The 72,089-nt window shown below is 43.4% G+C and overlaps 1 protein-coding gene and 2 pseudogenes across 1 annotated transcript; all 3 read right to left on the reverse strand.

Moving 5' to 3' along the window:
* Nucleotides 1-1,866: 1,866 nt before the first annotated feature.
* On the reverse strand, nt 1,867-1,974 carry LOC144275348 (U2 spliceosomal RNA; annotated as a pseudogene).
* Nucleotides 1,975-38,365: 36,391 nt separating this feature from the next.
* On the reverse strand, nt 38,366-39,037 carry NOG (noggin). The gene has a single exon (XM_077834054.1). It carries the CDS (start codon nt 39,035-39,037, stop codon nt 38,366-38,368), a length of 672 nt encoding a protein of 223 aa, XP_077690180.1.
* Nucleotides 39,038-56,174: 17,137 nt separating this feature from the next.
* On the reverse strand, nt 56,175-56,546 carry LOC144274910 (histone H4-like; annotated as a pseudogene).
* Between the last annotated feature and the right edge of the window lie 15,543 nt (nt 56,547-72,089).

The raw sequence follows: 72,089 nt of genomic DNA on the forward strand, positions 1-72,089 counted from the left end.
GTGGTTAGTACAGGGAGTGACACATTAAGGGTCCTGGAGTGCTAGTCCTAATTCTACTATGGACTCACTGTGTGACTTTAGGAAGACTAATCTACCCATCTCTTCATTTCTAGACTACCCCTGACTTTGGTATGTGGGTGCCGTGTTAGGAAACTTCCCTGCAACCCCGGGTATAACATTTAACCACCTCACAAAGATATATTTTGAGAATCAATTAACTCAGGGCCTTGAGTTCCCATAACTCACAGCCTTGAATACTTTGGGGCAAGTCCCTTAACTTCACAGCTACTCCATCCATAAAATGGAGATTACACGTACCTAGCTTACAGGAATATTGGAAGGGTTAATTCATAGAATTGTTTTGAAAATGTCCCTCCTCCCACCCCGAAAAGCTTGACTTTAGTTGAAAAGCCAAAACCCCCAAAAGTTTCATCTGGAAACCAAAAGTTTTCAGCTGAAAATTTTTTCGTGAAAAATGTTAAATTTTCTATGGAAAAGAGACATTTTCGACAAAAAGTTTCATTTTGCCAAAACCCCAATTTTCTTTTGAAAAACAGTTTGCCAGATTTTTTTGACCCTTTAATTAACTAAAGGTAAGTGTCTTTGAGATGAAAAATGCTAGGTTTGCAAAATGTATTGAAGGCACATAAAGCAGCAAATATTGTTATTCCCCTTTGCACAGTGAAATCAGCAAGCACTAGTGACATATTTGGATCACCCTAATTTGTTTGAACAAGTTGGCCCAGATCCTCAGCTGGTGCCAATTAGCAATGGAGTGATGCCGATTTGCAGCAGTCAAGGGAAAATCTGGCCTTTCATTTTTCATGAATTGGGTCCAGCCCTGTTTGATGTGATGCAAACATGCTGATTATTGATTAATCAAGTCCACTAGAGGGCATGTAAACTCTAGCATCCTCACTGGTCGTGAGTTATGGGAACCTCTGGTAGCAAATGCTGCTTATTAGGTTTGATTTAGGTGGGAGGATAGTGTGACAAGGGATTCTTCTCTTTGGGGAAGAACATTGCAAGGAAAGTCTTTGCGGATTTGTTAGTCTCATCCTGGCAATGGTCATTGTAAGATAAGGTACATCACACACATGCACAGATTACACAAGTGACCCGCTCTGCAGAGATTCACATTCTGGCAAGAATCAAGTGCCTTCTCTGTTGTTTGCCCATCCTAGTTAAGGCTGTGTGAAAATTGCGCCACTGAGCTGCTAAGCTGTCAAAATGTTTCAAAACGCTCCAAGGAGAGGGGCCAATGGAATTGCTGAAAAACCTCATTCTGTAAAGTTTTTTTTTTAAAAACTGTACATGTGTTTGTGAGCCAAGGCAGGAGCGCCAGAGAGACTGAGAGAGAAACAGCCTCCTCGAACATACATGGAGGTGTTCTTTCCTCCATTCATTAGAAGAACAGAGAAAGAAAGAAGGGCTGGGGATTATGATTATATAGTCTTAACATAGCCATCCCCCTGCCAGACATGCCCACGTTGTGAATCTGGAGTCACTCCATTGATTACTTATAGAACAGACCAAACTGAGGCATAATTAGGTCCGGATTGTGAACCCTTAGCTCACTGTGGTAAGTGGTTACTCACACACATGCATTGCCGTGGCAGCTGATGGGGAGAGTCTTTGCATAGATGGATGCGGACAGGACCACTGGTGTAACGAGTTGCTGTAGTTCACAATCTGGCCTTTGATTTTGAGATGCGTGGCTACTTGGGAAGAACAGGGAGAGACTTTCGGGGAGCATGGGAGAAATTACATCTTATTTAGCCTCAGGGCCTTCTGAAACTTGACACCAGCCAGGAATAGAGGGGGAAAGGCTCTAAACTCTGGAAAAAGTACATTTCGGGTCTTTGCTGTGAGTGATGGGAAAAAGCTATTTGATTACTGGCTACATTCCCCTGATTGAGGATCTATCAGATATTAAACTGATATTTGAGCTTAGCCAAAAGGCCAAGCAGCAGTGATTAACTACATTTCCCCCCTGGTCGTTTTTCTCCACTGTATTTAATTAAGCTCAGCCTCATTTTACAGCTTTATTTTGTAGTTTTTCAATGCCAGTTCTTAACTTTCCATGTTGGTTGTTGTAAGTCCTCATGGCTCTAGCTGTGGGCCTGATCCTGAGCCCCACGAAGTCAACGAGAGTTTGAGCTTGGGTTGGGAAACAAGAGCTTTACACCCAGAAGCTGAACGAATGGTTTGAGTTAAACCACAGAAGTACTTCAGATCAGTCTTGATTTGATTTTGAGCCATATCCATGATCCAGCAGAGCTTCTGCATGAATTTTTACGGTGGTTGCAAACCTCTAGAGATGTTTTTTGCTCCACCTGAGTATCAACAAATTTTATCTAGCTGCTGTTTCTAGTGTAGTTCAGGTATGACACTGATTCAGTTTTGGGATAGGTCATAAAATGAGTCACATGGTATTTTACTCTTGCCTCTGATTGGCTGAATGATCTAGGCCACGTGATCAGAAGGGTCAGCATCAGCCATTTTCACTTGGCTTTGCAGTGACCGTGGCTGCATTTTAGTTACAGCCAGCTGGAAAAAATCAGCATTTGGTTCCTTCCAGCCCCAGTCTCTCTCTCTCTCACAGGAAAGAGCATCTTCTATTTTTAATGCTTTTCTGGGAGCAAGACAGAAGCACCTGTTAGGAAATGAGGAAAAACAAAGTCCCTGCTGCTGCCTGTGGGCCAGCTGAGATTGGCTCCAGATGAGCGAGAAATCTCTCTACAAGCAAGAGGGAAATGGGGAGTGTAAGGATGATTGTGCAGTTGAGACACTGGACTGGAGATCTGGGTTCACTGTTTAGCTCTGCTGTGGAGTCCCTGGGTGACCTTTGGCATGCCACCAAAAGGTAATAGGGAAGATGTGCTGCAGGGAGTATGTGTAGCCGGCAGAGGAATTTTTAGCTATGGCAAACCGAGCATGGGTGCCTCTGGCTTGCCTTGCTTACTGACCAGTTCCTTGACTTACTGAGCAGTTCAAGCATAAGTTGCAGGAATGTATTGTGTAGGCTCACAATGGGCCAAATACATCCCTGGTGGAGCTGCACTGAAGACAACACAGCTGCGGTAGGCATTGATTTGGTCTAATGAGTCCAGCACCAGAGAAAGGGATCCAGTAAGGGGTGAATCTGCTCTAGAAGTTGGATCCTTGTGGCAGACATAATGGGGGACTCTGGGGGTGAATATCCCTTGACCTTTAACGCATATTTTATGCCTTCTTTTTGGAGGAGAATGAGGAGGCGTAGCCCACCAGCTAAAGCCCACAATGGGAATTCGATTCCCTGCTCTCCCACTGGCGCGATGTGTGGCAGGCCACTCAAAGGTCTTCCTTCCTCAGTTTCCCAATCTGAAAACAGTGATGATAATATTCTCCTACCTGCCAGGGATGCGACGCTGCTCGATTAGTATTTGGAAAAGGCTTTGAGATCTGTGGCTAGAAATTGCTATAAATGGGCAAAACAGTATTAATAACTGATATGCAAATGGAGAATCATTTGGATAGGACAATAAGACACTAGTGGCAAAACCCCCACAAGACAACTGGAATGTAGCTGTGGTATATAAAAATGTGCCATGTGCACGACCGCGGCTGATTCAGTCACTCTCCTCTTGCTGCTCTCAGGGCCTAGGCTAGAGCTGTGAGTACTACACCTCATTTGAATAATTCCCACATATATTCCAGATGCTGACCACATGGCTGCCTTTGTAGGGCTAAAAAAAGAGGGGGTGGGGCAGGTCTCTCCTAAATGTCCATATTTAATTTCTACGCAGATGTTTGTAGTTGCACAGAATAAATAAGCATAAATCAACCCTCCCCTCGCCTCCCATCATACGTTGTGTGATTCAATACACGGAGCCTGCCCAGAATGCAGAGTGAAGACAACTCAGCCTCAGACGGATTTATATAATAAATGGCTGTGCACCCTTTCAAGGGGACAAGGAATCTTAAAATAACTCAACACTATATTACTGATCAAAAATGCATACAAGTCTGCAGCTATTCTTTTCATTGCCACCCCTTTGACACATTGGACGTGACCCATGGCCACCCTAAACAATACAATCCTTTCCTTACTGTGCTGACAACAAAGACTGGCCATCTCTGATCAGGTTGAGAAAGTAGGGTTTTTTCACCATCCCCTTCATTGTGAGTTACCCATTTCACTGTATAATTCCATCTCTGCGTGAGTCAAACATACTTCGCATGAAAGTGGCTTTCCTCCAAAGCTGCAGTACTGCTGCACAACCAGTAGAGGGTGTGAAAGAATATGATAAAAGGAACTTGAGTGTGTTACCTCTAAAAATTTACTATTACTGTTAAATATTTATATCACGGTAACACCCAAAAGATCTGTTGACAGAAGCTATTTTGTATCCTTCTTCTACATGCTATGAGGAGATGCTTACAGACGGAAATCTAAATAAGCAACACATAGAATTCAAATTAGGTTCACTCCTGGAGAATGGAATTTAAGTTTTATAGCATGACTAATACATGGTTTTCTCTTAGGCATAGACCAGACTCTTGATTTTTCCAGTATTATTAGCTGGGACTAGACAGTTTGGCCAAGGAAACCCCTCTATACTTACTAAAAGTACAAAGTGTTCTATTTAGACAAGACATTGATTTTTAAGGTCACAGCCACTCCTCCAGAAAACTCCATCATACTTGTGTCATCTACCTTGGAAAGACCAAGGTGATAATGCTGAGATCTGAACATGTCTTTCCAAGTAGCCTTGCCTGGGCAAAACCTGAAGTGTCACTAAGCCACCCCTCTACTATCTTGCTACAGCTGGTAAATTATCTACATTAGTACCTTAACTAAATGAAAACCTCATTCATCTTATCCATGAGAGTTCATTTATTTCATATGGCACCAACCACAACTTCTCTAAAGAGATTCTAATAGGAGGAAACTGCAAAATATCAAGACCACAAATCTGTGTCATATCCTTTAAGAAATAAAGCTCACAAGTGCTGGCGATTTTTAAAGTGTCTGAATCACACACGCAAGATCTTTCCATTAGTTACCATTGAAATGTGACACGTGGTTAGGTAGATTAACTAAAACCAAACAGAATACTTTGGTAATTAGCGAACAAGTGTATGTTGGTTTTTTTATGATAAGAAGGTTTTAAAAGGACATATTATAATTCTTGAGTCTAAGTTCATGTTTTGCAGCAAAATGGGTCAAGAAAGGATTCCCCCTATCCATGTAACGCTGCACATTTGGCTAGGTGCATCATTATCAGGGACGGGATGGGGAGACATGCTTTCCTCTGACGCTTCCGATATTGTCCTATGCTAGAGACAGGATATTGGACTTGATAGGCCAAAGTTTGATTCATTGCGGCAAATCCTGCACTGCTACCATTGGGCCAGATACCACAGCGTTAGACCTTTTAGAAACATTGATTTGATAGTGATGGATATTGTAATAGGGTGACCGTCCCTTTCAAGGATGGTAGGGATCAAGGGTCAGTCAACCCCTGATCCATGGTGCAACCCTCTAAGTTTCCTAGGACTTTCTGAATGGACCCAGGCCTATGGAAGGGCAGAGACAGGTGTTAGGAGAGAGGATGATGGTTCTGAAGGAATAGTTAATGCTTGGGGAAGAATCAGACTACCGTTTAAGGGCCAAGGACCAGGAACTTTGTGGTACAGGATGGGGCAAGGCTCCTCTCCTCCCAGCCAACTGGGATGAGCCCTGGGAAGGAGGGCAGCATATGCTGCCTTCTCTTTCATAACAAGAGAGACACATTCAGAAGAAGGACCGCTGCCTTCTGCCCTCTCCTTACCCAGGGAGCAAAAGGACTAAGAAAAGAGGGGCCAGCTAGGAGAAGCTGCATTAAAGACACTGCTGGCCTGACTCAGCAAGGCCCCAACAAGGAGGGCTGTGGGACTCCTGAACCCGGAAGGAGAAGACCTGGACTTGCAGGGCTAAATCCATGTTGAGTACTCTGTAAAAGAGGGAGCTTGTTCTCAGTGCTTAGGTCTGGGAGTCAATTATTGCAGAATACCCAGACAGAACTGATGGCAGGGTGCCTCCATGGACTCCCCAGGCCATGACGGGGCGACTGGAGGTGGCAGCCATGTTCCAGCTACTAACCACTGGCCATGAAGCAGAGCTCCAGAGTGAGTTCAATGGGGAATTCTGCTTAAAAAAAAAAAAAGGCGCATAGATTCTGTCTTCTTGAGACTTCCCAGTTAGGTGCTGAAACCTCCTCACTAGTCTGAAATGCAGACTAGGTGGGATGAAAAAGAAAGTCAAACATCTTCCACCAAGACGTTTTGGTACTTCTGTTTATCAGGAAGGTTCTTTACTAGGGGCTCAGTGTGTTGTCCACTTTCTGCACCCCAACCCACCTTGGGATTAGTGTTTACCTTTCCTAATACAGCACCAGTTCTGGATAAGATAACTCACGATGCATAGATCGCTGTCAGTCACATAGGGTTAGCTTGTGAATTTAGGCACAGCCTGGAGCAAAGGATAGTGTGTAAACTGCATTGCCGCAAGAGTACCTCCCAAAGCATTGTGCAACAGACCCACACCTCTGAGTCATAGTTCTTCCAGTGATTCCTCCTTGCTCCTGTGGGGTAGAAACTGATTGCTGGGCTGTACCCAACCGTGAATGACAACATCCCCTCCCCATGCTGACTAGTGACCGGGATTGCAGACAGCGTGACACCCATTCTTTACCCTACCCACCCCCCTACTCTGTGGAGGAATTAAAGAGGGAGTAACCCTCTTTACTCCTTCATGCCCAGAACCGTATGTGGAAGGGGGGTGGCAGTTCTGACTAGTCCCAGTTCTGACTAGCCCCACTCATTTTAATGGGATTACTTGCGGAGTAAGGACATTTTCAACCTGAGTAAGGGTGGCAAAACATGGCTTATAGTTTGTGATTGTGGAAAGGAATGACATTGAAGGCGCTCAGATACTATGGGGATGGGTTCCACTGTAAACCCATAATATAGAACCAGTCTTAAATAACTAGCATAATAACATTAAATCTCTCTGGATTCTATGCAAAGGCGCTCTAAACTGCCACTGGACATCACAAGACTTTCCCAGTCAAAACAGGAGCCACGAAATCAACCAGGTCTTGGAGAAACGAAAGTTCTTGCTTACTAGTTAAAATCCAGAGTCGCTCAATGAAAAATAAAGCGGACAGCTTCAATGGGACTAAGATCAGAATGTGGCCTCTTTGTCTCCACTGCCTACAAGTGCCTGGGGACTCAGTTCAAGGCTTATTTATCTGGGGCTGAGAAGGAAAAGCTATCTTTCTGTGTCACTAAGGTGTCACGACACGAGCAGATGGCACAGACTCCACTTCTTTCAAAGTAATGAAGTGAGATTGTTTACGTGAATGTTTTCAAAGAGCTCAACCTGCAAGGTTCTGCTCACAGATCAGGAAATAGCAGAACATAAATCTGTCCGAATCAGCCAAGCTCACACAAAATTCAATGTTGGAACACAGTGGCACCAGCAACTCTTGTTCTTTCGGTGTAATGACTGTTGATGCTAGGATTTAGCAGGATTATGTCGATTTAGGAAAAAGAGGGGAATATTAATATACAAAATTGTTAAATGTCAAATGAAATCCCTTAATAACGTGTGTGTCTGGCTGAGCATGGGAGCGCTTCAAAAACTAGCTACAAACATTTCAGAAATCCATTTGGCAAGTTCAAACAAATAGCCACAAATCAATTATACAGACGGTATTCTTAAGGGGGTCCATTTTCAGCATAGCATGCAGAGAATTAAGCCCGCAGCTCCCATTACTGTTAATGGGATTGGCACACCTAATTCCTCATGCCCATGGCTGCACGTTTAAAGCCAACAGATAAGAGTATGTCCTCAAATTAATAGGACTTTTTAATATTTTCTTAACAAAATGACTCTACCTGCATAGGATTGTTTTTTTTCTTGAGGAATATTTCAGTCTAACAGCTTTGGGCTCCATGGACTCACCTATGCTCAGAGAGGAAAGCAGAACAGAAGAATGCAGAAACTATTTGAGAGTTATGCAGGGGCTTTAAGTGGAGAGAGGAATGGCTACTAGTCATACCTAGGGTTGGCTGGAAAAGAAGGATTCTGTTTTTCAAGAAATGTCGATTTTTTGTTTCTGTTCTGATGCAGAAGGAAACAAGACCTTTTTTTTTGGTGGGGGGGAAGGGAGAGAGAGAGAGAGAATTTACAGCTGTGTGATGCAGTAGACAGGGATGTGGAGTGGGAAGCAGCAGACCTGAGTTCTAGTCCCAGCTCTGCCTCTGTATGGCCTTGACAAAGGGCTTGTCTACCTACACAGAAAGTATAGACTAACGTGAACTAAGCTAAACTGCACAAAGGCACTTTTAGTGCGGAATAAAAGTGTCCATATGAGGAATTAGTGTGTCACAGCCCTAGCTTATTCTGCACTAACTTCCCATGTAGACAAGCTCTTGGTCCCTTCTGTTTCACTTCCCCTCCTTTCTCAGCCTTGTCTATTTAAATTGTAATTTAAGACCGGTGCTCTCTCGTACTGTGCGTTTGCACATTGCCTTGCACAATGAGGCCCTGATCTCAGTTGGGACCTTAGATACTAAAGTAATACTATAGCTACTACTCAGTGTAACTCCACGACTTCAGTGGAGCGTCAGTGGGTGGAGAATCAGGCCTCTCTGGGTATGTCTCCACTGAATTGGGAACCTGGGCTTGTGGACTTGAGATTTCCAAGCCCATGCTTGAGCATCCACACTGCATTGTAAAGTTGGGCTTAAAATTGCTGGACCCGGGTCTCTCAGCCATACTAGTGCATCCATACTGTACTATGCAGACCGTCTCACTCGGGGATGTGGCTTGACCTGTGTCCAACTGCAAAATGACAGGGCTTGGACATGAGCCACAGGAGGAATTGGGCTCTGACCCCCCCCATCCCCAGCAGGGTCCTGAGTGCTTGCTGACCATCAGACTGATTTGTGTGTGGATGGAAAATGGGCTTGGGCTCCAACCTGAGTCAGAGCTTTGCCTTAATGTGCAGTGTAGACACACCCTGTGAATAATTTCTTTCATAAGACGGAAATAGCTAAATTGTGACAGCATTGTTACTTTGATGGCACAAACCATTTCTCTTGAGGGTGATGTCTGACCCTCAAGTAATAAAATAAATCAATCATAAAAGACAACAGGGACCCGAGCTGGGAAGTTTGAGTTTGGATCCACATCCAAACTCGCTCAATGTCCTGGAGTGCTTGCCACTTGGGCTGTGAGTTATTCAGGTTATTCTGAATCCAGGGGTTAAGTTTAAGACCAGAGCCTCAGCTGGTGTAGATGAGCGCAGCTCCCTTGCCTTCAGTCTGAGAATCTGGCACTTAAAATTTTCATTTAGATGTGATCTTCACTAAAATGTGGGGATGCTTGGCTATATCTCTAAAAAGAATACCTGGAGAGTGGAGATAATTAAGTCTGCAGTCCACAGAAACTGCCAGCAAGATTAGCTGTTAGGCCACTTGAGTGTCAGCCAAACATTGACTATTCATTGGAAAATGCTATACACAGTTAATAAGAAGTTCAGTGCCTGTACAGGTAAATATTTGTTCTGCCAAGTCCTATGTGATGGTCACTCTATACATTTCCCTCAGGAGAGACATGTTAAAAGCTTTGGGCTAGATTCTCCTCTCACTTACTGGGACTTAAAGACTAGGTTACATCAGTGTGAGAGGAACAAGGGGCACTTTAATGATGCAGTTCTAGGCACAATTATCCCAGTTTCCCCATATAACTCTGTATAGACAACATAAAACTCAGCAGGAAACAAAATATCTGACATGATCAGTGCAGAGTTTTATATAACAGTTTGACTGTAGCTTCAAGTGAACATAACCAAGCTATTTAATCTGCATTACATTTACTTAGTGCTACATTCTGTATTAGCAATTTCCATAATGACTCTCTTGCAGATCATGTTCTGAACACATTAAAGATAACGAAGAATAGAATAGGTTCTATCTTAATCATTCTGAGGTAGCTTCACTGAATTCCAAGCAGCTTATTATATGGGCTTCATACAATTTTATGGAACCCTAGAAAATAGAGATCCTGTCTACTCCTAGACATTAAGGGCCAGATTTTCAAAAGGGGAAGAAAATGTGTAATTGTGCACCAAATGTATATGCCCAGCTACCACAATGGTGTATGCAAAAGGATGTACCACGGATGTGCCATTTACAGTAGATACCTATCTGGGTATACTCATATGCAAAGTCAAATTTACATGTGATAATATGGATGCACATTATGCATACAGTTTTATACACCTCTCGGGCCATGTCATGAAGAAGCATAATCTGTGAGTATTCTCTAGTCAGTTTAACAGGTTCACATGGGGGTATATCTACACTGCAACAACACACCCACGGCTGGCTTGTGTCAGCTGATGCAGGCTCAGGCTGCAGGGCTATACAATTGTAGTGTAGATATTGGAGCCCAGGCACCAGCCTGAACTCAAATGTCTACATTGCCCCACAGCGCAAGCCTGAGTCAGCTGACATGGGTCAGACTCAGGTGTTTTATTGCAGTGTGGACATACCTGTGGTGTCTTTACAGTCAAGATGCTGCATTTGGGGTCTCTGATTCAGATTTAAGTCTTCAGCTGTATTCCACACAGCTAACCCATACCACATGCATAGGTTTCAAGAATAGGTTATGCATGCATAAAGCACTGCTGAACTATACTGCATGTATACCCTATTGCTGCATCAGCACTGACACTCACAGGACACCCATAGGTTATATCTGAGATGTTCTGAGATTGATTTTATGTTGATCTTTAAAGATATGGTTGTTCTCCAAAAATTGCTCTGATAACCATATCCTACAAGACTTTATAAGACGTAAATTTCACAAGAAAATGCGTTTTATCTCCACTGACATTCATTAGACTTTCCGTTCTAGACAATAAGCAGAACTGCTCTTTGTGGGGGAAAAAACTAAACAAGTGTAATTAGACTGGTTGTTCCAGGCTTGTCCAGTTCTGCTAAAACAATTCAGTTGTTCTTCAATTTTAAATGATACCATTTATAAATAGGTGGTACCTTTTATTTTGAACAAGGAGCTTTACGAAGTCTCTTTCCCTCTCCCACATAAACCAGGATGTGTTTAATGTAACATTGCCAATACCAAATGTTCAAAAATAATGAATCAGGCCTCAAAAATAATGAGATTTAAAAAACCAAACTGACCAACCAAACAATAAAAAGCTTGAGGTTTTCTTATGACTTCTGTATTTTGAGCCTTTAGGGTTCCCATTTTCAAGCTTTTCTCCACAGCCATGAAGGAAAGAAACTTTTTTTTTAAATGAAAGCTGTGATGCTGATTTATTCACAGGACTCCAGGAGCTGGGTCTTTAAAAATAAACACCAAGTCTTGTGAAAATTGGCAACACTGCAAATGGAAAAAAGGAGGGGATGAAAATGCATATGTATATACCAATGACTGTCATACTAAGAAGCATTTTTGGAAAGTAAGACCAGATCCTGCAGCAGAGAAAAGAGGAGCCTTCTGGGTACGTATGCAGTGTTTCCAGGAGCTGGTATGGGAAGGGCCAGAAAGGGTAATGTCTGGAAACTTGAGGAGTGTCACATGGGAGCGGGATCGTGGGGACTTGGAAGGAAGCAGCATAGGCACTTACATGGGAAGGGAAGCTACAGAGGTGTGCAAGTGGAAAGCAGCAACAGCCCCCGAAAAATTACAAAGACTTACTTTCCTGTAGACAGCCTGGTCCTAGATTCCTTGGGAATCCAAAACTGTGTCTGGAGATAAGGGAAGTTTTGGCTGCACAAGGAAAACAAGGTCAGGACCAACAGGGAAGTCGGATTTATTAATGCCATTTCTAATGTGGATTCTGGTGCATTAGTGGGCATGGGGTTTTAACCTCTGGTGCTCCAAGTCCAAATCACTGTCCTGCTCTGGTGTCTCTACACCCGGTGCTTCCACTACCTCTTGACTTTAATAGTCCCCAAAGCAGGTGTGTGACTTTTTTGCATGTGAGTATCCCTTTAAAGTCAATGGGATTATTCACATGTTTAAAGTTACAAATGTGATTAAGTGCTTTGCTGGAGCGGGGCCTGTCTAACAGGGAGGCATGATCCTTGCTCGCACTGAGGCCAGCTAAAAACCTCCCACTGACTTCTCAGGGAATGAAATCGGGCCTTTACCTTTTAGAACTCTTTGGGATCGTGTTCTTACTCATCTGCATAGCACCAGGCATGCCAACAATGCCCCATAAATAATACTAAGAAAATCCCATTGAGATTCCAAGGGAAAATTCTTCATGGCTTGCTTGGTGGCATGTGACCAAAAAACCCGCCACACAATGTGCCACAGTTTTTCACACGACTACTAGTCTGTGTTTCAAGGAGCTGGGGTAAAAGAGGTCAAGGCTGAGATGTACTGGCTGAGCCAGGCCAGGAAGTTTGCATAAGACTTAGCCACACTGCATCTGACTCTAGCCAGAGTTATTAATCACTCACTTTCATGAGCAGTAAATTCACTCATAAAATTTAATTAAAAAAATTCTGTAAATGCATTTTTAAAATACGGCATTAAAATATGAGTGCCCATTAAAGGAGTGACATAAACACCCAGCCAGAGCTTTACTGGGCAGGAGAGGAGGTTTTCTTGTTGTTGTTCTATATCAAGCTTAAAAATATCATGAAAAAAATAAGCACCCAGTAGTATTGTTTGAATTACACACCCTCTGAAAGAGCTCGCTGTCAGCCGTCTCAGTTTGTGAAACTGCATGTTCTATTAGACAGACTAAATACTAGGCACAACATAACTTTGTGTCACCAGAGACCTCCCATATATTTGCCTCTGGCCTAACATTCTGAGGTGAATAATGAAGCCTTTTCCCTTCTGCGTGTTAAATAATAAATAATAATAATAATAATCATGGCATTCTTAAGAAGAACTCAGCCCCAGATATTAAAATGTCCCCTTCACCCTTTCCAAAGCCTAGAGTAGCAGTTTATAAATATCACTGCACTGGGAAAATGAGAACATGCCAGGGACTTATTCAAATTTTACACTGAGGCCTCTTTACACAGCTCCGATGGGGTAAAGGGCCTTATTTCCACCTGCTGCCAGAGCAGAGTAAAGGGCCCTTGATGTAAATGAGAGTTAGGCTCTGAAGGTAGGAGGGGTTCTTAACATTTTGGCTCACTTGCCTTCCCCCTAAAAGAAAAAAAAATTCAACTTTGTATTGCTTGTTTGCACTGCTCCAGACATGTGCAAAATAAACTTTTTCATAGATGATTTATATGTAGGGCAGTTAAAAACAAACGGACCTTTCTCACCCATCAAATAATCCAAGCTTGTGCTTGTCTTCCAGATTGCCCACTTCTGTGTTCTGAGGTTGCTCTTTGTTATTCAGGAATATGCTTTGATGTGTTTGCTCTTGCATTTAGAAAGAAATCTGAGGGAAATGGCAATGAGGGGGTTTTGCAAGATGTTAGGCCACTTAGCTGTTGGAGCCATTGAGAAAAACCACCACCTAGTTTTCCCTGAAAAACAATGTTACATAAGTGCTTCTGTAACTTTTTCTGTTTCATAAGTAACCTGGCAAGTAGAGTAATTCACATTCTGGGTATCATTCTAAAGAAATATTTCTAATAATCCTCTCTGTGTACAAAGCGGTATTGCCTCACCCTGGTCTGGCATTTAATCTACTAGTTACTATTTTCAGAAAGGCTATTTCCAAATCCGAATAACAACAATCTCGCCTTTATATAGCGCCTTTCATTCTGGAGGATTCCAAAGTGCTTTGCAGAATTAAAACAAAAAGAGACAAGCTGGACAGAGGGGTCATTCATCACAGAAATGCAACCAGCTCTGGGGTGGTCAGCGTTTAACAGCGATAGCAATGCTGTACAACAGCATAGGCAGAAAGTGCAGAATATCAGCCTGATTCTCCTCTCCCTTTCCCTAGTGTAATTCCACTAACTTCAGTGGAGTTATTCCAGATTTACACTGGTTTAAGTGAAAGAAAAACTATACCCCTCCTGTCCAATTGAAACTGCAGGGCAAATTTAGGCAGGCAGAATGTAATCAACCTAGGCTCCAGCTCATCAACAAATAGCAGGTGGACACAGCTGTCTCAATGGCACTGCCCTGCCCCACCCTCCCAGATCACATGGAGGCCTCTCCAAGAGGTTCTGTCCTGCGGAAGGTGTGGAGACTAGACAGGCTATTGGGCGGATCGGAGGTGGATGCACATCATCCCCTTCTGCCCCCATAGAAATTAGACAGAAAGAACAAGGCAGCCCCAGGCTCCACACTCTTTCCAGTGGAGTCTTTCCCTACCAGGGACAGCCCTGGTCAGAGGGAGGCCCTGACAGAGAGCTGCTGATGTTCCCCCTGCACAGCTGCTGGGGAAGTGGAAGGCCTGAATCTGTGAAGTTTGGGGTAGACTTCATGGCCATTCCTGTGTGGGTAACCCCCCACATGGTACCCTACAGTGAGGCACTATGTGAGGGGATTCTCCCCAGTTCTCCATCCACAAGAGGGTAAAATCCAGTCAGAGTTTGGGGAGGCTAAATACCGGTCTGATACGTTCTACTCGTTACTGGAGGGAGCCAGGCACCCCAGCTCTAGTGGCAACCACTGATAAGCAGAAGGTTAGCAGGCATTTCTCCCTCCGCCACTTCCAGCTTTACAAGGGGATCTTTTATGGACTTGTATTTTTCTGCTGCCACTAAGTGTCCCGGCATAACTCAGTCAGGCTGTACCAGGATTCCGAGCTAGCCATATTATAATCTCATTTAAAGATAGGAAGCAATGATCAGTGAACTCTGAATAGCCATTCTGTGTTACGATGTATAATACACTCCTGGGCTAATACAAATGCAGGGAAAAGGGTATAATCTTGGTGTCAGGGAAATGAATATATATCTCTACCAACACCCTGCAGTGTTTTTTGTCTGCACAATCCCAACCTGTGGCAACAAAACTGCATATTACCCGCTTGTACTAAGTTGTGCCTTGATTATTATTATAAAAAAGAAAGCATAACCTTGTTAACCCTCTTACCAGGCTAATACCTTATTGCAAATCCTCTTGGTGGTAATGGATTTTTCTTTTTTTATATACTTTATGCAACAGTGTATTAAAGTGGCTTTTTATAAAAATGGCACATGAGGTTAATAGAGCCACAACTAGGATTTTCTGTGCCCTAAATCTCCACAAAGACTCTTGTGTAAACACTTCTGTTCCAAAAATAAAAACAAAAAACAGAACAGGGAAATGTTGCATTATCCCTGAAAATATTAGGTTACTACTCATGGCAAACTAGGGCATACTGTTAGTAGGTGAACCTGAACTCCCTGTGAGCTGGAATCTACCTACCATTTGACAGAATTACAATACTACAGTTTATGGCCCCTGTTCAGGAAATCACTTGAGCACATGTTTAAATACATCACTATTCAAGACAATGGCTTAAGCCGGAGCTTAGAGTAAAGCACAAGCTTAAGTTTCATTGACTTGGGAACCGAAGCACATACTTGAGTGCTCTCCTGAACTGGGATGACCTGTAGCAAGCCATTTGCTCACACAAATTTATACACTGAGAGACATACATCTATAAAGAAATACAGCGTTCACAGCAAATCTTTTATCTCCTAAATCTCCTAATACATGCAACTTTGACCACAGTTAAAACACGATCAATGTTAATCAGTGTGCCAGCAAATAAAAATGAGATCCTAATTGTTTTACATCACCATCTGTAATCAAAGACAGCATTTTGATAAAAACATTACTTGAAAATCAGGAAATATTTTCTATACTGGAGATAGTTAATATCTTCTCTTTCTAGAGCACTGTTCATCCTAAAGCAGTAGCTCTCAACCTTTCCAGACTACCGTATCCCTTTCAGGGGTCTGATTTGTCTTGCTACCCCAAGTTGCACCTGACTTAAAAACTACTTGCTTACAAAATCAGACCTAAAAATACAAAAAGTGTCACAGTACACTAGTACTGACAAATTGCTTCCTGGACAATAGGTTCAGTCAATGGGGTTGCTTGCATAAGGTGCCAGGATTCCTTCTCCCATTAAAGTAGCTCTGCCAGTTACTTTGATGGGGACAGAATCAGGTCCTTACTGAGATGGAAGACACAAGTACGTTATGTCTGGGGGATGTCCCTAATGACTCAGGGCGAGCCAGGGATGCCTAACTGAGCAAAACTGCCATTGAAGTCAACTGTAATTGACAAGCAATTGAATTGTCAATAAAACTATATAATCGTGGCGCTAATGCTTGAAATATGGGGGAGCTTTGCTGAGGAAATACCTTCAGGCTTTGTTCTGCTAATGTTTAGTTTTTATAGATAGCAAAGATTTCATAGAGGTTAAGACCAGAAATGATCATCAGAATCTAGTTGGACCCCCTGCATAACACATGCCAAAGAATGGAATGCAGTGATTAGAAAGTCATCCTCTATAGTTTGTAAAAACTTCCAAGATGTTTCACTATAGGCAATGTGAGGCCTCTAACCATATACCCCCAGGTTGATGTCCCCCTACAAAATATTCAGTTTATGGAAATTTGCTTGGGCAGTGTTTTCTCAGCTGTTTGTCGTAGTTGGAAAAACCTCTAATTAACGTAGCACTGTAAAGCCAGCTGCTATAAACCAGTTGATCAGATACACCTCTTAATTTCTCATCCAACTAAGTTTACACCAGATGATCGTTGCTCTTGGCCTCCAGAAACTGTCTACTTTACTCAAAGATTGCATTGGAGCAGCCGTTGTTCTGTATTTTTGAGATAGTCTCTTTGGATGAACTCTCATGGGTTTGGATGATAATTTATGGGGGGGGGGTGAGTTTCTACTCTGTTGCTTGTGAGTCAACTTGGAGTTATCCTATTTGTGCTGTAGTTTTAAACATATGCAGATTGATACCCTATCAAAACACTTGTAAATAAAGACCATTCTTGTATTCCTCAAGTTCAATCAAGTGTAGAAGTTTTGTGAAGAATTCAGGCTAGGATCACTGAGTTTGTTCGCATTTGTCAAATGATAGGTTATCTCAGTTCAGTGCAATGAATTTAAACATGTTCAATATATTTTGACTCACGGAAGGAGTGTGATCTAGTGGTAAGAGCAGGAGACTGGATTCTATTCTTGGCTCAGCCACTGATGAACCGTGTGACCTTGGGAAAGTCATTCAATCTGTTGATGCCTCCATTGATTTATCTGTAAAATGTGACTAAAAATACTTATCTACTTGACAATGGAACCATGGAAAATTAATTTGTAAAGTACTTGAAGATCCTCACATGACAGATGTGGTCGAAGAACAAAGATAACAAATTCACTGGTTTCAGAGTAACAGCCGTGTTAGTCTGTATTCGCAAAAAGAAAAGGAGTACTTGTGGCACCTTAGAGACTAACCAATTTATTTGAGCATGAGCTTTCGTGAGCTACGGCTCACTTCATCGGATGCATACCGTGGAAACTGCAGCAGACTTTATATACACACAGAGAATATGAAACAATACCTCCTCCCACCCCACTGTCCTGCTGGTAATAGCTTATCTAAAGTGATCATCAAGTTGGGCCATTACCTGGATTTGTGCTGGAAATGGCCCAACTTGATGATCACTTTAGATAAGCTATTACCAGCAGGACAGTGGGGTGGGAGGAGGTATTGTTTCATATTCTCTGTGTGTATATAAAGTCTGCTGCAGTTTCCACGGTATGCATCCGATGAAGTGAGCTGTAGCTCACGAAAGCTCATGCTCAAATAAATTGGTTAGTCTCTAAGGTGCCACAAGTACTCCTTTTCTTTTAACAAATTCACTGTGTGCGTAAGATCTCCCTACAGCCCATTTTCACATCTCTGCAACAAAATAAAAAAGGAACCCTGTGTCTCACACATTGATAATTATTTTGCCTAGTGTTGCTTTTTATTATTTGTATTCCAGTAGCATTTGGAAGCCCCACTGAAGATTAGGGGGCACCATCATGTTAGGTGCCCTACATAGTAAATTTCATATTGCTCTGAAGATTTTATAATCTAAATAGACAAAAGGTAGGATTGGACAAAAGTGATTTACCAAAACTCATGCAGAAAGTCTGTAGCAGAGTCAGGAACTGAATTTATATCTCTTGGATCCCCAAGCAGTGCCTTAACCACAAGACCATCCGACCTCCCAAACAGTAGCACATCTGAGGGCAGAGACCCAGCTGTAGCGAGACTGATTCTCATCACCCAATTGTTATTTTCAGTGAAAAAGACCATCTGGTCCTTCTCTCAGTCCACGGGAAATAGGAAATCTTTTCACAGTGCTCATGGAACTTTCCACACACTGGAGTACAATATTCAATCTAGCCAACTTTTATTCTATAATAAAAACTTCATGCATTTTCTTAATAAGTTTAGCATTGCTCACTCATTCTTCCTGTTTTTTTCTTTTATTCCTTTTTGTCAAGAAAATGAAAAGCAAAATAAAAAAAACACATTTCCATTCAAAATGGAACATTTTAGTTAATCCCATAAAGAACTAGTATAATGGATTCATCTATGAAACGTATGGGAATGGAATCAATGCTTATTATACATACCAGGTCACTTCTTTGTGGCTGGTTTAAAACTGTTATGTTAAGTATAATGTGAAATGAAAACGCTTTAGTCTAAACATGAAAAGGTGATATTGTATTATATCTCCGTGGTCCGGCATGACTTTGTTAGTATCTGATTTCAGGGCTCCATATCGAAGACCCTCTATTGTTTTCTTTCTACCTTCCCTCTCAGGCAGGACAGAGAATAGATAGCTGTTTTAATGTAGATATTAATTTCATTTGGAGTTGTGTTACTCCTTAAATATTTAAGTCTCTGTATTTTTGTGTTCTGATGAGCAGGAAAACTGAAAAATTGAATGTGAATGGGGCTTAATCATGGTAATGATGGGCGCTCTTTTCAGTCTCTCTTAATTTTCCCGTCTTTATACTTTTGCTTTCAGGGCTAATTGAAAAGATGTAAGTGTTACGCAGACACAGTCACTCCTTATATAACCACAGTTGTGTTCTTCTGACTGCACTAAACATTTTGACATGCTTAAAGTTTACAATTAAGCTACTAAACTTTTCAGCAGACATTGTTTCTAAGTGGCATAGTGTTTTATAGCTATTCTGTTGGCTTAAAACAAATCACATAAATCTCACTGTGGAATATTTAGCAGGTATATTTATTAGGAGCTGGATCCAATCAGCCAGACTTGAGAACCTTGAATTGAGCAGATTCCCATTTTGTCACTGCTTTGTTGCTTTGTCTTCATGTTGTGCCTTGCACTGCCACTGTTGAAACTTACCGATCAGGGCAAATAACTAATGCAAGCAGTGACAGTGCTCTGATGCGCTTCATGGGGCATGTAACTTAAAAACTGTGGTGTCTTGTGCACTGGTAGGTTACATTCACTGGGCCAATTTTGCTCTCAGTTGAACAGATGCAACTACGGCTGAAACAGGTGGGAATTGCACCACTGTAAGTGAAACAGCATTTGGCCCAGTACCTATGGCTGTGCATATATATATTATGAAGAGGGGGCAAGATTTCCAAACTGACCAGCACTGCGTTCTGTCAGTATTTGGGATCCCAATTTGACACACCTTAAGGAGGCCAGTTTTCAGAAACTGCTGGGGACACACCCTCTGAATATGGGGCCCCCGTCATGTGTCCCATGTTGTGAACTCAAAAACTGAGGCTCTCAAAATCAGTAGTTACTTTAAAAAATCATAGAATTACACCATTGTTCATTGCCAGGATGCTGGACATCAATTCTCAAGTCATATATAGCCTCAGACTAGTTGTATAAAGCCTCAGATGACTTTTAAAGTAATTTTAATGTATTTCTTTTTAGAACTTGGAAACCTCATCACCTCTGGACATGACATACTCTGCATTTGGACATAAATTGAGCTTAATGGAGCAGGGAAAAGGAGAGTCAATTTTCAAAAGCAAATAAAACAGCTTGTATGAAAATCAATGGCTAGTGATGGAAAAATATGCAACTGAACTGAGCCCTTAACTGGTTATTTAACTAAAACAAGGCACTCTTAATAATAAACACTCCCATCGTCAACTGCATCACAGACGCTAATGGAAAATCTTGGCATCTTTCATTGTATGGGAATATGAGGCACAACTGGTTAGGATGCTTTCCTGCCATCCTCTTGCCAACTGTACATTCCATCTGACTGAGGATTACTGATCATTTTTGGCAACTTCGTGGCTACAGAGGACTCTTCTGTACAACTGTTTATTTATCCAAGACTCCAGGAATTTATTTTTAACAGAACTTTAAAAAAATGCTGTAAATATGAAATATGCTAATTGTACTAACAAAAGGGTTCCTAAACCAACCTTCCTTGCTTGCTCTTAAAAACACAGTGCTGGACCAAGAGTCTCAGCCAGTGTAAATCAGCATAACTACATTGACTTAGTGGACTGATGTCGATTTATACCAGCTGAAGAGTTGGCCTAGTGTATCAAAATGCTCAATTGTAGGAACTCAAACCCTGTGAAACTCAGAGCAAGAGGACTATTTAGTTATACCTATATTCATTCATTAGTAGTAGCACTGGGAAATTCCCCAGCTGAAATAGGGGCCCCATTTGATTAGGCAGCATGCACAAATATAGTAAGAGAGTCACTGTCACAAAGATCTTAAAATCTAAATAGACAAGGAAGTATTATGCCCATTTTGAAGATAGGGAACTGAGGCACAAAGTGTAAGTGACTTGTCACATGGAGTCTGTGACAAAGCCAAGAACTGAAGCCAATTCCAGTCCAGAGTATTGACCACAAAACCATCCTTCCTTCCATTCGGACTTTTCCCGGAAGCTCTCAGGACTAGAGCAAGCTGGGAGATTATGCTTTCTCCACCAAAAAATATTCAGTGAAAACTTTTCTGTTTTCAGCAGCTGAAAGCTTATTTCCCCTCATTTTAAACTGTTTTTTTTTTCCTTTCAGTTTTCGGACGCTGAAAACCAACCACTTTTTGCTTTGGGGATTTTTCAACAAAAACCTGAAAAAATTCGAAGACTTTTTTTGACAAAAATGCAATAAAAAGCAAAACAAATTAAGTTTCATTGCTGGGCAATGAAAAATTGAAAATATTTGGTTTAAAACTGAGAATTTTTTCCACAAAAATGTTTTTGTCCCCACAAAATTATTTTCCTCATTTGTCTAATGTTTTTCAGTAGCTTTTAGCTGAACACTTTTTTTTGATGAAAACAAAAGCCAACTTCTTTTGAGGAAAAGTCAAAGCTTTCCTCTAAAAATCTTGAGAAAAATGAAAAAGTGATTTTTTTTCATTAAAATCTTCACCACCCCCACCCAGCCATTTTCCAAGCAGTTCTGCTATTAAGCTCTTTTATGTTACTGAAGGATAGATTGTGACCTCAGGCACCGCCCTGAGCAAGGAGCTGTACCACAGTTGCACCATTCCAGGAATACCTGGGGGAGGCGCTGTTACTCAGCTTTATCTTTCAGAGTATATTAGTTTCCTTCTTACTCTGATGAAGTGATGGTTTGTTGCTTGCCTGCACCAGCAGATCACTTCTTCCCCTGGGCTGACTCAGTAATGCTGGCCAGCAACTGAGGGCTTAGAATCACAGAATTATAGAAAAGTAGGGCTGGAAGGGACCTAGTAAGAACATAACGTAAGAACGACCATACTGACTCAGGCCAATGGTCTATCTAGCCCAGTATCCTGTCTTCCGACAGTGGCCAGTGCCAGATACCTCAGAGGGAATGAACAGAATAGGGCAATTATCCAGTGATCCATCCCCTAAAGAGGTCATCTAGTCTGTCCCTCTACTCTGAGGCTAACACTTATTCTTGCTACCCTTAAATAATATGATGGAGCTTCTTCCAAGCATTTGTATTTTTACGAGGACTAAAAATGATGATGGACCAGATTCTTGCACCTTTACTGCTGTTGAGAAGTACCTTAAGCCTGGATTAGCCCCATTGACTGGGAGTAGGAGTCGCTGAATCAGTCCCTGCGCCAGACTCACAGTCAGTGTAAATTGGCATTGCTTCACCACAGGCGATGGAATTGTACCTACTGACATTAGCTGAGGATTGGACCCCACTGCATGTAATGTTATGCCACCTGATTTGGGGCCTGTCTCATCAAGTTAAAAATCAACCAATCACCACATTCCTAGACAGACTAGAGAAAAAGGCTATACACTGAAGGCTATTTGTGCACAATTTTCATCACATGTCTTATTTGCTTCCTTCTCTTTACTGCTTCTAGATTATTCTTGAACTGCAGAGCTGAGCTGTCTGGCTGCAGGGGAAGAGGTAAGTTTCATACTTCAAAGATAAATTGTTACTGTATTCTCTGCCCCCACTTTCCAGCCAAGAGGGGACCCTGGGAATAATTGCAACTGAGTCGCAATGCCTCCCCGGGGCTACCCCTGCAGTGGTGCACTTGTGGACTACCCCATATTCTCCTCCTCGTACAAAAAGCACAATCTAGCCCTAAGAAAGTAAATGTGACCCCATGACCTCACCGTATTTGTAGCTATGGGTCCATTTTATATCATGTGCCAAAGCGTTGCAACAGTGTGAATAAAACATATCAGAAGTGATGCAACATGCTAGATCACATTGCAAGCATAAGCCAAGTGACGTACGCTTGTCGGCTTCAGTAATTGCTCAAGTTTGTGAGATAGGACATTATTCCCTCTCCCCAATTTCCCCCTCAACATTTCTGACTCAGATGATTCAGGCGTTTCTAGCTCTTTCAGACATAAACGGGAACTTTAACTTAAAACTGTCATCGGTTCGTAAAAAAACAATGCTATGTTTTTCATTTCTGAGAAAGGGCTCACGTATGCTTACAACTATAAGTTGCGAGTGATTAAGAAACTCATATTTTCACACTCATTAAACGAAACACAGTGTGTCCACCTTTCTAAGAAAAGGCATCTTGTGTGTAATACTGTAATACATTGGGAACAGCTTCTAATTAGCTTCTAGTGCCCCTTGCCAAAATTCAGACACAAGTTTGAGTTTATTTACACAAGAGGAAAAAAAATAAAACATTGTATAATTAGTCTGCCTAAATTCAGCAACTCCAAGGTATGTGAAACTGACAAACTTTTTAAGATTCCATTTTGGTTTATGAAATATCTCAATAGGTAACCCAGACTGCATCATAGCTATTGTAGCAATGTGCTGCTCAATGTGCTGTTTGTGTCGAGATGGAAAACTTTGACATGTCTGATTTTTATGCAGGTCAATTAACTTGTTTTTTAAAACTGTAAGGGCATGCTTTGCAAATAAGATTACTTACTATAAATTATGGGAACATAGGGCTCCATTCAGACAAAAATGTTACACGCCCCTTACACATGCATAAGTCTGCAGAATATAGTTCTGCACCCTGACAACCCATTCAGCTAGGGGTAGAAACTTATTTTGGTCTATTCCATAGGGGCTTCCTAAAATGATACAAACAAAAGGGGATAGAGACTTAATTAGAATGTCTCTCTATACCCCGCCTCCTGTTGCACCACCCAGTCAGTTCCACCAGGCCAAAACCTCTCCTTATGTGGTGAGGGAAGTATTTCTTTTTTAAGTTAAGGCAGCCCACAGCAGAATTAGCAATGATAGGTCCCCTTAACCACAGTACAGAGAGACATTTGGCCATTCCCACCTGCGAGTTCTACTCTCAACCCTCACACTTAAATGGGCTCTCTTGACTGGCTGCAATCCTGCCCATCTGTTACCATAACATTTATTATGCTTGACCACAGCTCAGATCAGACCTGTGCACCCAGGCAGAGGTGTGAAGCCGTGTCTGGAAAACATGCCATTGAGAAGCAAAACTCAAGCCGTAACCATGCAAATGAGGGTACTGGGAATATTAAAGTCAACAAGAGTCTTTTGATTGACTTCAGAGGGCCCTGGAGCAAGACTTCAGTTTGCATCCATTTCAGGATCCCAAGAAGTCAGATTGTTGTGTGCATTGGAGACCCTACAAATGTTTATTTGGAGATTTAAAATCAATGGAAAGGAAGAAATGCCCACATGCACTGGGGGCATGGAGGCAACACCAAGAAATAAATGATGCACATCGAGACGCAAAGGATGTCAGGCACAAAATCTCAGGGTTGGGTCCAAGACCCTTCCATTTTTCATGTGCAGGAGGTCCTGGCCTACACATGTAGTTCCATTGACTATGTATGTGAAGAAAGACTACTCATAAGTAAAGATTAGAGAACCAGGCCCCTTACTCCAGAGCATGAAACAACATTCTTAGATGCCATTTCTTAGAGCCAAAGTCCAAGGCAATTTGTTGGTTCTCGCTGTTAGTTCAAGGCATAGGAGACCACAAAGAAGAGTCCTGTGGCCTCCTAACCAATTTCAGCCTGTGTAAAGAACGCACTCTCACTTGAGTTGATCTTAGGTTGTTGGTTCCAATTCAGAATCTGCAAAGGCAGATTAACACAAAATAGATAGTCCATAAGGCACAGCTGTATGCATTTCCTTGGAAACAGTACTGTGGCAGTCTATGCATTTATCTATCCAGGTTCTTCTATTGACTCCCATCACCACGGTATCTGAGCAACATGGACTCCAATGGGGGCTCAGGGCACTCAACGCCTTTCAGGGATTGCTTAGCACCCTGCAGAATTAGGCTTTTAGTATGACTCAACATCAGCATTTAGACATGGAGCAGTAACTCCAGGAGCTCTTACTCCACAGAAGCAGGAGGTCTCCAGAGCTTGGTAAGCAAGCGGACAATGCCCCTGCAAGAAATGAATCAATAATTTATCTATTAAAAAAATTCTGGTCCACCGTGCTGTGCACTCTCCTTTGCTGAAAAATCCCACAATCTAATTGCTATAACTCCTGTCTGTCTCCTCTGCCCACCTCTCCCTACTGCTTTATACCCATCTGATCCAGGGATGAAATTAGATCGTAAGTGCCTTGAGGCAGATACCTTGTCTTTGGTATCTTTACGGTAAGGTGCCTAGCATCCTTTTGGATGTTCCTTTAGCACTTTGTCCAGTGGCCCCACTGATGTTTGGCTGGCTTCCTGCTTCCAACAGACTTTAAAAAATTGCTATTAGTTTTTGTGTCTTTTGATAGTTGCTCTTCAGAATCATTTTGTTTTGTTTTTTGCCTATACTTTTACACTTGACTGGCCGGAGTTTATGTTCCTTTCTATTTTCTCAGTAGGATTTGACTTCCAATTTTTAAAAGATGTGTTTTTGTCTCTAGCCACATCTTTTACTCTGTTGTTTAGCCATGGGGGCATTTTTTTGGTCCTCTTACTGTTTGTTTGTTGTTTAATTTGGGATATACATATAGTTTGAGCCTCTATTATGATGGTTTTAAAAAGTTTGCATGCAGCTTGTACGAATTTCACTCTTGTGACTGTTCTTTTTAATTTCCATTGGACTAGCCTCCTCCTTTTGCTGTAGTTCCCCTTTCTGAACTTAAATGCTGCTGTGTTCGGTTTCTTTGATATTTCCCCCCTTACAAGGATGTTAAATTTAATTACATTGTGGTCATTAGTACTGAGTGGCTCAGCTAAATTCACCTCTAGGACCAGATCCTGTGCACCACTTAGGACTAAATCAAGAACTGCTTCTCCCCTTGTGGGTTGTGGACAAGCTACCCCAAGAAGCAGTCATTACTGGTCACTAGAAATTTTATTGCTGCATCTCATCCTAAGGTGATATGTTCCCAGTCAATATGGGGATAGTTGAAATCCCCCATTATTACTGGGTTTTCAGTTTTTATAGCCTCTCTAATCTCCCTGAGAATTTCACAATTACCATCACCATTCTGGTCGGAGGTTGGTAGTATATTCCTGCAGCTATACTCATATTATTCAAGCATGGAATTTCTATCCATAGAGATTCTATGGTACTGTTTGATTCATTTAAGATTTTTACTATATATGACTCTATGCTTTCTTTCATGTATAGTGCCACTTCCCGACCAGTGTGACCTACTCTGCCATTCCTATATAATTTGTACCCTGGTCTTAATGTGTCCCATTGATTATCATCGTTTCACCAAGTTTCTGTGATGCCTGTTACATCAATACCCTCATTTAATACCAGGCACTCAAATTAGCCCATCTTAGTATTTAGATTTCTTGCATTTGTATACAATTACTTACACAATTTGTCAATATTTAATTGTCCGCTTTCATGTGATGTAATTGAATGGGACTCTTTTTTGTTTGACTATTTCTCTTCAGATCCTGTTTCAGTTCCTGTTTCAAATTAGCAGCATATTGTTTGAGGTTACATTAACATCTGTCACCAGCTGGAAAGTGGGAGGTTAGTATAACACACTTGCACAGTGTATATCATGTCCCTTTCTAATTGTTTGTGCAACCAGAAGATAGGCGCCTACTACTGAAGTCATTTAGATTAACAAGTAGTCTGTGGTGATGAAGATTCAAAACCTGCTTATGGCCGCTGGTTGGAGTAGTCAAACTACCAGTGAAACATTTCTGCTGTGTCCATGAACTCTACCCCTTCACACTGTAAAGCTGGCACAAAACCCTTTTCAATGGAGACTGCAATAGGCCCAATCTCGAAGTCTTAACTCAGACAGAGCTCTGATGATTACAATAAGAGCATCACATGAGCGATTCATGTAGCGTCAGACCCTATTGTATTTCTTCGGGAAAAACTGGGTAGGTTAAAAATGCCTGTTGTTTTCCAGAGGAAATGTCCAAGGCAAATTTTTATATTTTTGGTTTTTGAAAGAAAGCTGGAAAATTTCAACCAAGAAAAATATTTTCAGAGAATTTTTTTATCTGCCTTAAAATGCTATTTTTTATTAATGTTTATTAAAATATTTGAACCAGCCCTAGAAAAATATATTGACAAAAATAGATAAAAATAATGTAATAACTGCTCACTCTTGTACCACCACTAACATCCCTTGCAACAAGGTGTTGCTGTGTAAAAGCACCCTGAAAGTGTACATGCTGCAGAAAAAGATAAAGGTACAGATGTACATTTGGCATAAATTGGTATAGCTCTATTGAAGTCAAGAAGTGTTGTATCCAACACGGGGGAATTCTATGTTAGACCCCATTTTGGCAGATAAGGAGGAACTGATCACGGGACTAAAAATTAACGGTTGCTTAGGTACGAGTAATCATGACTTGAATCATATAATCTGGGAGGAGAAATTTAATCAAAAAAATGTGAATGATAATTGGGAATTGTTTAAGAACACTTTACTAGATATCCAAAAAGGCCACAATCAAGACAGGTGTGTATATTGGTTAAAAAACTGACCTGGTTTAGAGGGGAAGTGAAGGCATATTTTTATATATTATATATATATACACACACACACACACGTAACAAATAGAAGAAAGGAAAAGTTGACATTACTGAATTTAAGTCAGAAGTAAGGAATTATAGAAAATTGATAAGGGAAGCAAAGGGGCACAAGGAGAAATCTATGGCCAGCAGCATTAAGGACAATAAGGACGAGTTTGTTAAGTATATTAGAAACAAAAATAATCCTAAAAATGGTATTGGTCTATTACTAGACGGAATGGTAGAAATATCAATAATAATGAAGAAAAAGCAGAAGTGTTCAATACATATTCCTGTTCTATATTTGGGGGGGGGGGAACAGATGACATAGTCATGTCATGAATGATAACACTACTTCCATTCCACTAGTATCTCTAGAGGATGTTAAGCAGCAACTACTAAAGTTAGACATTTTAAAATCAGTAGGTCCAGATAACTCTGCACCCAAGAGTTTTAAAAGAGCTGGTTGAGGAGCTCACTGTACTGTTAATGTTGATTTTCAATACATCTTGGAACACTCGGGAAGTTTCAGAAGACTGGAAGAAAGTTAATGTTGTGCCAATATTTAAAAGGGGTAAATGGTAAGTATAGGCTGACAGTCTGACATTGATCCCAGGAAAGATAACGGAGCAGCTGATATGGGATTCAATTAAGAAAGAATTAAAGGAGAGTAATATAATGAATGTCAATCAAATGGGTTTATGGAACATAGATCCTGTCAAACTAACTTGATATCTTTTTTTATGAGTTTGCAAGTTTGATTAAAAAAAGCAAGTATTGATGGAATATATTTAGACTTCTATAAGGCATTTGACTTGGTATTGCATGCCATTTTGATTAAAAACTAGACTGATATGAAATTAACATGGCACATATTAAATGGATTAAAATTTGATAGCTGATAGAATGACAAACAGGGAATCATTATTGAACAGATTCATTTCTAATGAGGTCCCCCAGGGATTGGTTCTTGTCCCTACTCTATTTAACATTTTTATCAATGACCTGGAAGAAAACAAAATAATCACTAATAAAGTTTGCAGATGACACAAAAATTGGGGGAGTGGTAAATAATGAAGATGACTGGTCACTGAGACAGAGTGACCTAAGTCACTTGGTAGGAAGGGCACAAGTAAACAATGTGTGTTTTAATATGGCTAAATGTAAACATATACATTTGGGAACAAGGAATGTGGCCATACTTACAGGTCAGATCCTCTGTCCTGAGAAACAGTGACTCTGATAAAGATTGGGGGTCACAGTGGATAATCAGCTGAACATAGCTCCCAATGTGATACCGTGGCCAAAAGAGCTAATGTGATCATTGGGTGCATAAATAGGAGTATCTTGAGTAGGAGTTCAGAGGATATCTCTGCATTTGGCACTGGTGCAACTGCCGCTGAAAAACTGTGTCCCGTTCTAGCGTTCACAATTCAAGAAAGATATTGACCAAGCAAAGAGATTCAGAGAAGAGCCATGGTTAAAGGATTAGAAACCATGCCTTACAGTGACAGATTCAAAGAGCAAAATCTATTAACAAGGAGAAGTTCAGTGGTGACTTGATCACAGTTTATAAGTCCCTACACGGGAAACAAATATTTAACAGTGGGGGTCTTCAGTCTAGCAGGAGAAGGTATAAAATGATCCAGTGGCTGGGAGTTGAAGTTAGACAATTTCAGACTGGAAATATAAGGCATAAATTTTTAATGGTGAAGGTAATTAACCATTGGAACAATTTACCAAGAGCCATGATGGATTCCCATCTCAGGCAAGTCTTAAATCAAGATTGGACATTTTTCTAGAAAGATCTGCTCTAGGAATTATTTGGGGGGAAGTTCTGTGCCCTGTATTATAGCGGAGGTAAGAGACTAGATCACAATGGTTCCGTCTGACCTTGGAATCTATGAAAAAATGTCAATGGAGTTATGGCCATTTGCACCCCCTAAGATCTGGTGTAAATCTCTAATTATGTTGATTTACTTTCTCACAGGCAAGATAAAACCTATGAGGCCTGAGAGGAAATATGAGGTCTGCTCTTGATCTCATGACTTAAGTGATGGCAGGATTGGGGGGAGCATTTTCTAATGTTCCCAAGGGACTTAGGTTCCTAATCCCATTGGCTGTCAATGCGAAGTGGGCACCTCTCTCATTTAGGTCCTGAAAATCCTACCCTAGACTCTTAAACCAAACTTTTTAAAATTTGGGTTCCTACAGTTAGACGCCTACTCACATATTTAATCCCTGATATAGAAGTGGGCTGAGGACCCCCACCGATAACATGATCCCTTATTGGGAGTTGTGAACACTCAGTGTCTGAAATTCAGGCCACACCCCTGAACCCTCGTGGTACCTGAAAATGGAGTTAGATGCCTTATTTTAGGCACCCCAGCTTGACCTTAAAGTCTACTGGCATCTCTCAAAAGGTAAGAGGAACCAAGTCTGGCTGCTTGGAACTTTCATTTAAGATTGTTTTAAATACATTGTGAATGATTACGGTCTGACCGTTTGACTCCATGACACTTCATTAGACTGATGCTATTTTTTGGTACCGTAGATGGAAAACTGAAATGATCTCTTTCAAATCTCTCTATCTAATTTCCCATAAGATATGAGCGAGATACCATGGCAGAGTCTGGAGTAACAAATTAGGATCACTGCTTCATTTGAAACAAAGCATAAAACCCAACCTCACGGTAATTTTTTTGCTGAAAGAACTTCAATAAGTTCTGAAGTAAGTGTTTCATTTACTGCCACATGCCACACATACATGGCATATAGTTTTATATAAACCACAACACTCAGCTGTTCTCGCTTAGGTAAAACAGCCCTCTTCTGAGCACCCAAGCTGCTTTTGCTTCCCTCTGGCTAGGTCCTGCAAGATGCTGAGCACTGGCCTGATCCAAAGCACTGCTTAGCACTGCTCATGTGCTTAAAGTTATAAGCTTCAATAGGACTATGCACATGCTTTAAGCTACGGATGTGATTTAAATGATTGGCTGGATGAGGCCAAAATGCTCAGGATGCCTTTCAACATCAAGCCCACAGGGCAGCATCAGAGAAACCTGGGCTGATGTCGAGCATCAATGCCCTCTTGTGTTTCTAGTTTTTGGTTTGTTACTTTTCCACACTCTAATACTAATGATGAGACTGCTCTGATTTGTGTGTGCATAACAAAGTCGTGATCCCACAGGCTGCTCCCGATAGATGGACTCCTTCCAGCCCTGTCAAAGGCAACGGGGCTCTGTGCAGCTACCGGGGGATGCTCATGCCAAGCAGTTTGCAGGATCCAGGCCTAAGAGCTCTGAAGGGCATGAAAGTAATTTCTTACAGGTTGAATGTAGGGCTTCATCTTACAGACCTCAATCAGCCTAGTCTTACTCCCATGAGCTCAAATCAATGACCTAACTCTTGTGAGCAAGTATTATTCACATGAGCAAGACTTGCAGGATGTGACCTGTATCAATGGACACTCTCTCATTCAAAGGGGACACCAGCAGCTTGAAATCCAGTCCATTTTGGAAAAAGAGTTAAAAGTCCCCTTGCCAGTTCTTATGGTTTTACAGTCACATTTAAATATTTATCTCTGCCCTGTTGCTGCAAGAAAGAACCACAGAACAACGGGGACAGCTGACTATGCAGGGGAAAAATATGAAACTGACTAGACACAACGTGCTGCCAAGGGCAAAAAGAAAACAAACTGAAAAGAAATAGGGGAAAATTATTTTCTCTGTCTTTCAGTCACAGTTAATCTTATATTAGGTCCCATTGCAGACAGCCACGTGATGTTTACATTGACCTTTTCAGAAATATACAACTGATTCTTCGATGTTCTTTTTAGACTGTAACATTTTTGGATTTCTTTACCAATTAATTCATTTACTGCTGGGAAAAAAGTGCCGGTTTACCACATAGGCTACGTCTCCATTCCAGCTGGAGATGTAACTTGTGGCTGGTACAGACAAACCCAGGCCAGCTTTAGTCTAGCCTGCTCACTAAAACCAGCAGGGATGATGTAGCTACAGCACAGGCTAGCAATGTTAGTATGTACCCAGAGGGGCCGAGTGGGCAATCCCGTGCTGCCACGTCCTCACCGTTATATTTAGCGAGCGAGCTAGAGTAAAGCTAGTGTGGGTATGTCTACGTGAACTGTGAATTACACCTCGGGTTGAAGTGTAGGCAGAGCCGTCAACTGTTCCCTATTATGTGGAGCTACAACAGAGGTGGAGGCAAGGCAAGTTTTGTCTGACCAGGGGCCTGTGGTGCATTGAAACCTGGGTTAAAATTGTGGTCACTTTAAATTTTCAGGGGTTTTCCTGGTCCAGCTTGCAGATTGGGGGCTCTGTAGGAAAGTCTGTGATCAGAGTCAGTTTACAGTCAGCCTAAAGTAAGGTAGGGGGAGTTGTGCCTCTCTATTTTAGGGAGCAGCCTGCTTTCTCTTTCTCTTGGTTGGGGTTCTTGTGGGTTATCATTCTGGATTCTAAGCTATAAAGTAGTTTTATACTCCTCCAGAAAGAGTATTTTGTCTTTTTATCTATCTTCTGTGTACACGCCATGAACACAACAGTGCCCAACCCAGTCAGACATGTACTTGTCATTGGGAACACTCACTGAAGTTCCACGCATGGATGGCTGCAGGATTGGGGCCCCTCAAGGAGCGACCTCTGAGCTAACCTCTAATCAGCACTAGCGGTTGTACTGCTTTAACAACACTGGTATAGTCAAAGTGGCACACCCCCCGGGGTCTGGATTCAGTTATATTAGTATCAAAGTGCTTGATAGCCCTCTGGAGCTTGGAATAGCTACTCCTGCGTGGAGCAACATGAGGAACCTTTGTCTGGTATACCTGCATCCACACTGGAGGTTACGCTGGTATAACTAGTATATTGTTACACTGGTATATTGCTACATGAACACCCCCCCAAACAACATATTTATACAAGGTATAACTTTCAAATGTCAACCACGGGCTTCTCTTCATGGGTTATTGGTGCGCAGTGAGCCAGGGTGTGAATTTAAAGCACGCTAACTCCTACGTGGACACTCTTACTGTGGCAGGCAGGTTAGCTTAGTACACTTCCACTAGGGATTAAGCTATGCACCTGAAGGCACACACACTGCACAATAAGGGAGTCCACACATGGAGTAGACAGTGTGCACTAGCTGGTGTGCACCAGCAACTCCCCTTGTAGACAAGCCCAACGCTAATTCCTCTTCATCATCCTTTTACCCTCGGCCTTTCTGCTGAAATGGCCAACAAGGGTGTCAGTTATGGCGTTGGCTTGTGATACAGATGCCTGTCTGCGAGGACCTAGACAGAGACCAGCATTTCCCCAAAGCAGGCATCAGATGACTGTGGCTTTCAGTTACTACCTTTGCTAGATTGGAGCTCTTTATACCATCATCAACCCCCACAAAGCTGCTCAGTCCTTCTCTGTGATCTATGGGTTTTAATGTTGTGCATTAGAAGATCTGTTCAGGTTCTGTGCAATGGTCCTTGTGTCTGTATTCCTGCCACACCCCTCCCATGGAAGGACAGGGAGGGAAAACCTATTTTAAAAAGTCTGTTACGATCGTCTTGTGGTGCTGGTGCTTCATGGAGAGGGAAGAAGGTGGAACGAAGAACCCCTGCAGAGCCCAAGATCTAAGGGGATGTTGATTCCCTGTGCTACAGAACCTGAAGCATCCACCTGAGGGGCTAGGTCCTCTGCACTGTTACCTGGTTTCTCCCCAAGCAGCCTGGCTCCCGAGTAAATGTGTTGTGTTGTCCTGTGCAGCCCCCTGTAGCCATGTGCTACCGCCCCTCATCTCACTCCAGCAAAGCAAGGTGCCACGCAGTGGGCAGTAATACTAGGCTGACCCATGTGGATTTCTGTCCTAGTAACGGTCTAGACTCCAGGAAAGCCTGCCACATCGAGCGGTCGCTTTCCCCACACTTCAGCACAGAAACCAGGATCCCTAACAGCAAGGTTTGGGTGCAAAAACGCCATGAGAGGGGGTCTGCAAGCTGCAGATCCTGTGCCACCCACTCCATGGTTTCCAGGCCCTTAATACCCATGTCTCTTGCTCTCAACCATCCCAACCTTTGTTTTCAAGTACACATATTTATTACCTTTTCTGTAACTACTGGAGCTTCTTGTCTGGTCTCTGCGTGAAGCAGAGAATGAAAGGGTCTCTTCAAACTTGCTGTAGCTGCTCCCTTAAAGAGAGCATTGACACAAATTCTGCAGCAGTTGCGTGTACTAGCAAAACTCCCAATGGGCTTACATGCACATAAAGACTACAGGATCCTTGCGGGTACTCCAGGAAGTGTGTGGCCATTCTCCTCCCCAGTGAATGAGTTTATCGTATCTATTCCTAGCATGAATCTACCAGGTGGCAGCATTCCCCTGCCAACATACCTTTGGTTTGGCTTAGCTTGAAAGCTATGATGTTACATTTTATGATGACGTCGTAATTTTTGTTTCGACTTTCAATGAAGAGTCCTGGCAAGTCTCTGAGCTGGAATATCTTCTTTTTAAAAAGATCCAAGATCTAGCAGGCACAACCCAGATTATATTTATATAACACAACCCAAGTAACATGAACTGGTAGGATTTTATTAATAGCTGTTGATGTTACTCAATTAAGGATATTTCTCCATAAAAACTACGACGAGGAAACCCGTCACCCAATACCTTTAAAAGGGCTATTACCCTTATTTCTATGTAGGATTATTCACCTGATTTTCCATCCTCACTCGTACCTGCTGCTTGCCAGCACATCCTGAAGCAGGAGATCCATAGCTCTTAACTAGGATGGCAGTGTGAACTAGAGGATAATGAACAAAGGTGTCCAGGATTATTTAAATTCAGGTGTGAGGACACCTTATATTAACACTTTGTGCTCTGTGATTTCCTCAGTTTTTTTTTTTCTGTACAGAGATAGTGTTTTTAGAATGGTTTAATTTTGAGTTTTCGTATCCCAAATCTTAGGGGAAATTACCTTTGGGTTTTATTTTCACCCACACAGCATTTGTTTAATTCTTGTTTTTTAAAATGGTGCTTACCAACAATGTACCTTCCTTCAAAACCTGCACATTGATTCTGACAGAACAACAAAGCCTTAGTGAAAATAATGCAAGACAACAATCCTGTAGTGGCAAAAGTGATGGACACCGTGTGCAATTCAGTAGCACCTAGAGGCCCCCAAACAAAAGCAGGCCCTCAGGTGTCCACTACAGGCATATAGTGTGAGATAGTTCTTGACCAGGAGAGTTAGTAAACTCTAGATAGACAAAGTGTGTGAGAGAGAAAGTATTTCCCATTATCCCCACTTTACAGATGAGGAATTGAGGCACAGAGAGATTAAGCCACTTGGTTTAGATTAAGAGACTGTGACGGAGCTGGAATTTGAATTCAAATCTCTTGATATTTAATAGTCTATTGTACTTTAAGATAGTAATAATGTGAGAACAAGAAAAGTGTGTCATAACTTAAATTGCACTTTCTGCCTTCTCCTTTTCTATTCTATTTCCCGCTTATAACAGTCTCTGTGAAGTCTCTCTTGTGGTACCACATATGAAGGACACCATACAAATGAATTGATTTCAGTTGAAAGGATCCCTAATTTAAGTTTTGATTACAAAATGTTGCAAAATTGAATATCAAGAAAATATTTGCATAAAAGCATTAATCAGAAAGTTTTTTGTTTGTTTGTTTGTCCCGAAGTGCCTATAAAACAAGTATTGCAACAGCAGGGGCAGGAGAAGCAGAAAGTGAAACTGACCTGAATCCAGAATGAAACTGACTAGCCTATTTTCCCTCTGCCTGCTGACAGAAGTAAAAACCAAAGGGATTATTAACAAAGCCATAACTGATTTCTGATTAAAGGGATACTGTCAGGTTAAAAACAACACTCAGACGTGTAAATACAGACAGACAGACAGACAGACACTTACATCCCCTCACCACTTTAACCTTTAACCAAGCAGTCAGATCGGATGCAGTGTCTAGAGATGAGGGGTCTCTGTGCAGCAACTGCTCCAGTCAGAGACACGTGCATTACTTGGTGAACAGAGTAAGTAAGTAATGAATGGAACTGGAAATATTACTTCGGGAAGGTTTGCTAATCGGGGGAAGGACCTTGCATTGTACTCCAGTGACATTTTCAACCTTCGGGGAACTTTTGTTGACATTCCCCAGTCCCTGGCTGCCATCCCAGCATGAAATAGTTTCTGTTCACATAATTCTCCTGTTTACCGGTCATGAAATACCGAGCTTTTGGCTTTTTTTTTTTTTTAAATAATTTTTTTTGCAAGTGAAACTCGGTCTAAAAAAATATTGGCCCCAGGCAGAGCGAGTTTTGCATAAATTCATGTGTGATGAATGGCTGATTTTAATGTTATTTGGGTATTTGTCAGAACCTTACAAACATACATGGTAATGGTGGGTCAGAAACGTAAACATCTCAATATCCTCTTTCTTCTAGAAATAAATTACATTTGTTTGCCCTGCCTGGAGTCCTAAGGTAGCCGGCATTAGGAATATTTTAAATGTGATCATCCATCCAGCATGTCTTTCAGGCGCCACGAAGATTAAATGAAAGAATCATAAGATGAAGGTCTTTAACTTTTAATCCTTTTACAATGAACCCTTAGATACTCTTGGGGGCAGGGTGCCTTCTATTTGAGTAATAATGCCTCTGTTCCTCCTCCCTAAGTTAATGAATACCCCACAAATGTACCAAGAGCTGATTTTTTTTTTAAAAAAACCCAAAACTATTGAAAGAAGGAGCAAAGAGGCTGATCGTGAAATGCACCGACTGAGAGATAATATGCCCTGGGAGATGGAAAGCTACACAATTCCAGAAATCAGGACTGGGTTCTGTCAATGAAAGAATTTGAAATAATTAGCGTGGATTCCCTGAGATTTGTCAAAAAAGGTTTTGATTCCAAGACAAATAAGGAAAACGTTTTCTGCACTGTCAGAGGAGCAGGCGGAAAGTTTGTTTTTGCAGTTGGTATCTACGAGATAGGTCTCCCAGCACGTACAAGGCAAATACTTAGTTGGGGGTAGAGCCCCAAGGAAGTTTATTGAGCAAGAAGGAACATATCTCGTCTCAAGTACCCCAGCGCGTCTTTCCTTCTTAAAAAAGAAAAGGAGGACTTGTGGCACTTTGGAGACTAACAACTTCTTTAGACATTACTGAAGATGGCCAATTCTTATTGGTAACGAGAGAGCCCCTAACGCAAACAGAATCGCAGAGGCTGGAAGGGAGACAGGCAGATCACTTTAGAATCAAGAAGCTGGGGGGGGGGGGGGGGGGAACGGGGCAATGTGCGGTACTGATCTGAAAACTTTCCAACACGTGCATTTTCAGGACCATTCAAATAAAACACGTCTGGAGCTCAAGTTACAATCCAAGGCGCGCACCACGGGAAATGATCAAAGCATGTTAATGTCACAGTACCTGGGAGGTAGCTACCGGGAGAGAACACAACCGAAGAAACACCTCCTCTTGTCAGTGGGATCCCCGTAGAAATGCAAAAACAAAAAGTTACCCCCGCCCCCCTCCCTCCGTACGCTAGCATCATGACTGGTATTTCCTTCAGCGGTCTGTCATGTAACATAAGCCCTCATTCATATCCCATCAGCCCAGCGTTTCTTCTGGAGCAGCAAAGATAGGGTGACGGCCAATACACGCCTTTTGGGTTAAATTTGGGCAGCAAAAGTCAGCCACAAGTGAAGCCAATTTCCAAGCAATGGCCATGCCCAGGGGAGGGGGGGGAAATCTTTCGATCCCCAGCTGTTGGAAATGGTCACCTGCACAGCCAGGAGGAGGCAGCCTGGGGCTCCAGCGCCCGAAGGGTTAATGCGGTTGATCGGTGGGAGCGTTTCCCCTTCGGGAAAAGGAATCCGGCGCCCAACGTGGCTGCTGGGCGCAGAACCCCCCAGCCCCCGGCCGCAGTTCCAGCCGCCTCCCACCGCAACGGCAGGTGTGAAAGACACGTGGCCCGTGGTAAATGAAATGTCAAGCGGCTAAAGCAAACGTCTGCCACGGAGCGTTTGCCCTTCTGCAGGGAGCACGCCCCGGGGTGTGGGCCGGAGGCAATGGGGGAGAGCGGACACGGTCTATAAACCAGCGGCGCTGTCGGAGTCGGGCGAGCAAGGGACCCCGGCACCCAGGCGAAGTGAGCAGCTAAGTCCCACGTGCAAAGTCAGATCCCCCAGCATCTGGGTCGGTTAGGTCTCTGATAACACACACAGTCGTGAGCAGGGACGGGGACCCCTCCCCTTACCACAGAGAACCGGCCTGCTCGGCATACACAATCCATCAACCAGCTACACCAAGAAAGAGGGAATCCAGCCTGGATTCCGCATCCAAACCAAAAACCAAACAAAATCGACCCGGCTCGTGTTTTAGTGGTTGACTTTAATTCTGCGCTGCACTTTTACTACAGGGATATAAAGAATAAATAGCAGATACTCTTCACTGACATAGGCTTAAGTCATCCACATTTGTCCTCTCTATTTACAATAACGTTGTGCTCTAGGCGTTTATTCATTTTTAAACTCTGAAGTCCATTAAACACACACACACACTTTCCGAAGAATGGAAAACAGCTTTAAAACGTCGTCTCATCAAAAGTTTGGTTTGTTTTTTAATCCTTTTATTAAAAAAAAAAGGGGGGGGGGGGCTTCGCCCAAAGCGAAGCGATCTCGCTCTGTGTCTGGCATATAAATACAAGAAATAAAAAGATACATTAGCAATGACCAGGATAATAGTCTTAAAAATACAGTAGACGCGGATTATTTCACGTATAATACTGACCTTTTAATAGTAAATTAAAACGGTGCCATATATACACACACATATACATTCTCCTACACGTTACAGTGCATTACAACGTTAACCAGAAAGCAATTGTCTTTTTTAACGGAGGGATGGGGCAGCCAAGTCCACCCTGGGCGTCCGGCTTCGGGGGGCGGGAGGGCTTAAGTGCACGTCCTAGCAGGAGCATTTGCACTCCGAAATGATGGGGTACTGAATGGGTATCCATGTGCACCTCTGCCCCCCCCGGCGCTGGCACCTCCATCTCAGGATCGTTAAATGCACCGACTTGGCAGGCTTGCAAACCATGCCTTCTGGGACCGAACAAGACCTTTTACTGTAGCAGCTGCCCACTTTGACATAGCGGGGCCAAAAGCGGCTGCCAAGATCGGTCCACGTGTATAGGACTGGGCAGAAGCTCTGGGACCAGAGCCACATCTGCAGCTTCCTGCGCAGCTTTTTGCTCAGCCTGTGCTTTTTGCCCGGCTGCAGCCCCTCGTAAAACTCCAGCCCTTTGATGTCGCTGGGCATCGCCCCCGAGGGTCTCTGCCGGAGCAGCAAGTCCAGCTCGCCCAGATCGTCCACCCCCAGCCGGTCCTCGGGCACGGAGACAGCCATAAAGTTAGGGTCGAAGTGCCCGCCCATGAGGCTCCGCAGCAAGGTCTCGTTAAGATCCTTCTCCTTGGGGTCAAAGATAGGGTCCGGGTGCTCGATTAGATCCACCAAGGGCAAGTTGTCGCTGGGCGCCGGGCGGATGTGCAGATAATGCTGGCTAGCGCCCTGCTCTATCCGGAGACCCAGCAGAACCACCCAGGCGTAAATAGTCACAAGGCACTGGGAATGATCCATCCTCGGGGAGATCGGCGAGGGAGGGGGGGCCAGGGCGGGAGGGGGGCTGGCTTCACCAGGCACCAGAGGAAGAAGGTGCAAGCAAATGCATCAGAAAAACAAAAACAAAAAAAACCGTGTACGGGGCTTTATCCAAGCAGTTTGTCTTTCGGGGGAATCCGCTCCCGCCGCCCCCAAAGGCTGCGCCCCAAGCAGCCAGGAGCAAAGCCCCCTTCCTTCTGCAACTCCTCTCTCCAGCGAATTCTCCTCCTGGAAGAGCCTTTGCGAAATTCTCCTGCTGCTTTTCCTTCCCCGGGAGGCAGAGCGCCGCTTTTCGGGGGGCAAATGCTCCTTCCCGCTGCTGCTCCCCCTTCCCAGAGCGTGCGCGCGGGAGAAGGGTTGGGGTGGTCTTCTGGTGTGTGTGCAAATTCGTCCCCCCAGTTCCTTCCCGTAGGCTCCCCGCTGCAGCTTGCAAAGCAGCCTGCTCCTCCTCAGCAGCAGCCGCCACGCTCGTTGGCACCAGTTTGTCTGCTTTGCAAGGATCCAAAGCCTTTAAATTTCCTGCACTTTCAGCTCCATCACCATGGAAACCACCGACTCTCTCTCCTAACCCACCCCACCCCCCCTTAAAAAAACCACACACAACCCCCACCCCCCAACCCCGCAAAAGTCCAGACGAGCTTTGCTCTCCCCTCGCTACACCCCACCAGCCACCCACTGGTGGGGAATGCTGCGAGCACGGTCCACCGCTGTCTCTGCCCCCCCCCCCCAGCTGCTGCTCACATGCGTCCTGCTGCGGGCGGCTTTGGAGATGCTCCTGTCCGAGGTGGGGATGGATCTCGCCCCCTCTCCCCTCCCCGCGGCTATACAGGGTAAGCAGCGACTCCAGGCACAAGTGAGGGGTCTTTTATGGAAGCCTCCCCTGGGGCTGGGGGCTGCAGGGTGGCGAGCAGAGGAGGGCCGGGGTGGGAGTGTAGACGGTGCCTTTATAGCTCGCCCTCCGGGTAAGGGCGCAGCAGCGGAGCGCTGCAGCTCCCCGGGAGTCCCTTCATGTGCACGGTGCTTCTCTCTCTCTCTATCCCCCCCCCTCCAAAGCTACCTGGCTGCTGGGGGTTTATTTGCCCGGCTCCACACATGGGCCTGTGATGTAATTCCTATTAAGCACTCACTCATGCTGGCTTCCAGCCCGACAGGGACTCTGCAGACACCTCCTCTCCCTAAGTGCAGGAGCTAAGTCGCCTGGCTCCTGCTTGCTAATTAACCGGGAGGAGCGAGCCCTCTGCTGGTGGCAAGGAGCGCTTGTGTCTCTGGGCAGAAGGCTAGACCCACCCTGGAGAGCGTGTGTGTGTGAGAGAGAAGGGGGGCCTTGAGAGCTCTTGATAAAGCACTATCCGCCTGAGCACAAAATCACTATAGTTTTAGATCCTTATCTTTCCATTATCCCCTTCTTTGTAACCCTCCAAACGTGATCTGGCTTTAAATGAGTTCAAACCCCTTTTTGAATAAGCCTCGTTTTGCCTTTTTTTGTAAATATAAATAGGGGGAAAGAAAAAAAAAAAAAAAAGGCCAGTAGAAACTAATGGGGATGAAATCCTTGGTTTCTGTGGAGGGTGCTGTTAAAACCGTTAGAGCTTAATCGAGGAGGAGATCCTCCTTTAAAAAAAACCCAGCATACAGGATTCCACACCAGAGTTATAATTCTTTATTAAAGTGATTTGGGGGATTTTTAAAATAGCTCATAGAAAGGTTAGGACTTTTCCATGGGGGGACAGACAGACGGGGACTGATAGTTATAGATCTTGTCAGTCCATTAGAAGATAGAGACAGGCTGAATACCGATCAGTGACACATCAGGATGTTATAAAGGTGAATGGCATTGTCTTCTATTAAGATTTGGAGGAAAATTTCTAAAGCGGCCTAACTGAATTAGGAGCCAAAGTTCCATTTTCAGAAGTGGTTTAAGCACTTCGGAGCCTACATCTCTTGGAATTTTGGCTCCTGAAGTATCTAAGTCACTTCTGAAAATGGAACTTACGCACTTCGCAAAATGTTACTCTCTGACTTTAGACTCTTCTGAAAGCATGCAGTATACAAGGGACTATTATCTATATGCCAAACTGTGATTTTTTTCTAAAAAGTGACTATTTCTTTTTTTTTAAAGTGAAACAACCATTTTATAAACCCAACACCACATTCTAAGATGTGCTCACTGAATACCAGATATGCCCACATCTGGTTCTTTGAACCACTCAATTTATACACTCACACAACCAAGATGTACTTATAAGGTATTCCACCAGAACTGTTAAGAGGAATGGGGGATACAATACACCCCAAAAGTTAAAGTGTGAGGGAGATTCAGCAAAACACTTAACATTTAACTTTAGGCACCTGTTTAAATCTCACGGATTTAAGCATATGCTTAAGTGCTTTGCTCATTGAAGCCTTAATTTCATCCAACAGGTAAGATGTTGCTGACAGCCCCTCAGATTATTAAACTGAAATAGTTTTAAACATTTGAATTACTTTTCACCATTGATGCTGTTAGCTTTTTGCACCAGCTTCTGCCAACTGGTCGGCATTGCTTTTGTGTAGAGATAGGCCTGACTGAAAATGCTACAGCTGAACACCAGTGAACTTTAGGGTAAGGATGTTATCAAATCCAGATGCAGATCTGACTTGTGCTTTATTTCTAAGTTGAAATGAAAAATATGGATCAGAACAGCCTAAGTTACGTAACATGACTCCTATTACCACAGTATCTGCGTACTTCACAACACCCCCAGGCGGTAGAGAAGTACTATTATCCTCAGAGAGGAAGACAGACCAGAAAGGCTAACTGACTTGCCCAAGGTCACAAGAACTTGAACCCCATGTCTCCCCAGTTCGAGGTTAGTGCACTAACCAGTGGACCATCCTTTTGGTTTTGTTTATTGAGGGGTGGGGGTTTCAAAATCCTGATATGGACATCAGCTGTGTATCTCAGTCCTATCTCTACTTTGCGCTACAGTCTGTTTCGCTCTCTGGTTCTTAGAACTAGCACAATGATGCAATATTTGGGTTGCAAACCCTCCAGCAGAATCTTTAAAACCAGACAAAATAGCAGTTTTTTAATGTTGAAATGTTGTGAACACACTTCTATTAGTATTAGCCTTTGATACAGTTCATTTGCAGCTGGCGTGGCTTCCTACTTTTAGGGTTACCAGTAACTGACAGTGAGCCTTTAGCTCTTTCAGTTTTCCTCCATCCATTTTGAGGTAGGCCCCGATCCCGCAAAGCAATTAAGCCAGTGCTTAAGTCACATGGGACTATCCATGTGCTTAAAGTTAACCATACGCTTATACGTTTTGCTGGCTGGTGTCTTAGATTGTAGGATCCTTCAGCAGGGACTTTGTTTCTGTTGTGACTGCTTGGAATATTCTGTAAAATAAACATAATTCTAATAATCAATATTAAAGAGAGGGTGAAATTCAAGCTGGAGCTAAACTGTAGAGAGGATCTTACTGTCATACGTGCTCCCACCATTGCTATTTAAGTGTGTGTCACATTTCAATGAGATAGCTTCTTTTCCTGGAAGTTTAGATCTCTTCCTTTACCCAGCCCCTGGGAAAAAAAAATATTGCTCATTGCTGGAACTTGGCATGCCAAATCTCAGCTCTCAGCAATTGCCCACATACAAAAGTTAGCTACCACTACAGCTGTGTCAATCTTTTATAAAACTCACAGTGAAACCCAGGGGGTCTGAACCTAACATGAACCCAAGACTGAATTTTGCTGAATCCCATGTGAACCGAAAGGGCCAAGATTCGCACAGTTCTAACCACTGCACACAGGCACAAGCTACTTGTAAAAGAAGTCTCATAAGGATACTGGGCCAGATCCACAGCTGGCATAAATCAACATCGACTTTGATGGAACTATGCCAGTTTACACCAACCTGAGGTTATGCCTCTGTCTCTTAAATAGAGTCCCTGACTTGTTGCAAACTAGGTCCAATCCTGCATCCTACAAATTACCCACTGTAGCAGTAGCAATTAACCCCATAGCTGCTCTGAGCTGGGCAGCGCTTGCTCATCGTTCACACCCTCAATACTTTCACTTTTCATGCAATTCAGGCAGAAAGAGGCAGAAGGTATGTGTCTGGACTCACCCCCACTGTGCCTGCATGCAGAAAGGCTTAGCAGAAGCTGATTGGTGAGTCTGATGTCACTTTACCCACGGACAAAGTGATTGCTTTAAGCAGTTCCCATACTTCTGATGGTGGTCCGAAGTCAAAGCTATACATTTACCTACATAAAGAGAACTATCCATCTATCTAGCTAGCTAGCTACAGAGTCAGTAACCCGGTCTAGCTGATTTAAGTTTATGGTTTTTCATATAGTTCAGTATTGTGCCTTTTTTTCCTTTTTGGTTTTAGCAAATACAATGAGTGTTGCAGGTGATCCATGTAACTTTTGTATCCGTCTACCTATCCATGTCCAACACCATCCATAACTAATTGCCAGGCACACTTTTAATGTATTATTTGCAATTATGCAAGCTCACATTAACTTGACATAAACAATGCTTTGTGTCAATGATCCATCAACATATACTTGAGTCAACAATTCTACGTATGTATCGCCCTTGTCCGTGTGTACTCCTATATAGATCAGCTATTTCATAACTGCTAGAGCTCTTGAAGAGGCACAATTCATAGGAGCATTTTGTAACGCTTTCAGTTCTGTGCAAAGGATTTCTATGAAGTCTCAGACATTAGGCCATACCTTCACCCATTGAAGTCAATGGCAAAACTCCCTACACGCTTATGACAAGTCTCTTCTGTTGCCTCAGTCTCCGTGGAGGAAAATGTACGGGGCCATAAGTCAATATATATATATTTTGTATTCATTTTTAAAATCACCAGGGTTTAAGAACAAGGAAACTAACAAAAATACAAGGCTAAAAGGGCTCTGAAGTTTTGATGAGAAAAGCGACTGAGAGTTACATTCCGATGATCCATATTGATTCTCTCACAGGGAGCTCAGTGTTGAGTTGACTCAGAAAAAAATGTTTGTTTTCTCACACACAAACTAATGGCAAGTGCTCAACTTGGGGTCTGAAAACAAAGCCGTGTTCTGCAGTGTAGTTAAGATTCTTGACTCATAATTTAGGTCCCGATCCTGCAGCCACTCAAACACACGTTTTGCTTTACTCATGTGAGTAAAAAGTTACACATGTTATACAGTGTTTGCAGGGTTTGGGCTGTAACAGAGGGATCTGGTTTTTATGGCAAATGGGCAGACAGCTGAGTTCTGGGAGGGAGCCCTGTTGAGAACAGGTTAAGGGATCAGATGATTGCCTGATGAGTATCTGATTCCTATAAAGGCAGAAAGAGTTCAGTTGAGGGCGAAGAGCTACAAGCTGGCTCTTGTGGCAGGCCCTGAAGCAGGGGACTCCTAGGCAGATGACCTCTAGGGGATATGATCTAGACTGCAGTGCAGGCCCAGGGTTTGAACTCAGGCTCAAGCCTATCCCTCCTTCTGTCTATATACAAATCATGCTAACCCAGGACCCCATGGGTGGAGGGTCCAAGCCTAAGTCAAGCTGGGACTGAGGGTTCAAGCCCTATTGCTTTGCAGTGTATGCAGCCCCACTGGATTCGTGCTCTGGGAATCTGCCAAAAGTATCCCACAGGCTGACTTTTGTCCTCGGGACAGTCAAGTTTGGTGGTCAGTCAAGTTTTCCCACCCTGCCCCAGAGACAAAGGGCTAGAGAGGCCACATTTTGGGAGGGTATTAGGAAGCCCGGGATGTGGGTGGTTGGATTTGGGCCCGCATAATGCAGCGTAGCCCGGGGTTCAACAGTTCCGAACCTGTCATTACAAATGAGTGTAGACACTCAAGCCCTAGGTTAACAAACCCAGGGTCTGCTAACTCAACTTCTGCTAACCCTGGGCTTGCATTATCATGTAGACATACTTAGGAGGACTGAAGAAGAGCTGCCAGCGGTTGGGAAACTCCAGCAAGGAAGCCCCTGGACAGGAACAGTTAACTATTGGATTTATGTTGAGCTGCTTTATTTTGGGGTTTGTTGAAGATTGTTGGTGAAGCCAATACATGAAACTCGAGCAAAAGGGCCTGATCCAGACTTGGGGCATAGTGCCAATCCTCCCTGGGATGGGAAGACAGGCCAAAAGCCAACGGGGGGCTTTAGCTGGCAGTTCTGTTGGCAATGATGCATGAGGCAGAGGAGAACACAACTCCAGCCACTACAGCTTTATTGGCTCTGGAGTGCTGAGAGTAGTAAAACTGTGTTTTTTCGGTAAAAACAAAAACAAATACAACTTGCAAGACACACAGGGCGCCAATGGGAGGAGTATTAAGGTGCCATTTCTTTGTGGTCACATATCGGATCACGAAGCATTTACAACATGCACCACTCTGAATGTCTGAGGCATTGCACAGGAAATATATTACTCAAGGACCTGACTTAAACCTACAAAATCAAAGACATTCAGATTTAATGCAACACTCTGAGCCATATCTTCCCATTTGTTTTTTAAGCCACAATGTCCATTAAACCTATTTCCTTGTGCCAGTTTGGTAATATATGCAGGACTCAATCTAATGTTCACTGAAATTTATTTAAACATGGCTTCTGTTCCCTTTATGACTTGCTAATTTATTATTAAATCTATTCGCTAATTATATGGTGACTGTATGTTACTATATGTATGTAAATAGTGACAACACAATCCACAGCTCTGGGCATTGCAGGGCACCCAGTAATCCCCGAGTACTATGCTTGGCTCTCCTTCTAATGCCTTGTGTGTCTCTGAACAATTCACTTTGCCTATGTGCCTCAGTTTCCCTATTTGGAAAATGGAAATAATACCTATCGATTTCACAGAGATGTTGCAAAGTGTAATTAGATGATGCCTGTTAAGTGCTTTCAAGACAAAAAGTGTAGTAAATATAATTCCTGGGTCTTATACAGTGCAAAGGTGTAACAATTAAAATAATTGTAATTATTTATATTTTTAGGTCCAGATCTGCAGCCCATTAAAATCTCCCATTCAGATAGCCTTTGAGACCATCACAATTATTAGTGGAGTTTATCCTCCTAATACCTAACACAATAGAGGGGAGTTATCCCTGTTTTACAGATAAGGAATTAAGGCAAAGGGTAGATTAAATGACTTTCCCAAGGTCATACAGGGAATCTGGGGTAGAGGAAGGAATTGAACCCAAACTGTGTGAGTGTCTATTCAATGTGCTATCACCAATACCATCCTTCCTAACCCTGGATTCAGTTTACAGGAAGCTCCTCCAATTTTCATGGTCAGTCCTTTAGGCTGAGCTTAACTGAAAATATTTAGTTGCACTTTGAAAGATAGTGTGACTTCCTCAAAGTGCAGGAGCCCATGTGTTTTCTAGATTCAGACAGAGTTCTAGAAGATGGTATTGTCCATGTATGGGCTAGTAGGTGATCAGCTGGTATGAAAGAAAACAATCACCAATGTCCTACTTCGGAAAGAAAACAATATTTGAGAGAGAAAAGTTCTACCTTAGAATCCCAAGAGAAGATGGATAGTTTGGGCAGAGGATATGTATCTACAGTGATAAATGGTATATAAATAATAGATTTTGTAGTTAAGCTCTGAAATGAATGTTTTATAGTTGAGTAAATCCTCAGATGACTGATGCATTAAAGCAATGAAAATACAAAACAAGGGAGAGACCGAAATCTAAAATATAAGTGACTGCTCAGGCCCCTCTAAGAATTCTTAGATTTAATGGTTATAGAGGAAATCTTGCCAACACACACATGTTGCCTTGCAAAAAAACACTATAAAAGAAAAAGCTCACAGGGTCCTTAAAGGATTGTTCTACTTTTCTTATTTCATTTCACCCCTGCTTTTAAAATGCCATGCCACCCAGATTCTCAGCCCATTCTCCAGCATTCTGCCTAAGGTATAGACTTTTGTCTTCGGAGCAGGACTTGTGCATTCATCTGCTGATAAACTGTTTATCTTAGCTTTTATGAGGGCGCCTTGTTGCAAGCCAGCCAGAGACAGGATCCTGGGTGTTTGTCTTTTTTTTTTTTTTAAAGGGGGAGAAGGAGGGTATTTATACCTCCCCTTGGCTCTATATATCATGGGAGGCGGACTCCACCGTCTCTGTCTCTCTCAGCAGTGTCTTCTGCAGTAAATCTGAACCTCTCAGACTGGAGTTTTCTTGGCTACAGCCCCACTTGGTCATAAGGAGAAACTAAGGAGAGTTTTCTTTTTCTATCCCCTCTCCCCCCCCCCCACACAAGGTCTGCAGCAGAGTAAACCAAAAGTTCTCCTATTCCCCCCACCTCCTGCTTTTCATGCCAAATATTAACATCTCAGCAATCAAGTGGAGAGAAATTAAAATGCCAGACCAAAGCTGGTTAAGTGCCTCACAGTTCGCAGACAGATTCATCATGGGAAGAGAGGCTGGTGGGGGGCCGGTGAGAGAATTGGCAAAGATGAAGCAGTAACCAGGAGGAGATTTCTTTCTCTCTCTCTTTCTTTCCTTTTTTAAGCCTAAAAATTATGACACTTATATTTACAAGCTGTGGCTCCTAACTGGGATTTGAATCTACATACAGGCAACTTAGTTTATTCACACAAACTCCCTCCAGTAGTAGCATACATGTAGTTGAAGGCTAGGAATTTATTTATTTTGCCAGCCATGTATTCAGATAGATGTTTATTGAGATAAACTAGTCTAGAGGGTCTTTAAGACTAAAGATAACAGGGCGACAGGCATTCAATAGAGCAAAGAAAATACAGCGATTTAAAACACCCTTCCAACCAAGTGCTCCGAGTGTGAGTGTGTGATTCATTGATGCCAGCTACTGAATAAACCTAATACATAACATTTCCCACCTCTGATATTTAAAAAGGCCCCTATGCCTAGTTAGCACCAATGGAGCCCTTGAAATGTTTTATTGCTGATTGTCTACTGCCACATGATGGATTGCCACTTGGCTGAAAATGACAACCCCGCTTTCTCTCAGCTACTTCATTTTCCTGGCTTCAGTGGGGGTGAAGAAAAATCCGATTACATCATAGTTAGCCTCCTGGTTTTAAACACAGGAGAAAAAAATGAAGCTTTTAAAAGCACCTTTATCAAAGCTAGCTCAGCAAACCCCTGCACTAGTCAGTTACTTCAGTGGGCTTTGCATCAGGCCCCAGGGCAAGTTTCTTGAGAAATCTGACAGATTTAGTGGAAAGAAAATGCCCTGGTCTATACTACAGAGTTAGGTTGATGCAAGGCAGCTCAAGTTGACCTAACTAGTGTCTACACTAAAATTTTGCTCCTGCCAATGTAACCATCCTGCTACACCTCCACAAGAGGTGTAGAGTCAAAGTAATTAGGTCAATGCAATGTTAGTGTAGACACTTGCATTGCCTTCATCGACTATTGCTGGCTTTCAAAAGCTGCCCCACAGTGACAGTTCCATCGGTGCAAGTGCTCCTGGTGAGGACACACACCACCAGTACAAGAAGCAAAGTGTAGACGTGCACTAGCGACGTAATTACTGCGGTGCCTGTGCGTCAACATAAATTAGGTCGACTTAACTTTGTAGTGTAGACATGGCCAAATGTTAAAACATCTCAGACTGTGGGGTCTTTACTTCTGACCTCAGAGCGAGGCAGGGCCTGATTAAAAATACTGTATGTGCATAGCTCAAAAACAACGCACAAGACCAAATCCTGCTCAGGTGCAAATCTGGAATAATTCCAATGACCTCAATGGAGCTTCCCTGGATTTACTTCGGTGTAACTAATAAGCAGAATTAGGACCAATGTATAAAAGAAACTGGTTTTCTGTTTAGTTCATTGAGTAAAGACAGCAGATTCGGACCCATAGAATTGGGAGAGGGGATCAATAGACTTTTCTTTTTTAAATCAGTGAATGTCTTAGAGAATTTGAAAAGAAGGTGAAGTCTTAATAATTGGAAAGAGATTAACTTGCAACTTGCTTCGGGAGATTTTGTATTTATAATTTTTTCTGGTTGTTACTCTTGGCCCTTTTAGGAAATCTGATCTTTTAAAAAAATAGTGGATTAAAATGATCATGGAGCACTTTTTTTTTTTTAAATAGCTGCAATCATAGAGTTAACCTTGGCTCTACTTATTATGGTCAAAGACAATAAAATGTCCCAGAATGTGAGCTATCAAAGATCCGGTTGGCTTTAAAAAAACCTGTCTGTTTAAAGAGAATATTTCCCAGTAAATCTTGTATTTCAGCTCCAAGTGGAATGATTCAGGCACTTCAGACACCAGGCAGACGGAAACAGAGATGCATGGGGTTGATCTGATGGATTCAAGTATAGAAACAGACACAAAGGAGCCTGATCCAAAACCCACTAAGGGCCAGTAGAAGTCTCTCCACTGACTTCAATCAGAAATCGACGTTCTAACGGATTGGGAAACGCTACTTGACTTTTAGTAGCTGGCTAGTTTCAAGTCTCTCTCAACTGCACGTGGAAGCAAAGGGAACCAGGCGAGGACACAGTGAAATCTGGGCTTCGCAGGCACAGGTCTGACATTTACTCTTGGTGTTTGAATGGGTTCAGGGATTAATTAGGCCATGCAAGCCAGTTGGGTTCTCTCTTCTAGCAACCAGGTTGCTTATGGAAGTCCCGCCTTCCCCTCCCCTATAATGAAGCATGACTGTAGTAAAACAAGCCTTTTGATCGTTCCTCTTCTCATCACTTTCAAGACAAACAATGTCTCAGAAGCCCCCCAGCTGCTTTTATTTTTCTTATATCTAGAGTTACGTTTTGGGCGTGTTTACCCATCTTCATTAAAAATGCTCCCCCTTTTTAATACCCTTCCTTTATTGCAGTTTACACAACACATCAATTACAAGACAGGCTCAAAAGCTTTCAGAGCCCCTCTCAAGCAAAGCAAAGCAATGCAAAGCAAAGCATCACACATCCACACCCCACCAAAACAGTTACGGAAAACACTTCCCCAGCAAAGAAAACAATCACAAGTTACGGCTTTGTTCACTGCAAAGCATCCCTTATACACGATTGTCCCTTCCATACACTCAGGCGAACAGAAAACTCTTTAAAAAACATTATTCGAGAGATTATTCTCAGTTCATCAACGTTAATTATTCTTTCCCCACAACTCTACACTATAGCATAAACAGTGTTTGGGAGATCACTTGTAAGGTATCCCAGGGATATGTAATTAATAGTTTGGCCATGGCATCAGATCTGGGATAATTATGGCTTTGCTGCATTCATCCTGGCTTTAAGATGATTCGCCTTAGTATGTCTGAGGTTTAAATAATGGCAGGCTTAAAATCGTGTCACTAAGATGCTATTTAGCATGCTACATTAAGTTGCACCATAGCTTAAAGTAGAACAGCTTAAAGTAGTATACAGCTAGGACTTACCCTTTCAAAGGTGGGAAATATTTGTCCCAAATGGTATGATGTTTTTGAGCTAGTTCTCTCTCTCTCTCTCTCTGTATATCTATCTACAAACAATGGCCTCCCTATTTAAGCATAATAATGATATTGTCACCAGCACAAACATTCTTCATAGGACAACGTATCCTTGGAACAAGGCACTGTGCACATTCAAAACACAATTATTGGTCAGCCACACTTGGGAAAGCGGAGAGGGCCCCCCATGCAGGATGTGAACAGCGGGGTTGAATCTCTCAAGCAAAGGGGCCACTTCACCTCGAATATGATCTGATCGCTGGTTTAGAGAAGCAGATTTGAGAATATTACCCCGAAAGGGGAGGGGGCGCGGAATAATACAAGCCACACATCAGAACAGAGGGCACAATCCTGCTTCAAGGGTCTCAGGAAAGTGATGGCTTCTTACTGTTCCCCTGAAATTCTCCCTTCTCTGGTGAAAATCCCCAAACCAAGCTCAGATCCAGGGGTCACCCCAGGAACCGGGAGCGGTCTGTTTCTCACTGCTTGGTGCCTTGCTAACAACACAGCAGGACCCAGGGCTCCCTTCACCCTGGCGAAGGGTTTGTTTGTCAATTACCCCTAAACTCCCCTGGTCCTTATCCCATTAACAGCCTCTTGGCAGACTCTGCCCGTGACTAAGCCGGGGCCGTGGTTTGTCTCAGAAGCGGGGCAATTGGCTGCCCTACGCGAGCCAGGAGAGCGAAAGGGGTTTGGGATTGATTTGTAAATTACAGTCCGGGATTTCTTGCCTGGACCCCACTGCTATTTGCATTCACATTCCCTAGCTGAAGCTGGCGCCAGGATCCCCGGCTGGCCCCGTGTTTATGTCATTGAGACTAGGACAATATTTCAGTGTGGAGCCAGACCGCGGGGATCCACTCTATAAAACCCTCACTAAAAATAGACAATCCCCCCCCCTCCCCATCATCTCCCCCCCCCCCGGCTTCCCAAGGGTCGCCCACACCCTGCCTTCATTCGCAGCGAAACAAGCGTGCGAAATCGGCTCCCGGGGCCGCCCCCTCCCCTCCCCTCCCCGCTGCTTTCTTCTCGAGAGCAGGTTTAACTCGGGATGAAAGACGTCAATTAGCCGCCCCCGGAGCTGACAGCGCCGTGAAAGCTGCAGGACAAGCAGCCCCGCAACGCCCGTCTGGCGGGAGACCCAGCCCCGCAGCCTGCGGAGTTTCCACTCCGACCTGCCTGCGCCCGGCCCGCAGCGCCCCGGGCTTCCGCGTTGCTGATGAGCTGGGGGGGGGGGGGGAGGAAATCCAGCCCCATCAACCTGTGCCTGGATCCTGGGGCTGAGCAAAAATACCACCCCCCCGGGGGCAGAGGGTGCTGCTGGTTTTGCAATGCGAAGGCAGCAGGGCCCAGGGCGCCAAGGCCGGTTGGATGCTTGGGGCACAGGGCTGTCCAGGAGAGGGTAACAGATACTGGAAACTAGCACAATGCGTGGGGCTTCTCAGTTCCCTCTGCAGCGTTTAACTCCTGCCCCCGAGGGACCCCCCCCCACAGGACAAACCCGGGTCATGCCTTCACCCCCCGCCTGATAAATCTTATCTGGAGCCCGCAGATTCAGAAGGAGCGGATACATTTCCATCCCAGCGCTGTCAGTTTTAGTCAGGGAGGCCCACTCCAGGGTCAACCATTTAGCCTTGGGCCTGATGGGGCGGTGAGATTCAACCAGGGACACCCCCCCCAACCCCCAGTTTGGAAGGATAAATAAGCAGCTTTTCTTTTGTGCTGCAAAGGGTTTATTGATTAGTTCAGTACCCAGGTAGGGAACATACCAGACACCTCATGTAAAGATTTGCAAGCGAAGGGCCCGATCCTTCAGTCCATACGCAAGCATCATTCCCAGTTGGATGGAAGGGCTTGATGCAAAGCCCACTGAGCTCAATGGACAGACCACCATTGATTTCAAGAGCTGTAGAGCTGGTCCAGAACTTTTATAATGCAGCAGCTACAGACAAATGGGACTCCCCACGCCTCCTGGTTTCTTTAGTTGTTGAAGATGCATCTCCATAGGTGTGCACAGATAATAGCATATCCAGAGCGGGAATGGTGCTGTTAAAGAACCAGGACTGCCGACCCAACCCCCAAGAAGGCCAAGCTGGTTAGGAAACATCTACATCCAGATATCAGTCCATGACTCTATATTTACCTGGGTCAGGTTTGGAAGCTCAGCAGAGACATACGGACCTAAACATGGTGCTTACCCGAATCTTATCCAAACCTCATGGACCTGTACCACTGGTAGAGCCAGACACTGACAATGTAGATGTCACTTTCACATGGCTGGAAGTGAAGTAGAAGGGGAGTGAAAAAAACATCCAGCTTTTCAAACGCAAAGGCTGGAGTTTGGCCCACTTGTTCAAGGAGTTATTATTTAATTGGAATCAGCTCACTGTTACTGAATACAGAGAGATGGAGGTTCACCTGATTTTGATGGGAAGAAATCTTTGCTAGAGTTGCTCTGTTCCAGTATTTCAGTAGTGCCTGGAGTCCCCAGTCACCATCAGAGCCTGGGTGCGCTAGGTGCTGTACAAACACATAGTAAGAGACAGTCCTGTAAAGCTCGCAATCTAAATAGATGAGACAGACAAAGGGTGGGGCAAGGAGTTACAGCATATAAGCAGAAGTCTGGGAACACAGGCATCACTGTGACTTGCCTTTGGCCACCCACTCTGTGACAGCAATAGAAATTGAACCCAGATTTCCAGAGTCCCGTTCAGTGCTGGAAGTGTAAGCCCACCCTTCTTCCCTTAGCATGCTATTTGACAGTTGGTTGGAAGTCGACTTTCGACTAGGACTAGCTTTGACAATGGCTGGGGCTCTAATTTTTGTGAAAGGAGCCAAGAGAAAACCATTAGGAACTAGGTTTCAGAGTAACAGCCGTGTTAGTCTGTATTCGCAAAAAGAAAAGGAGTACTTGTGGCACCTTAGAGACTAACCAATTTATTTGAGCATGAGCTTTCGTGAGCTACAGCTCACTTCATCAGATACATACCGTGGAAACTGCAGCAGACTTTATATATACACAGAGAATATGAAACAATACCTCCTCCCACCCCACTGTCCTGCTGGTAATAGCTTATCTAAAGTAATCGTCAGGTTAGGCCATTTCCAGCACAAATCCAGGTTTTCTCACCCTCCACCCCCCCACACAAATTTGACCACCATTGATTGACCAAATTTGTGTGGGGGGGTGGAGGGTGAGAAAACCTGGATTTGTGCTGGAAATGGCCTAACCTGACGATTACTTTAGATAAGCTATTACCAGCAGGACAGTGGGGTGGGAGGAGGTATTGTTTCATATTCTCTGTGTATATATAAAGTCTGCTGCAGTTTCCACGGTATGTATCTGATGAAGTGAGCTGTAGCTCACGAAAGCTCATGCTCAAATAAATTGGTTAGTCTCTAAGGTGCCACAAGTACTCCTTTTCTATTAGGAACTAGGAGAACCCTGAGGGTGGCTTGTCAGAGGATTGTTTCAAGACCCCTCCCTAGAATGTTCCTCAACATGTAGACAACAGCACGTAGGGATAGCTGTGGTCTGGTGGAGGCAGCTTGATCACAGACTTTGGGAGGGGATCCAAAAGACCCCACACAATCTGGTGCACACGTCTAAGTTTTCAGAGTCCTTGGCATGCCTGCCCACTCTTGCTCAGAGATTATGTCACTGAATTCAGCTTCTCATAGCTTCTTCTGGCTAGAATTTGCTCACCTAAAGCTATTAGTAGTGTAGCTATTAGTACTGTAGGTTTCAGAGTAACAGCCGTGTTAGTCTGTATTCGCAAAAAAGAAAAGGAGTGCTTGTGGCACCTTAGAGACTAACCAATTTATTTGAGCATGAGCTTTCGTGAGCTACAGCTCATGAAAGCTCATGCTCAAATAAATTGGTTAGTCTCTAAGGTGCCACAAGTACTCCTTTTCTTTTTAGTATTACTGTAGTGCCCAGATGAGATAAGGGCCCTGTTGTGTGAGACATTACACAAACATACAGTGAAAGGCAGTCCCTGCCCAGAGGGGTTTACAGCCTAAATAGGCAAGACTGACAAAGGGTGGGAGGGGAAAGTGAGGTATAGAAGATGAAAGGACTTCCCCAAGGTCACCCAGCAGATCAGTGGCAGAGCTGGGAATCCTGGGTCTCCAGATACTTTAGCTCACACTGCCTTGTACACAGATGGAATGCTCCCTTTTCTCTTAGCTCTAGAGACCTGTCAAAACTCAAAGATGTTTTGAGAAAAAATCCACCCCCATGTTTCTTTTTAACATTCTTTCTGCTCTGGAAAGGTGTTGGAGGCGGTCGGCTGCAGCCCCTAGCTGAGCGGGCTGTGGCTCAGGCTTACAAGGAGTTTCCAGCAAGTTAGACGAGCGAAGTTATGTAGTGTCAGTTCTTCAAGGGATTAACCCAGCTGTGCTACTTAGATGAGTGTCTCTGAATGAAAGACCGGGCAATTCTAGGTTCAGTGTAAAGCTAGGTCTCCTGGTGTTGAAACTTTCCCCCTTTCATTACTTTCCTCTCTGAAATGCTTTAAACCTCTCCAATTGACCTTGGAGCAATTTTCCCAGCTAATTCCATGTCAGTAGGAGTCGGGCGCCAGTTGGATTGCGGGGACTAGATCCCGGTCTCATGGAAGGCAGTGGCAAACCTCCCCACTGACCTCAGTGGAATCAGGATCAGCTCCGAAAGTTAGTGAACATGACTGGAGAGAGTGAGATCAAATGTGAAATCCTTTGGAGGCAGGAATGAGGGCTGGCTGAATGTCCCTTTGCAGCTCACTGCTGGGTGGATTATCAGAACTTGGAGTGAAATCCCTGAATAGCCACACAGAGGAACCCTCACAGCATTAGATGAAGGAAATTATGAATCGACAGCAAGGTGCTGGTACCATTTTGTCTAAAAGCAGCCTCCTTAGTTTTCACCATTAATCATTGTCTCTGTTGGACTTATTGTTTTAGCTGAATAGTCCCTGGCTTTGGCGGAATGATCATAATACATAGAGAACCATCAAGACTGGAGAAGCTGAGTTCCCTTGCCTTTCATTTTTTAATTCAAAGCACCACTTCCTAAAACACCTGCCTATGGCCTGGTCCCACAGGCCTCTCTCAAACATGACTCCTAGACAGAGAGGATTTTGGGACTGGGATCCGGATGAGACTTTCAAACCCTGTTTTCAGCAAAGAGGGTGAGGGAGGAGGAGAAGAGGAAATGGAAATGTGCTGGGGAGGGGGTGTTTCCTTTCCTTTCACAACGTTCTGCATCCCAGAAACCAGAGAAATAGCCTCTGCTCATGGAATGTGCCCCTATCCTTTAGGATAGTCTTTAACTATATGACTACATGCTATGTTTTCCACAGGAACCCTGCTTCATTTAGTGCATAGGACAGACAGAACTCTTGGAATGAACCAGGATTCCGTAGTAAAAGGTTGTTGTCCATATGATTCTGCCTCATTTGTTGCCGAAGTTGGAATGTGTGTAGCAAATGAGGCAGGGGATTGCAGGAAGAGAAAGGATGATCTCAAGATTTAGGCAGTTGAATGCCACCCTGTACAATTAGATTCTATCCCTTCCTTTGCTACCAAGTTCCTATGCAATGCCGGACTAGTCACTTAAATCAAGGTGGCCATGAATGGTGAGTTTCTCATTTTCTGGATGCCAAAGGTGAGACAGCTGGGGTCAGATTTGCAATGTGCTAAGTGCTCAGAGCTGCAACCGTACTCAACGGGAGATGTGCTTTGAACATATAAAGTAGTATAAAAATGACACATGTGTGGCCTCCAAATCCATACAGAGTATGACCTCGGAGCTTTAGAGCATAGACCACATCCAAGTTTTCTGCTTGGCGTGCTCTGTGTAAGTGACAGCATCTCAGATCACATTCTACAAAAATACCTTCAGGACCCTCCCGGAGTCTCTTCAGAAATCAGGCCCAAGATGAGCTTCACACCCCACAATGAGCCAAGTGGCAAAGAGCTGGCTTCATAATGCCCTAGATGTTATCTCTCAGTACGTTCCTCTGGCGCTTGGTGCTTCCTTTCCCGAGCCCCTTGCCACAACCAGACATGTCAGTTAGGTTTATAGGCAAAGTTGCATGTCAAACCTAGAAAGTTCAAGCTGATATCCAATAGGCCCTATTAAAGGCTCCTCCTGGCTCTAGGTATAATAGTGATTTGAGTGGTATTCCTCACTTTAAGCATAGGGAATAGCTCTAAAACTGAAAGGGAACTGAGGGGAAAACAAACATGAGAGGCAGCATGTCCAACGAGAGAGCATTGGAATGAGCCTGCTCTGTGACCTTGGTACTTCACCTTTCTGTGCCGTTTCCCCTCCCACACTTTGTCTGTCTTGTCTCTTGAGATTGTAAGCTCTTCAGAGCAGGGGTTGTCTCTTACTAGGTGTCTGTACAGTGCTTAGGGTGCCTTCCAAACTGCCCAGGACATAATTCCCTGGCGAAAATCCACTCCAGCTCCTCCTAGTATGCACACATACTGGGAGCATTATCGGAGACCTTGTTTTCGTCCTTCGCATTTTTGGTATTCTGCTGTAGCGTTTTAATATTTTGCCCCGGCTCTGTGGAATGCATTGTCTTTTGACATCAGGTATGGCCTTATCTTTCCTTGAAGTCTAGATTGAAAACATTTATTTTTGTCCTTTTAATTAGTTTTTAATTTATTATTTTAAAACTTCGATGCTTCAGTGAGATAAAATATTATAAAAGTTTTAGCTGCCGTTGCACAGTAATATGGCAAATACCAATATGCACCTATTACATTGCTCCTGGAATCTCATCTCACTTTCACTGGTTTCACACTTGAACAATTCCATTTACTTCAGAGGATTTACTCCTGAGTATCTGAGAGAGAAATAAGATCAGAATGGCCACCTGACAACTTCTCTTAACAAGTAATACCATCCCCTAGCTCTTAGATAGTGCTTTTCTTCACTACATCTCAAAGCACTTTAGGTAAGCATCATTATCCCTATTTGACAGAAGGGGAAACTGAGGTACGGAGCAGTAAAGTGACTTGCCCAAGGTCACCTAGCAGGCCAGTGACCAAGCGGGGAATAGATTCCACGTCTCCTGAGCCTCAGTATCCTTTAACGAGGGCAGTAGGTTTTAACAGCTCAATGCTTTGAATCATTACTAAACCCAAAAGGACACTAGGCAATACAACGGTGCTGGAGGGACAGTCTTCAAACTGTTGAATGCATCACATTCTAGAGCTAAAAAAAAAAAAGTGTATATTGTATATACTGGAGAGCAGAATGCTGATTTTAATTTTCCGTAAAAAATTAAACCAATTATCTCTTGGTTACTTATTCTTTTATTACAGTGGGTCCTAAAACAGGTCCTAATCAGAAAGCATGGCCCTTTTGTGTTAGGGGGTACATGCTTATGTTGTGAGGAGACAAACCGCACCCCCAAACAGCCTACAATCATTGGCCTTGTCTACAATGCAAAGAAAACCCCATGGCACTGAGCCTCAGAGCCCAGGTCAATCGATTTGGCTTGCGGGGCTAACAGTAGCAGTTCAGGCATTCTCAGGCAGGCTGGAGCAAATCCCAAATCCCAGCAAAGGGGGAAGGTCTCGGAGCCGGGCTCCAGCCTGAGCAGGAACATCTACACTGATACTTTTAGCCCTGCAGCCCGAGCCCCAGTCAATTGACCTGGGCTCTGACTTGGTGCCACGGGATTTTCTTTGCAGTGTATACATACCCACTGTGGCTTGCAAAGACGATCTGAAAGGCAAGCACATATTTTAATTTTAAAACACCCCCCCCCCATTTAAAATGGTTCTGAGCCTGCAAAACTCAGAACCCTTCTCAAGTGAAATGACTGAATGTGAGAATCCAGCAAGCAGCGATATACTATGCATCATTTCAGCACATTGTTGGCAGCTGCTGTGGGACCAATCTACGAGCTGCCTTCAAAATGTTAATGGAAGGGTATTCTTTTAAATCTCTACCCAGTCTTTTCACTGCTTTCTAGCATACCCTTTTCAGAACATAAGTACATATGCTGTTCTCTCTTTTGCTTGGCACTTGGACAGCTTTTCTACTGTCACTGCCCTGTAGTCCTCAGCTGGCACAAGAATTCCAAAATAAATGAACGTGTTGTAATCAGGAGAAAAATATTGTGTCCTTGTGGTGTTGATGTTGATTGCAGCTCAATTCCTCAATGGCCACCACCAGTTTAGCTGCATATTTCTGTACAAAACTACACTCACATTGGGGACTTGGCAGGCTTCTGGCTGAATAGATACTTCAGCTACTTAAATGTTCACTGCGGCTGACAAAGTGTTGTTGTACTTGCATTACGAGAGGACTAGTCTTAACAAACAGGACACAGTTTGCATCCAGTGGCCCATGCAGCACAAACAGGTCTGCTGGTCATAAAGCTCCTCTGAGTTTTTGTGATACTTAAGTGCTGATGATAAGAGACCAGGTTCTGGCAGAAGAGGACCTTAAAAGAGGCAGAGTGACTGAGAGATAAAGATCTCCTACGCCCAGACATGCTTCAGAAACCACATGGGCAAAATGAACTTCACAGATAATTTACAAATATTCCTACAGGTACATAAGAAAGAGCATCCTAGGAAGAGCACAAGCTGAGATTCAGCGACAAATAACGAAGTACTTGCGTATCTACTCACATAACATATAGTTAACATGGGGGAATTTACTGCCCCTGAGAATGAAAGGGTCAGGTCAGGGTTTTCAAAAGCGCTCAGTGCTGGTTAACTCAGTCACCTTCTGCTGCATCCAATCTGGATGTGAAAAATAGATCCCCATCTGTGTTCGGTCCTATCCCACAACCAGTGCTGTTATGGGAATGTCAAATTCCAGCACTCCCCACCCTGGAGTTTTAGGTACTGTGCCTTTAAGGGCTGAGCTGCCCAGCCAGAGAGCAGAGCTCTTGCAAGCAGCATAATTTCGGAGTGACCACTGAATGCATACACTGCACCCAAGATTTAATGTTCTAGTCCAGGCCCATCTCTGGGGAAAGTGAACACTGAGTCCCAGATCTCTGTGCTGAATGCCCTACACTAATATTTCCCAAAGCGTAGGGTGTGAAGGACTGACTGCGGGGATGGAAAAGTGGGGGACACAGCCAGATCTCGCCATTGTTTTCCATATTCTCAGCTTTCATTTAAAAAATGTCACTAGGTGTTATGATTGCAAAGGAAACTTTCAAAAGGCAGTATAACTGAGGCAGCAATATTTGCTGGAGTTTGCAGAGAGCCTGAAACAATAGCTCTGAACTGCCTGATTCATTTCAGTGGGTGCTAAGTCAAATGTCAGTTATTATACTTTACCTGTCAACACTTAACTATTTTACTGCTCATCCGAGCATATAAGCAAGGAAAGGAAATTTGTTATGAAGATCTATCTATCAGGAGGGGTACAAAGGACTAGCTGGGGGTGCAGTGAAGATGTACTACATTAAGAGGTGTAGGTCTTTAACAAAATATGGTGGGTTGAGGGGAAGATGTTAGGGTAGGTGGGATGGGTTTCATTTTCATGAAAGGAGGCTCAGCTTTAAAAAAACTGGGAATTGCTGCTCGACACAGTTTGGTTATAGGAGGCATCCAGCAGATACTTCTGGATTTAAATTAAGGCCCAGTACTGCAGGTTTAACTCAAGCAAAGCTCAATTCCCTGTACAGGGTCTGCACTATTGTTTCTCAGTTTTCCTCGAAAAAGCAGCCCTTTGGTTACCATTTGGGCTAAGGTGTACCAAATCTGTATTCATTTTCCTTCCAGTGAATTCATCTTTATCCAGCTTATTTCTGGGAAATGTGAGGCTGCCTTCCCAGGACCTAATTGCAAGTCCCAGTAGAGGAGGCTGGGGGCAGGAAGGGAAACTTGAGGTTGAGGCCACAAGATGCAGTGCTGTAGAGACTCTGGGCTATACTGAGGCAGCCTGGGGAGGCTGCAGTAATTTAAACAGCCCCCAGGGCTATCTAAGTTATACCGAGGGCCGCTCTAGCTCTAGAATGGCCAAAGGCAAGTCTACACCTATCTGTTCCTTGTTTTACCCATCTATAAAATAGGGACAACGATTCTTATGTGCTTTTGTAAAGGGCTTTGAGCTGCTGCTAAAAAGTGCTATATTACGGGTTATGATTACATTCAGCACATATGCATCAGCAATTCCAACTGAAGTCAGTGGGAGTTACGTGCACATAGGACAAGATTCTGATCTTTGGTATCCTGGTGTAAACCCCGAGCAACTACTTACAACAGCATTAATCTGGAGTACCTCCACTGATGTCAGACAGAGCTGAATCTAGCCCATAATGATACTGTGTGGCAAGGGTACCAATATAAGCCATGAAACTAAAAATATCTTAATAAATTATTCCTACCACTACTGATTAGGAGAAATAATTTTCTCTTCTTGATTGCCTTACAGAAGGAGGGCCCTCGTATTCGGTTGTGACCTGTCCTGATGAAGATTTATGCTATTTGTTTTTTTTTCTTTCCACAGGCCTTTGAAGATCTAATAGGGAAGTGATTTTTATGGCTGATTTATTAGCCCAACTGCTTCACTGGGTCTTTGCCTGCAGCAACTCCGGATAATTTCTGTGAGCTAATTGCGGCATAAATTCAAGCTTCACAAAAACGGAACTAGTCATCTAAGTCTGTCTGTAAAACTGCTCAGTTCAACCACACTTCTGTGTGTTGGAGGCAATTCTGGAAGCACAGATGCATAGATTTTAAAGCCAAAACAGAGCATTATGATCATTTAGCCTAATCTCCTGCATAAGGCAGTCCAAAAAACCTCACGCAGTAAACTCTGCATTAAGCCCATGTCTCTGTTTGAGCTATTGCTTTTTTTTTTAAAGAAAGACATCCAATTTGAAGACTTCAGGTGATGGAGAACCCATTACCTCTGTCGGTAAGTTCATTCCAAAGTTTAGTTACCCTCATGGTTAAAAATCTGGACCTGATCTCTAGTTATTGAATGTCTCTAGTTTTAGCTTCCAACCACTGGATCTCATTATGCTTTTTCCTGCTAGAAAATTCATGCTAGATTAGAGCTATCTGCTGTCAGAAATCTCTTCCACGGATAGGCACTTGTAGACGGCAATTGAGTCATCTCTTAACCCTCTCTTGGGCAAGATAAATAGAATGAGTTTCTTAAAGTTTCCAGACCTTGAATCATTCTTGTATCTCTTTCCTGAATCCTTTCTGACTAGTCAACTTCCTTTTTGAAGTTTGGACTCCAGAACTGGACAGAGTATTTCAGTAATGGTCCCACTATTGCAACAGCAGGGAATTCTGTCCGGTTAATCTGATAGTGGATAAAAAGAACAAGTAACAAAAAGGCTGGAGATTAAAAAGAAGTGTTATCTGGCTGGGGGGAAGAGGAAGAAGAAAACCACCTAAGGAAAAAATGTAGCCACTTCAGGCAAATTTTGTAAAAAAGGGGTGCCTAAAAATAGGCTCCAACATCTGTATTTAGGAACATAAAGAGATGGCCTAATTTTCAAAGGGGCAGAGCACTCTTCAGCTGTCATGACTCCAATGGTTGTTGCTGGGGGCTTAGCATATTTAAAAATCAGCTCACCTATTCAGGTGCCAGAGCTGAAAGGTTTTGCTTTACATCACTGGTTGAGCTGATTTTTCTATGGAACTTAATTAGCAAATATTGTGGACCAAGTCAAAAGAGAGATCCTTGTGTTTCTAGGTTCCAAAAGCAACCTCTCGCTCACCAGCTGGTTCAGCGATGGTCCCAACTGGGCTGATCTCATCCATCTTAAGCCTGGTCCCAAATGAGAAACATGCAAGCCATAAACTGGGCATCATGGGCTGAATAAAGGCATTCTCTTCACAAATGGGCTAAATATGCCATTTGAAATATATATTTTAGATATAAAATAGTTGTTAAAATTGAATTGAAAGGTTATTGTAGAAGCTGGGTGGAACGTGGTGGGTAGAAAATATGCTGGAGGTAGTTTTTTCCGAGTTGCCATTTTTATTACAGCTATTGTGGGAGCCCAGCAAAATACTTTAGTGAATAAGGTCTCCATACAAATTCCAACTATGCACTGGTGGTTATATAAGAGCTTGTTTGTTTTAGGCCTTTTATTTTATTTTCAGTGCACCTGCACTCTTGCCCAAACCTTCCCTCACATGTTTCCACTGTGGCAAATAATATGGCGACTTTGGTCTTTGAATAAACCCTACATCAGTGTCTCTCAACGTTTGCAGACTACTGTACCCTTTTCAGGAGTCTGATTTGTCTTGTGTACCCGTAAGTTTCACGTCACTTAAAAACTACCTGTTTACAAAATCAGACATAAACATACAAATGTCACAGCACACTAGTACTGACAAATTGCTTCCTTTCACATTTTTGCCATTTAATTATAAAATAAACCAATTGGAATAGAAATATTGTACTTTCATTTCAGTGTATAGTATATAGAGCAGTATAGACAAGTCAGTGTCTGTATGAAATTTTAGTTTATACTGACTTTGCTAGTGCTTTATATGTAGCCTGTTGTAAAACTAGGCAACTAGCTAGAGGAGTTGATGTATCCCCTGGAAGACCTCTGTGTACCCCCAGGGGTACACACACCCCTGGTTGAGAACCGCTGCTCTCAATTTTACTCTGCATTTTTCCATCTGCTTATGTTTTAACAAACAATGGTCCAACACAATTGGGGTAACCTCACTCTTTGGGCATGAGTCTCTCTTTGGGCAGACATCACTCTAGTTTTCAGTATCCGCTTTAAAGTCAGCCATGCAAGAAGCAGTGTTTAAACTTAAATATAAGGGAAGGAGAAAAGCTCCTCTCTGGTTTTTCATGTGTGTTAAAGTGATGTAAGGTGAAAGTCACTGGGGCCAAAATCATTCTTGGTGTCAACTCCTTTGTGGAGTTAAAGCGTCAGTGATGAGTTTGGCTTGCTTTAACTACAGCTATTTAATTAATATTTACATTCCAAAGAATCCCATTTGCAAGTGCTAAGTGATATGGCAAATATGGAACAAATTATCAGCAACAGCAGGGGTGACTTAAAATATGCATCTTGAGTTTGGAGTAACTCAGAAGCCTGCGGTGATGCAATCATTCGAACAGAGTAATCTTTGTGCGTTCACCATTGCCAAGAATGCATGTACAAACCATGTTACAGAGAGGTGTTTTATAGGGATGACACATAGGCTGCCCCCGATTGTCAATAAGCCTCATATACAGAAACCTAAACCCACTTGGTCTTGTGGGCCAGGTGTCTCCTAATGACGGCGTAAGCCAGAGGCACTGACTTCCTGAGTCCCCTGGAGGTGCTGGACCCCAGCTCCGCCCCAGGCCCTGATCCCACACCATCCTTTCCCCCCAAGTCCCCATCCCTGCCTCTTCCCACCCCATTCTGCCCCTCCCCCCACCTCTTCCTGCCCCAGCACAGCTGATCACTAGCAGGCAGGAGGCACGGGGGAGGGGGGGCAGGGGGAAGGGAGCAGGAGGAGGAGATGATCAGCAGGGTTCACCGGCAGGCAGCAGATGCTGGGGGGAGGAGCAGGCACTGATCAGTGGGACTGCTGGTGGGTGCTGAGCACCCACTATTTTGCTCCAGCCCCAGAGCACCCCCAGAGTCGGTGCCTATGGCATAAGCAGTGGGCTGCTGTGCCCATGGCACCAAATCCAAAGTGTGCTGAAGTTAGTGGATAGACTTCCATTGACTTCAATGGGCCTTGCTTGCCAAACAGCATTCAAGTCAGATGACTAGATTGTGATGAGTCAACGATGTGTGATTCAGCAAAACCGCTAATACAAGTTAACGCAGCCCTGTCAGAAACAGCTTTTTTAAATCTGGTGTTTCAAAGCTGCCCGTGCCACGAGACTCCCAAGCAGAGTGAAAGCTCCCCTTTTAGGGCACACATCGCTACAACACAAACACGTCTTGCTTCCCGAGAATAATGCTAAGGACAGCCAGGGCTGCCAGCATCCTGATGGCCCCCAAAATGCTTTACAATATAACCTGCAGGCCATACAGAGGGATCTCCTCGTCCCTTCCCAAAATGCAGTTATGCTGGGGGGTGAAATGTGGCAGTTGCTTGATAGCACTCAGCAACTCTTGCCCCAGGTAAGGTAGAGGACTGGGAATGCTATACATGGGAGGAATTTTAGAGAGGCAGGATGCAATTCCCCACATGGGCACTGCCATACTTCAGGACAAGGGTAACACCGCCACACTCTTACAAAAAGTGCCAGAAGTTTCCTTAATGCCCACAATGTGCTCCCTAATATGACACCTCAAGGGTGTGTTTGAAAAGGAGAAACCAGCTGGAGGGCACACAGGGCAGTGCCAGCTTCCTCTGTTCTCCTTCCCTTACAGTACAGAAGACACTCTTACCTTGGGGTGGCTGGGGGACTCCCCTAGTGTTCTGGGTTTCCTCTGGCTCTCAGGTGGAAAGTCGCTATGCTCCTTCCGAAGGAAGCCATCTTAGAATCACATGAGGGGGGCCTAGCAATGCAGGTGCTTTATAGCCTCCCACAGCACCATGCAGTGGCATAAACACAGCGGTGCAGCTTACCAGGCACCTGAGTGAAGAGCGAAGCTGCAAAATTATTAGTATTTAGAGTGCAATGATGCCATACAAAGATGCCCATCAAGAATGGGGCCCTACTGTGCCAAGCATTGAATGCCCACACATGAAGAACGATTCTCAGCCCGGCAGCATTTATTTACAGCCTAGTATTAGATCTCTTCGGGTCTAGCGATTCTCAATAAATCTGCTTCCCTGGAAGAGTTCATCATTATGAGAGCTGTTAACATGCCAGAGGAAGGGTGGTTCAGTGGTGAGGGCTCTAGTGGAGACTTGAGTTTAATTTCCTGCTCTCCCACAAACTGCCTGTGTAACCCTGGGCAAGTCACTTAGCTTCCCAGGTCCTTATCTATAAAATTGGGATAACTGCACTTCTTTACCTGACACGTTATTGTGAGGCTAAACACAAATAAATCTTATTAAGATTGTGAAGTGCGTTGAAAAGCCCTAGACAAGAAATATGTATTATTATTTGAGCTGAGTCAATCCAGTGTTTGATAATAGAGCCTTACATAAAAAGATATGATTGTTGAGACATAATGATACTTTGATGTGGGCTCGGCCCTCCATCCCATAGTGTCCCCTGTGACAGAGAGTAGACAGGACTCCTGTAGCAAACACAAAGGGGCTCTTTTACTGAGGCTCCGGGGGAGCGGGAGGGAGAAAGGAGGTGGGGGAAGAACAGCTCCTTGCAGCTCTCTGGCTCTAGCCTGGACTGTGCAGTGTTACTGTCTAAATCCTAGCCCCAATTAAGTCATCATGGAATGAATTGCTGATCACACTGCTCTTGCCCTCACTGACAGTCGGAATTAGTCCATAGTCCACGCTTTGCAAACGACATCACATTTTGAGAGGAAAAGTGGATTTGTGAGCAAGGTACTAGTCTGGGACTCAGGAGATTGACCATCTGTACCTCAGACTGCCTGTGTGACCTTCGACAAGTCACTTACTCTGGGGCTTCAGTTGATCTGTAAAATGGGGAGAATGTTGCCTCTTCTGGCTGTTCAGAGGGTAAGCTGTTTGGGGCAGAGGCTGTTAAGGTAGAGGGAACTGTGCAGTTAAGTGGGTTAGTTTCGTATATACGAAGTCTAGGGAAAGGGTGCTGCAGAGTCCCTGGTCTGTCATACAGAGGCAGTTGGAACTGATCACTGAATAAAGAACTTCTCTTTCAAGCACCTGGGTCCCAGAATGCATCTGAAGAAGTGGGTTTTTTACCTACGAAAGCTTATCCCCAAATAAATCTGTTAGTCTTCAAGGTGCCACCAGTCTCCTTGTTGTTTTTGGGTCCCAGATGATTTCTGAGCACGCCAACTGTCTTTTATGGTGTGTTTGCACAGCACCTAGCACAACAGTTCCCTAACCTTGGCCACACAACTAATTGTAGGCACTACGGTCATACAAATAGTTAATAATAATAATTGTCCTCTCAGCAATGAAAAACCTAATCTCAATAGTAGAGGCACTGTAGCAGCCTTGACAAATTCAGGAAATACTTTTAAATACTTACAAAACAGCCAGCGATACCGCTTGAAAATGCAGTAGTTAAAAAAAATCAATCTGTTTCAGAATCTTGCTTTGAGAATTCAGTAGTTGTAGTTCCATATTTCAGCTGTGCTACTGGTCAGCTAAGAGTGTGTCTACGGAGCAACTAGACCCGCACGGCTGGCCCGTGCCAGCCGACTCAGACTCGCGGGGCTTGGGCTGTGGGGCTGTTTCATTGCTGTGTAGGCTTGGGCTGGAGCCCAGGATGACTTCTTGCATAACGCAGGCCAGAGAATTTCACCCAGTAATTCTTCAGTCCAGTAGCCTGTGGCTGAACTGGACCATATCTTTTAGGAGGACATTCCACCTTGAGTCGCAAAATGAATTTTGCTCACAGGCATGGTCATGAAAAGCAAATAAAAGGGGGTGTGAGTGTGGGTAAAGGGAAATTCTATTATGAAATGGCCAAAATGTTTAAAAATAACACCAGTCACCATTCAAGAACTCCAGTATAAATCCAGAATAACTCTATATACTGTCCTCATCACCGGGGTACCTAAATGCTTTTCAGCAGAACATGCGTGAAATTAGTACAGATTAAAACCAGTGTAAATTAGAGGAGAATCTTGCTTTATAGCCTTCCCTGAATGACCAGCATTATTTTGGGAAGGTATTATTATTTCAAAGTACATTAGACTATCATGATAGGAGAAATACACTGTTTCAGTAAAAAAGAATTATACAAAAAAAACAGGTGATTTTATTATTTAAAGGAGGTAAAAATCTTAACCCATCAACCTCAGCAGTGTCCCTTTAATATCAGATAAATATGTGCTGACATGACTATCCATGCGTGTGATTAATATAGAACGCTTGGCAGTATATACCAACGTGGGATCTAACTGTGGAATTGGGGCCTGATCTAAAGCCTGCTCAGACTCATTGACTTAAATAGGCTTTAGTTTGTGCTTCTGATGCATTAAATGTTCTTCTATAGGACAGTATCGTGCAAGGATATAATAAGCACATCTGTAACATCCGCCATTTTGGCTGGCCCGAGAGGTTGAACCAGAGACATCTATGGGTATAGCTACACAGCCCGTAGCAGCGAGCCTCCCAGCCTGGGTCAACCACCCAGAGCCTGAGCCACAACATCTACCCAGCTATTTTCAGTGTGGTAGCACTCGCCCACGTTTGTGGTAGCTAAATTGCTCGCCTCTGAGACTGGGGTCCATAACAGACTTTCATCACATAATACTTGTTGAACAGTGGGTTATGGCCTTCCTCTGCACACAGCAAGCTCATCCCAAGCATCTGAGGACATGTCTACATTGCAATAAAAAAAACCAACCCATTAGCACCAAGTCTTAGAGCCTGGGTCAATTGACTCGGACGCAGCTCACAGGGCTCAGGCTGAGGGGCTAAAAGTACCAGAGCAGACAGCTGGGGTCAGACTGGCACCTGGGCTCTGAGACCCTCCCAGAGCCTGGGCTCCAGCCCAAGCCTGGACAGCTACACTGCAGTTTTTAGCCCCTCAGCCCAAACTCTGTGAACCTGAGCCAGCTGGCCTGGGCCAGCCGCGGGTCTTTTAGCGCAGCGTAGAAGTCCCTTGAGGCCCACAGAAGTCTGAATGCAGGATAAAACCTCAGTTATGGGACCATCACCGTCTTGGATGAGGCCCAGGTTTAAACCAGAGATCTTTCGACCTAGGAGCTCGAAGAACCAGGATCTGTGAGTCAAGCACCGAGTGGACACAGGACACATACTGAAGTGTTGGTTGCACATATATACACCTGGCCAAGGAGATGAGGGAGAGCTTAAAATGGCACAGGACTCTATGCACCTCTACAAGGCAGAGTGAAGTCAGTGGTACCCCACCTCGCCGCCCAGGACTGTTTTTAAAAGGTACCTGAAACTTCACTCTCCATGCATTTACAGTTGGTGCATCTTACACAAATCTGGAGACAAGTAGCCCAGAATGCTGCGTGCTGGAGCTGTGCCGGGGCTGAGTCCCCAGCCGTTGAAGAAGGATCCCTGGTAAAACTCATGATGGGAGGTCAGGCTCAATGAAAGAGCCCCCAGTAGTTTCAGAAGGAACACCAGCACCTCTCCTGATGGGAGGTCACTCAATGAACGCACCCCCGCTCCTCCCCCCGCGCTGGCAGCTGAATTCCAGTCTTTGGCTGAACTCCAGAAGATTAAAATAGAGTCCTTAGAATGTCACCTCTGCAGCACTGCCAGCCAGAGGCCTGACAATCCTGGGGTTGTACTCCAACATGAGTCCCTCGGGAAGCTTTGCCCGAACAGCTGAGGCACAGAGTAGGGCTAAGCAGTCAGGGTTATTGCTCGTGTGACTCAGACTCAAGGAAGAGCAGGCTCAGGATGGAGCCAGGAGAGAGAGAAGGGGCTCAGAACTAAACCACAGGCGTGTGACGGGGGCTGGAGCAAGGGTGACCCAGAAGAGGTTTTTTTGTTTTTAAACCCTTGTTTGGGGCCAGATTCAGAGCTGACCTACAGAGGTGTAACCATCAGCATCAATGTAGTCACCCCACGTAGTCCATTTGGCCCTTTGTTTGTGACCATTTGGGGAGAGAAGAGCAAGGGACACAAACAACACAAATAAAACAGCAACATTCTTCCCACTCAAACCAATCTAAAAGGAACCATGAAATGTTCCTCTCTGTCCTGCTCAAGCTGGGCTTGCTCCTCCCAGGGTGCAGATGACGTCCCCCTGCAGGACTTCTGAGCACGGTGCTTTGTTATTCATGATCCAATACGGGGAAGCAAGATGAGGGGAGTGAGTGCTTTAGGGCCACAATTTTAAAAATGTGTGTCTAAAATTAGACACTCAAGTGCATATGTAGTCACCTAAATAAAATGACCTGATTTACAAAGATGAGGAATGCCCCAAAACACCTTTGACTTCATGGGGAGCTGTAGAGGCTCAGCAGGGCTGGAAATCAGGCCACTTCTAGCTAGTCACCTACATACATATGGATTTAGGCACCTAATTTTAGGCACCCACATTTGAAAATTTTTGCCTCGGGGTGAGATTTTCAGATGTGTCTAAGTCACTTAAGTGCACAAGTCCCACAGACTTTCAGGCTAAAGTTCTATGCGAAGGGTTATTCCGAAGACAATCAAATATTTATTGACCATTGGTTGAAAAGCTATAAGAAACCACCAGCATAATTAATAAAGTGTTTCTGATCTAACTGAATGTACCATCATTTAAAAAAAAATTCCAAAATAGCAATCCAGGATGCGGATGGTTTATTAATAAAGAGACACGTTTGTTTGTGTTTGAAAAAAATAACCTTTTATTTGAAGATAGAATTAAAAAATAAGGTAATAATTTGCTTGGAAAGATGATAGTTTACATAGGAAAAGACAATGCAATTGGATAAGACAACAAAATGGTTATCTGTTGCTGTCAGAAGAGCAAGTCACAAACATGCCAATAAGAGTTTGTTATTTTTTTTCCAGTTGGTTCAAAAGCATTTCCGTAAAACAATGTACGACACAGAGGCAATTATAAAACAGCACTGTCCTTCCTCTTCAATAACCATGACAAACTTGCTGTAAAGTCTTATAAGAAGTGTAATGCTCACCTGGATATCTTCTTATACAAAGAAGAAATCTAAAATCCTGGTTAGCAAAAATGTACAAACAACCATACTCTAAAAATGCATGGTACATGCAAAAATGCACCAAAGTCGTTTAAACACAAGCAGACAAAATATTCCTTCTTGCTAGTGGTGGTGTTTTTCTAGTAAATCTCCTTTGTATTATTGTGACAGTAGTTTAATTACTCATTTTCGTGTAGCTTAGTACGTGTGATGAAATTGTTAATTCTCAGAAATTAAAATGTAAGGAAGGAGATATGATTGAGGATCATGTTTTACTTCACATGTTAAGAAGGTTTTTGGCCCGTTGTCTAACACCACTTTGGCTATGTTTTGTTGAAATATTTTCTAATGCATGAAAGTGCCCTAGGGTTTCCAATGGGATGTGAATGTTCTGACGCTTACAATGAGTTCACATGTCTTGGCTGAGTTAGGGGCACATGCTAAAGTGTACATTACCATATATACTTGTGCAGGAGCTAGACAGAGATGACAGATGGGCCAGTAGTTAGGGTGCTTGCCAGAGAGCTGGATTCAATACACTGCTCTGCCACAGACTTCCTATGTGACCCTGGACAATTCACTTATTCCTCCTGTACAGTGGGGCTAATAGTACATGGAAGATTGTACGGTGCTCAGATATTATGGTATTTGGGGCCATCTGAGTACCTAAAATAAATATGCTGACCCCTCCATTGCAGAAACAATGATGACCTAAATAAGCACCAGTGTCCTATGTAGACATCAATCCCATTGTATTTCATTACTGTAAATGACAGTGTTCTCCTTTTCCTGCTTAAATGTTGCAAATTCAATCTTAATCCCCTTAAGTACTATCATATTGCTGTTACAGTGCTTTCCTGTGTCTTCTGAGGGGACATGGGAAGAGGAGAAGTGGAGTTACAACAGAAGAGTGTGCTTCTCTTTGACAGAGCAATTCCCTAGATAGGCAACGTCTGCCATCGCTCTTGACTACAACAACTGGATTATATTATACACCCACTGTGCTGGGTCTACTATATTTTCACAACATGCTTTAAAAACACAGATTCACACCAGAAACACACCCAGGTGCAGATTCTGTCTGCCATGTCATTGCACATGCACACCTTCTAAAACAATAAGGCCTGCACAGCAGCCAGACTATCTGTCTGCCCTCCAGCCAGGTTCTTATATTGTCAATTGTCTGGCAGTCCTGGTGCCTGAATTTCAGCAGCCACTAGTGCATCCCTGTCCTATAAACAGAATGTATAGACTGAAACCACACTTTTCAAACCTGGGTTTTCAAAGCGTGGCTCATACACTCATATTGGGCACCTACAGTTAAGTGATCTGATTTTCAAAGTTATACCATATTTGCAATTTCCCTTGACTTCAGTGGGAGCTGTTTTTTCCCCCAGCACTCTGAAAATCAGATCACTTCTGTTTAGATGCCTGACTATAGGGATATGAGCCAAATTGTGGCCACCCAGGTTTGAAAGTTTTGGCCTAAGAAGAAATTGCTTTCCTTATATGCCCGATGACCACTGTGCACTGATTGTATGACCCACATATATGATGACCTGATAGTGGTCACTCAGCAGATCTGTGGGATGATACTTGAAGATTATACACAAGTATAGATGGTAGTTAGGATTATACACATGTATATATGGTAACACTTTTTTTTAAATTAGGGAAGAATAAAGGCTCTGGAAATGTGATTTAAAACAGCTTATGTGAGTTGCAAGAATGCAACAGCACTTGCTTTCTAAAACTCAAAAAGAACTAGGTTTCCATGATATCTGATCAGACAAAAATAGTATTCCATGTAAAGAACATTTTGAGGACTATGATTCACTCGAATAGATCTAATATTTCTTATCTGACCAATTATTTTTCTAAAATAGTATTTAACAAATTTGAAGTTATCAAAAATACCTGTAGTCTCGAAAATTATTTTCA

Source organism: Eretmochelys imbricata, chromosome 14 (assembly GCF_965152235.1).
Source record: "Eretmochelys imbricata isolate rEreImb1 chromosome 14, rEreImb1.hap1, whole genome shotgun sequence".
NCBI classification, from domain to species: Eukaryota; Metazoa; Chordata; order Testudines; family Cheloniidae; genus Eretmochelys; species Eretmochelys imbricata.

Excerpts from the sequence above, each read along its gene's own strand:
- NOG (XM_077834054.1), bottom strand. The coding sequence starts at position 39,037 with ATGGATCATTCCCAGTGCCTTGTGACTATTTACGCCTGGGTGGTTCTG.